A 72,089-nucleotide genomic window follows, 5' to 3' on the forward strand; every position below is an offset into this window, starting at 1 on the left:
TGTGACTATATTGGATAATTTTGAGTTTATCAACCAGAACTTTCAGTTGGTGAGATGACTTATAGGGTTGTATATTAATATGTGTTATATTTATTTGCCTAATTGCTTCTCTGAATGTTAAGGAAAAGTGCAGGAATCGAATGCGTGCGTGCATGCATGCAGGGAGGTAGGAATTACCTTCCAAAGAAGAAAATGGCTCAATATAGTCCAGGGAGACTGATGTGAAGAAATTAGGAGAGAGGTAAAGAATACATACTTATTCCTTTAACAAGATAAAAAGGTATCTATGACCAAGATGCTTCTTACTATGAGAAACTGGTTTTTAAAAAATTACATGTAGAAAGCACAAGAAAATAACTGGATTCAACATAAAAGCCATCACAGGTTGCAATGAACTTTGTATTTCTTCAACCGTGTTTGAACGAATACTTTAAAAATACAATTGGTTTGGAGAAGCCAAATCACATGTGTGAATCTAAGGAGGGGGTTATTTTAGAAACATTTAGGGCCATTTTCAAACTGTACATGCTCTCCACTTCTCTGCTATTGTGTCCCCTGCATGTAAAGGCATACAAACTGCCTTGAAAATTAGTGCATTTGATTTGATTAAATTTAATTTTCACAACTCTATGAAAATGGTATTTTAACTCCACTCTACATGTAAGAAAACTGAGGCTCTGAGAGATAAATAACTTTTCTAAAACTTGATGGGTAGTTAATAGAAGAGGCATGATTTGATTTTAGGTGTATTCTAGCTCCAAAGAACATACTATTACAACATTCCTTCTGAATGGATAAAAGCCTTTGAAACATAATAGGATATACTTATTCTCATACCTCTAACTACCTACACATAATAATCCACAAAGTTAATAATTCAATTATTACTCAATTTTAAAATGTACAAATATAAAAATGAAAAACATATATTAAATAACATTTTATATCAATTGGTGGATACATCTTTATTTTTCAATCTTTATAATAACTCTGTGAGAGAGGTCATGACATAGCCCTGAACTTGATGACTATAACTACTGCCCTGAACTTGATGACTAAACAAACTCTAAATTCAAAGAAAACACTACTGCCCACGCCCTCTTAGGTCATCTGCTTTTTGGTTGTTTTTTCCGGCTCACAGTGTTATGACGGACTCCACTGAATGATTCACATTTCTTTCAAAGCTAGGTCTATCAACAGACATTTGCATATTTAGAGATATTCTTTTACTGCTCTCTCTCCCGCTCAGCCTAGGCAGGCAAAAGAACCAGTCTCAATAGCTCATACACTGGGTGGTTTAACCTCCATCAAAATGAATTTTCTTTTTTATTTCTCTGAAGCTTATTCCTGTCAGTCCTCCCAGGTCAGTCACCTTCATTTTGTGAATGTACAACTGGAGAAATAAAATCAAGCCAATGACAGAGAGGAAAAGGGTTCTGATAATTTTTGTGTGTCCTTCAATGTTCCTTATTCTTGTAATTGCTGCCCTTTAAGAATGGAAGAAGTCAAGGCCTATCTTGCCACTCTCTGAGGATCTAAAGATTGAGTCAACATCTTTTGGTGTTGATGAGGATGTGGAGAAAAGGGAACTCTTGTTTACTATTGATGGGATTGCAAATTGGTGGAGCCACTATGAAAAATAATATGGAAATAAGAAAGAAATTAAAAATAGAACTATCATATGACCCATCAATTCCACTTCTGGGTATTTATCCAAAGAAAACACTAATTCAAAAAGATATATGCACCTCTAGGTTCACTGCAGCATTATTTACAATAGCCGAGATATGGAAACAACCTAAGTGTCTATTGATAGATGAATGAATAAAGAAGAGGTAACACATACACACACACACACACACACACACACACACACACACACACACACGCACACACACTGGAATATCACTCAGACATAAAAAAGATAAGTCAGACAGAAAGACAAATTCCACATGTTTTCACTTATATGTGGAATCTAAAGAACAAAATAAACAAACAAAACAAAAACAGACTCATAGATACAGAGGACAAACTGATGATTGCCAGATGAGAGATGGGTTGGGGTGCTGGGTGAAAAGGTAAAGAGATTAAGAAATACAAATTGTTAGCCATAAAATAGTCATGGGGATGTAAAGTACAGCATAGAGAATATAGTCTATAATATTGTAACAACTGTGTATAGTGCCAGATGGGTACTAGACTAATTGGGGGGATCACTTCATAAATTACATAAATGTCTAACGGCTATGCTGTACACTTGAAACTAATATAATATTAAATGTCAACTGTAATTGAAAAAAAAGAAAAAATAGTTACGAAGATGTAAAGTAGAGTATAGGGAATATAGTCAATAATATTGTAATAACTATGTGGGATGTCAGATGGGTACTAGACTTATCAGGGTGATCACTTTTTAAGATATATAAATGTCTAATCACTATGTTGTATACCTGAAACTAATATAGTATTAAATATCAACTGTAATTTTAAAATAATTTTTTAAAAAAGTCAACATCTTTTGAACTAGTTTTTGTTAAGAGCAAGTCCTTTGTCTCATAAACCATAATTTCATGCCCCACCTCTCTTTCAATGTTGAACTCATCACAGGCAAGCAGGAAGTTACTTTCAGACTGAATTTTGTTTTCTCCATGCCATTCTCCTGACTTATTCCCAAGTTCTGCTGTGAATAGTAATGGGACACTAGGATCTGTATTAATACTTTCAGTTACTGAACATTCAAATAATACATGTTGACTAAGTGCCTACTCATTAAAAAGGCCTTTGCTGAGTACTCCAGGAAATAAAAAGATGGAGGAGAAAAAGCATGCATAGTTGGAGGAAAGTGCTGTCAATAAAAACCAGAAAACAATACTTCATATCTTTGAAAAAGTTATTAAAAGTAAATTTTTAAAGCCATTAAAATATTTTAATATTTGGCCTAATAAATTATTTTTCCTTTTTATTTATTCCAAGAAAAAATTGAGCATTGGGCTAAAAAAGAAAAACTATGTTTGTGAAGGTGATCATTGAAAAAACCATCAACAATTTTTTAAAAATCTAAATACTTTATATTAGGAGATGGTTTTCATATATTATGATGAACCTATTCAGAGTAATATGATTCACTCTTTAAAATGCATCCATTAAAAGTTAACAATAAATCTAGATGTCATATTTGCAAGTTTTCTGTAAGTTTGACATATCAAAATAAAAAGTTATAATATACTTTTTTTTACAGCTATTAGATACATATATAGGTACTAGAAATAATATATGCAGTTATTAGAAATAAAAAATTAATAACAAGGATATGGTTATAAAATAACATTAAATATAAAAAGCATAATACAAAGTTATACATTACAACTATATGAAAAAGACCTGTACATGTGAAAAGTACTTAAAGATTAACATGTGAAATAAAAATAGTTTGTTTAGTTAACTTTGTTCAAAAGTTTTAAAAATAATGTTCTATTCTCTTTACTAAAAATATGAATGTCAGAATATCAGGCATGCAATATAGAATCTGATGAAACTATCTATATAAGGGAAAGGTAGAGAGGAGCCCATTCATTGCTGTCCATATTGTCTGGTTTGTATACTATATAGAAAAAATGTATAAGTGAACACTTCTCAAATCACAGTCTGGAGTGAATTTATTAATTATTAGCTACCAGTGATTTATAAGATAAAGTTATAGACATTTAGAGTTGAAAACATTTTCTAAGGCCACCTAATTTAGCTTCTCGTTTTCTCAGTAGATAAATAAGACTCAGAAAAATAAGTGTTTTTTTCCCTAGGTTATCCAATTAGTTGGTGAAAAAGCTGAGACTAAAATTCAAGTTTTAATACCAATCAAATTCTGTTACACATTCCAATTCCTTAGCATTCATTATTTTTTACAAAGTAAATACAGCATAACCTTCCAAATTTATTTTCTACTTCTTTCCAACACATTAGACAGAAATCTTTTTTCTTCTCACTTCCACGCTATTTTAGCCTCTTTGATTTTTGGTCTCTCCTGCTGCAAACACCACCAACGCTCCGTCCTTACCCTAATCCCAAGCATACCCCTACTACACTCTAGTGTGCACTCATCTACTAGTAGTATTATATTCATTGAATACTTTTTTCAAAACACATACTTGAAAAAAGACAAAATGAATTTTAGTTCCAACTATTCTGCTTTCTTACACTACAACTTTTTATACTTACTCAATTACTTCTGAGTCTCTCATATGCTATTGAGAAAAACAATATTTTATCACACACACAAAAAAAGGGAGAATTCAAAGGTAATACTACCCTTTAATGTATGGAAAGTATTTTCTGGTATTCCTTGGCTTGCTGTGGCAAAGAATGAGGTGTGTGACAATATAACATAGGCAAGTGTGTCATATCTTCTTTAAATTAAAAATAATGACTCTATAGCCCGTGGAATATTTTGCAAGCTTTCACAAAATACCTGTCGCCTGTTACCGTGTTTACTCATAATTAACCAGAATGAAGTGAAATTCCCTGTCTAATTCTAATTCTGTTCCACAAGTCATACTATTGGTTCAAGTTGATTCCTTCAGACTTGTTTAACAAGTTAGATATTAATTACATGGGATTTCCTCCTTTGTCTTGAGACTCCTTCATAGATCACACATAATATCCGAGAGTCATTCATTTGAGTGGAAATCTCAGAGCAGCAAGGACAAAAAGGACCTCTTCGTTATTCAGGATTAAAATGTATAGGTAAGTCCTGTTTTTGTCTCTATAAGTTTTAAAAGTTTTATTACATCTTAGAGCATGTGAAAAATATACAGAAGTTTAAGAAATATTCTAGTTACTGTCCTAGCAACTTGATTGAAACTCTTGGATATTTTTAAATAATATGCTAAGGTGCTTGGCTGCTTGACTGAATTTTTTTGCATGATGAAAAAACCTAAAGAGATGACATAGCTTTGACAATGTATCTTTAAATGAGGAAGTGTTTTTGTATTCTCATATTTAATTTTTCAAAAAGTAATATGTGGACTTTAAAAATGAAATTATTAAAAAACTGTATTCTGTTTTAAAATTTTTGTAAGAATTCTGTATTTTTACTCCTGTCACAGTATCATTATTAGCTATTAAATACTCAATGATCCTAAAGTTCTCTTTAAGAAAGTAGAGGCATGATTTGTCTACTTTTTGTATACTTATCGTACCATTCTTTTCTTTTCTTTTTTGGTATCATTATTTTCAAGTAGATTCTTGTTAATACTTAAGAAAAAAGAGTATTTGTCAAGTTTTGTTCTAAATTAACGAATAATTATTTTCATACACTTTCACATAAAAACAAGTTGTATCATAGAGTCAGATAGTACAATCTCATGAGAATACATATTGTTCATTTTGTTTTTCCATGACACAGAAAAATATGATTCTGATCATTTTAAAAGGGAGATTAATAAAAGCATAGATATTGTATTGGCTATGTTAAGTGTAATTGAGTTCATTTTAAATGATCCAAACTTTAGAAAACTCAGTCAAAATTAAAATCACTTTAATAATAAAATGTATGTACAGGGAATTAAAAACAAACTGCCATAGAAGTAGTTACAGGGATGTAAAGTTCAACATAGAGAGTATAGTCCATAATATTGTAATAACTAATTCATGGTGCCAAATCATTTTGTAAAGTATATAAATGTCTAATCACTATATTGTACACCTGAAACTATAATATTTTATGGCAACTATAATTTTAAAATAAATTTTAAAAATAAAATATACATACAATAATATTCATTTGAATATGTATATATGAATGAAATGCATAGCAGTCTGTTTCCAATAATATACAATAATTAACAATTAACAGTAGCATAAAGAAAATAATATCAATTATTTCATATTCATGTAATGGATATAAGGACTTCATTAAAATAAGTTTAAATCTGTGAAATAATTTATATACTGTGCCTTTTCTCATTTTAAGTGAAAAAAATCACAAAATTATACTTACTCATAGACTATCACTTTCAAAATCTAGACATGTGAAAAACTCTAATTAGGACTATAAAACACCAGTCATGTTTGTTGTATTAAAGTGGTAAGCTTCTGAATAAAATTTTGCCATTATTCATAAATTTTTTATAACAATGTAATGTAGTTTTTGAGTAATCATGGTACAATTTGAAATGTATTTTGCTGAAACACTTTCAATTTTGAAAAGAAATTTCTCTGATTTTTAAAAAATCTGACTCTTATAAGTAGCCAAATATACATCAAAAGTCATTCAAAGGAAAAAGAAGACATGTAAACAAAGCAAATGATGAAAAAGATGTACAATTTCAGAATGCTTTGAATCAATCTAATTCCTAAATTGATCCATCCTTTTAGGAAATATGACACACAATTAGAATCAAACTTTCCAATTACAAAGAAGTCTTCTTTGGAACTTTGGCTTCTATGGGTCATACTTTAAAATATCTTATCTCCTAAATTAGCTTCATTTACTTATAATCGATTCATTTTTTCCTTGTTATTAATCTAAAATGTATATAACTTCCAATTAATTTTGTTCATTGGTTGACTGGTTGTTATCAGAATGAGGTAATTAGTGTTTTCATACCAAATTGATGAATTTTGAAAATAACATATGAAACCTCATTTATCAATTTGAGGACTCATGACTTGGAAACAATTCCTCCTGTCCACCCAAATAAAGGGCAGAATTTTCAGTGGGAAGAGGACAGCATATTCAAACGGTCTGGGGAGTTAAAGAAAAATAGACAAATTTTTGTTCTGACAATCTTACTTCTAAGCAAGGACATCTGCCTAAGTTTAATATTGCAAGAAATGAATAAAAACATACAGTTTCCTTCTCTGCTGGAATATTCCCATTAGCATAAAGACATGCCATACTATCTCCATTATTTTAAAATCTCAAACTCCACTCTTTTCCAATTCTTCCATATGATCTGAGGGAACAGAGTATCCAAATAGGGTAGAGGAAGGAAAATGAAAATGTATAATTATTTTTTAGGTAATTTGAGATCATTTTTAAAGTAATTTTAGGTAAATCTCCAGGTAATTCTGAGATACCTTTGTTTGAGAATGGACTTTCTTTGACAGTTTGGTTACTTTTATATGTAAATTAAACTCCCACACTGCTTCCAGGTTATCCTCTTCTAAAGTTTGCAAAGATGTTGTGTTCCTTTTTTTACCACTTGTTCTTCCTTTTTCCAAAAAAAGGAAATTCTGCTTCAGGGCCCAAGTACCTGGGCAGCTGTGTTATCCTGATATACTCACCATTCATTTCAAATCCTTGGATATTCCAGATGTTCTCAGGTCCACTAAGGGAGTATCTATGTCCACCAAAAAAAAAAAAAAAAGTATAAGATAATGTTTGGAAAATAGGATGAAGATTTATAAGCTGGAATTCGGAATGTGGTTTAAGGAAAGACTAAAGGTAAATGGGCATATCTTAGCCCAGGAACAGACAATTCTTAGCAGGACTCCTCCCACCATAACAAATCTTATTTCTATTTTCTTCCCTTTTGTCTGTGCTCATGATATGATTGACCACAGGACATACCTAAGCCAATCAATCAGGTACCCAGCTTCCTAACAGCCCAAAACAACATGAGACAAGAGTTGCGGGAGAGGGGGGAGAGAAAAAGCCATACTTATCAAAAATATATTTCAAACTCTGCTTGTTGTTTTAATTCTGGTTTATGAATTGCTATTTTAACTTTTAAAAATCATGCTTATATTGTAAATCATTGGGCAAAGGATATATGTCAGAAATTAGGCAAGTGCATTTAAATAGGATATTTAAAGTACAAGTTTTTGCCCATCAAAACCTTAGGCTACATAGTAAAACAGTTGCCACATTTGGCCAGAATGTTTTACTAATGGTGGTACAAGCTGGGGGAGTAGCTACAGCAATAATATATAGGAGGGTCAGCTGCCATCAGTCACGTAGGATAATATATTTTCTAGCAAATTCTCTCATGTCCACTGCCAATTTATCCTCCAGAAGGCACTCTCAACCTATTTCCTTAGAATTTGTTATTTACCTGATTTTCATGCCACTCCAGGATGGCTATGGTTGACACCCCTAAAATAAATCATAAAGACAAGAATCAATAACTACTATTGCAAGAGAACCTAAAAATATCTAATCCAATTCCTTATAAGGTGTTACTCCAACTTGAAGGATCTCATTCTCTTGAGCAAATAAATTTGCCATGATTTCACAGTTTTTTAGAGTATTCTTCAAGTCTAAATTTAGCGTGTGCTCATGATATGTAAAATAAAAGCATCATCCCAAGTCTAAAACCATTCACTGGGTAACTATCACTGGAAATAAAATTGACTTCAGAAGAGTTTACACTAATGAGTAACTCAATAGGAAGAAAATGGCAGATTTTATCGAATATTTACAATATCTATTTGCCAGAACTATGAACAAGTATATCAACGATTAATAGAAGAATATGTGAGCTCAGGCTTCAAGGCATTGGATTAAAAGAAGCCATTGAATATGTTTTTTCTAACCTAGACAAATTTTTATTCTGACAACCTTACTTCTTAACTAAGATATCTGCCTGAGTTCAATATTGCAAAGAATGAATTAAAACATACAGTTTGCCCATCTGCTGGAATAGTCTCATTAGCATTAAGACATATCATACTATCTCATGTTAAAAAAAAATTCCTCCCTTGACCCACATTCTCTCTCTAGCTAATGCCTCATTTCCCATTTCCTCCCCTTAACAGCAAAACCCTTATAAAAGCTTATCTAGACCCACTTCCTCCATTTCTATTTTCTTCTCCCAGTCGTTCTTTTACTTTTAAATTTTTTATTGTCAAATACATCACACATAATGAACAATATTGAACAATGTTAAAAATAAACCTCTGGGTACTCAGCCTTTATTAAGAAGAATAACATCACCAGTATTTTAGAAGACACTGAAGGTCCCTCCTCAATTCTGTCCTGTCCACTGTCATCTCACCTTGCCCAATGTAACTGTTATCTGGCATAGTATCTAAATTTCTTTGATTTTCTTTATGGTTTTACCACTCATGGATAGATCTCCAAATAACATATCATTTAGTTCTACCTATATTTGAAATTCATATAAATGAGATCAGTATTATGTTTTATACCATGTGTACAGGCATGCCTCAGAGAAATTTCATTTTCGGTTTGATTCCAGACCACTGCAAAAAAGTGAATATCTCAGTAAAGTGTCACATGAATTTTTGGTTTCCCAGTGCATATAAAAGTTATGTTTACACTATACTGTAGTCTGTTAAGTCCACTTTCTGTAGAAAGCAAACATATATCTAATTCTGTATTAGGATCAGTATATTTTAACAAAGGGATAAATTAAAGTTTTGAACATTTCATAATGTCCTTATAGCAGAAGAGGATTGTTTATGTACTTGGACTTTAGGAAACAGAGAAGGAACTAGTATGCCTTCAATAAAATCACTCTTTTGTCTTGGAGCTAGTTGGATTGAATTGCATCCAAAATTCTTATTACACAAAGTGTGGTCCTTAGAACAAAAGATTTGGCATCACCTGGGAGCTTGGTGGAAATGCAGAAAGTGCCCAACCCCAGAGTTATTCAATTCAAATTTGCGTTTTAAGTGGCGATTCATATATACATTTAACTTTAAGAAAAACTAAACAACTACAACTAAACTAAACAGCTACCAAGGTATTCTCCAAAATGTAGAGAGAGGTTCAGCAAGAAACATCTCTGCATATTTAAATATGAATAAACCTGCCTTGTAAACTGGGTGTACAATAGATTTCTCATTCTTCTCCTGCAGAAACACTTAATGCTTTGGGCAAGCATTTTCTTAACCGATTTCTGGGAACGCTGTGCTCCTCAAAATGTTTGGTATTTCAGAAATAAATATTTCTGGGCTCAAATAATTTTAGGAAACACTGCTATTTAGTCAATTCAGGCTGCCTAAGGAAGGAAGAAACAGGAGAATTCAAGAATGTGCAAACAATAAACAACTTTAATATAAATTTTTCTCTAGGACTTCTCAGCCTTTTCCCCCGACCCCAACATTTGACAGGTGACAGTAACATGTGTGACACACCCCCATGGATCTAAACAGGCTTATTTATAAGCAATTCCCAGTGCTCTACTTGTAACTCCACCTAAAAAAATAGGAAAATGCAAATGAGAAGAATGTTATATTAGAACTATCTGCTCTAAATTGTGTAAGAAGTAAATTATTTCAAAATTCTAATGTTTAAATTATTATTTGTAACAAATCATTTGCCATCAACCATAACATCACTGTATTTCAATACCTGACTGAGAATTGCTCTCTAGGAAATGGCATTGAAACTTAAACTGAATGGATTATTGAGTTCTTTTCTAGTTCTGTAAATTCAAACCCACCCTCATTGTCAGGCATCCACTGAAAGCTTGGAATTTTGTTATTGTAGTAAGGTAATAACCATTAAAAGATAAATGTAATTTTAGCAGCTTTATTGATATATAATTACATACCATAAAGTTAACCTGTTTAAGTGTACAATTCAGTGGTTTCTAGTATATTTATAGTTGTGCAACCATTACCAAAATCCAATTTCAGACCATTTTTATCATCCCAATAGATACATGTAATTTTAAAACTTAATTTCAAGTACTCATTTTCCAAAGAGCATTTGACAGTAAAATGTCATATATTTACACTGTCATCAATATTTCTTTATAACTTGCAGAAATCTGAGAAAATAACGTTGGTGCTAATAAAAGTTAAAGACCATCTTTAGTTAAAAATAAAGAAAAAAAGGGAGAGGAAAGGGAAAGTATAAAGAGAAGGCAAAGGAGAAAAAAACCTAGTTTTTGAAAACTAAATCCAAATAGAAAAAAAAAATGCTATTTGGAGGAAAATAGACAAGGAAGCAAATCAACTAAATAGTTTCTTGCTTTGAGATTACTCTGGGCCCAATGGCTCTGTCAATAACTACACTTATTAAAACTCAGAAGGAAACTAACATTAAACAACAGTGCCCTCTAGAGTACATGCTAGCCTCTCCCTAACCTTAATCAGAAAGAAGATCATTAACTGGTATCAGGCCTTGCTGTTACAGGTGTTAGTATTGAAACACTATGCACAGGTTCTTCAACAATGGTAGTCAACAAAGTGTTGCTCCCACAACTTTGCGGAACTGGTGATGCCTAGAAAAATATACTTAAAACATCAGCATCATAAAGTTCCAAAAGAAATATTTCCATCTATTTTACTGTTTTCAAACAACTTACGTAAGCACAGCTTTGTAGACAACATCACCATCTACCATAATGTCACTGTGTCCATTTGCACATTGAAGAGGCTCCATAATCTCAATGATAGAAGCAAAAACCCATCCTTTGGGCAGCTGTATAGTTCCAGCAAAAATGGCCTTCTTTTTAAAAGCAATTGTACCCTAAGTATAGGAGAGCAGTAACCAGAATATGCCTCTAAGTTTTTAACTCTTAGTAGTCATCAGATATCTTCTGTTAATAATTACTCAAGGCTGACTCTATAATATATATCTCTTAACTCCACATCCCCTTAAATGTCTTTTACAATGCAAAAATTAAAGACTGCTCAGAAGTTTAAAATCGATTAACAGAATCTTTTTTTTTTTTTAATCTCAGATCATTTATTTTAAAAACATGACCGGTATCAGAACAAAGGAAATCTCGAAAGTAATAATAATTTTTAATTGAAAAAATGCAACACTTTTATTCTTACTGTACAAAAATAAAATGAATAGTATTAATAAAGAATATATTGCAAAACTGGAACCATTTTTCAATTTAGCTGGGTCCAAAAAAATGAAGACTTGATATACTATGAAGCATAATCTATAATATTTTCCTTCTCTAATTCTTGTTTAATACAGCCTTAATTACTAGAACCCAGTGAAAAATTTTAAAATGAGATAATAATTGCTATAAATCAACTTATAATACATTTCAGTGCTATAATAATAAACTGGAGAAAGAATACCCATAGACTTTCCAGTATAAAAATGATTCCTTAAAGTTTAGAACCAATTAGACAAAGTATGACTAGAGTGTCATTAGGGAAGGCATTTACTTTTCTCCTAGCAGTAAAGGTAAATTTGTCCTATTGTGGCTACATCCTCTCATGAGGTTGACTCTATGACCTAGACCTGTTAAAAAAAAGACCGAGTTCCAGAGTATAGCTTGAGTCGTAAGAAAGGAAAAACTTAACTAGCCTGCGAAACAATTGAGCCCACACTCAGCTCCACTGGCAGCAGGTTCTCATGACCATCATCAATTCCCAACTTAACTATTATGTACATACATATGTACATATATACATATACACATACATACCTATTAGTCACTTGTCTGTATCCACTTGTGAACTTTGTGAGAAGAATTTGAATGATCATTTGGCTTCCCCTACAAGAAGCAGATTCTTGAATGTCAACACAGCATTTCAGTTCTGCAATATATAGTTGTGCAGTTTATGCAATATGAGAAAATGCATGGTTCAGGGGAAGACTGGAAGCAGATTTAGAACTTATGCTCCCTGCCAAGCTAGCTGTCCCAGAGTGGAGCTGCATGAGACCCAAGGAGCACCCTTTTATGCTTGTCTCTCTCTCAGAGAAGTTGCCTTTTCCTAATTCTTACAAAAACATTATATAGGCTAGCTCAGGTCCCTCACTACTTGCCCAGCCTCTGTGTCCTCAGGAAATATGAAGTGATTTATATTCTCAAGGAATATAAACTTTTAAATGATACCCAAAATAAAAAATAAACTGGAAAGTAAATCATTGAATTGAAAGAAAGTCATGTACTGCATTCCAAAGATATGCACACATAAAATGTTGAATATCTGTGATTCAAGCATAGAAATATTTTTGTTTAATTATAGTTGACATACAACATTATTTTAGTTTCAGGTGTACAACATAGTGATTAGTCAACTATATAACTTACGAAGTGATCCCCCTGATACATAACTTACGAAGTGATCCCCCTGATACATAATTATTACAATATTATAAACTATTATCTATGCTGTACTTTACAAAGGATAGCATTCTTACCTTCCATATAAATCCAGGGTTTTCAGAATGCATGATTTGATAAAACAAATATATTCAAGAAGTCTTAAAACTGTGTCACTGACTCTTCCATCACCCAGTTTTGCAATCCTCAGTAACTCTGTGTCTCTGTTTCCTTTTACGTGACTCTAGGCTTATCAAGTTGATAAACTAAGTTGATATCAACTAAATTGACATCAAGTGTATCAACAACAAAATAAAAAACCGTGAGAAATAAATAAAAGTGTTGTACTAGATCAGTGATTTTCAGGAAACAGAAGATCATTTTCTTTCTTCCCAAATTCAAAAAGAGAAGCTACTTATTTTTATTTGTTTTCCATTATTGAGCTTCCAAATAAGATCTTGTTTGAATAAAGTGTTCTTCTCCTTTAAAAATTTAAATCATTGAATTGGATAGTCTCTACTGCCTGGGTAGTGGTAATCATCTAGAATTAACGATATTAATTAAAATAGATTTGGTCTTTTTACTTTAGAATAATTTTTCATATTCTGCTTAACTCTAGTATATAGCATAAACACACACATATTCAAACGTTTGTATTTGTATATCCTGTAATATAAGGTCTACAGAAATATTTTTGAACTTTCCATCTCTTAGCATCAGTCATAAAGTAGTGTGACAAAAATTAATAGCAACAATTTGGTAATTAACGAAAAATCTCCTCCCATCTGATGTGCACATTTGCAATTTGAGCTGACAGACCTGGATTCACATTCCAGCTCTGTCACTTATTAGCTGAATAACTAAGCCTCTATTTCATCATCTGTAAACTAGGGTTGTTTACAAGGATTACATTAAATGATGTAGAAAAAAACACAGTGCCAAATACATGATAAGCACTCAATAGATTATTCTCTGATCTATACTTTGTCAGTATTAAAAATAAGAATGCACGGCATATAATCCTATATAAAGTCTCTCTAAACTACAGTACAATTATTTTAAAATTCCTCTCTGCAGTCTCATTCATCATTTTTTCCACAATTAAGGCCTGATGTGATCTTGCTAATGGGTATTGTTATAGGGATGGGGAATATCCTGACAGACAAGACGTATCTCTGTCTTTCATGAGTTACAGCCTAACAATGGGTGCAGGCAAGAAAATAAATCATTGTTCACAACATGAAGAGATAAGGACTAGAATAGAGAAGTTCATTGGGCTATTGGAAATCAGATGAGGGGTAGCTAGGGCTCAAGAATGTAACTACCTTGTGGGAAAAGAAAAATGCTTGAATTGTTTCGGAAATAAATGAGAATTCACCAGACATCTGGCTGGGGATAAGTGAGTAGGTGAGGATGTGGCAGAAGATGAAGCTGTAGAGGTAACTGTGATGGTCCTTGAATGCCATGTGGAAGGTTTAGCTACCATCCTGAGAATCTTGACGAGCCATAGGTAAATTTCAAATGAGGTATGGGAAGGAGAGGGGTTTAGAACCTAAAATTCTAATTCAAAAAAAAAAATCTCTAGATAGATTTTAAAACATTAATTGGAAAGAAAAATCTTGGATTCAATCTAGATGCCTCTTTTCTCCTACATCTTATAAGTGAATCGACTAATCCTCTAGGGTCTAAATTTAAAATATATCCAAACTCTAGCCACTTCTCACCAACTCCACTGCTACCACCCCACCTAAACTCCCATTATATCTCACCCTAATGATTGAATGATCTCTAAGTCATTTCCTACTCCAATCCTGGTCCTCTACTCCCTCCACCTATTAAAGTAGATCTGATGTCACTCTTTTGCTCAAAACCCTCAAAGACTTTCTATTTCACTTAGAATAAAGATGACAGCCCTTACACATAAAACCCTAAGTGATCTGCCCCTACCCCAGCTCCCTATTCCTATCTTTCTAACCTTATCTCCCCCTAATGTACTTCTACCCCTAACTTGCTTATTCTACTTCAGTCCAATTACCTGTTGCTCAAATTTACCAGTAAGCTCCTGACTCAGGGCCTACTACTCCTTCTGCTTGTATCGTTCTTCATGTGGTGTCTTCATGACTTGCTCACTCACCTGCTTCTGGTCTTTACTCACATGGCACTTTCTTAGCAGGGTCTTTCCTGGCCATTGTATCTAAATTTTCAGCACCCCATACACACTTCCCTTCCCACCTCCTTGCTTTTTTTCCCCTTAATTTACTTATCTTATTCATTTCTATCTCCTCTCATCATTAGTTCTGCTATGTTTATTTGTTTATTTTCATTGTATTTCCAGCACCTAGAACATTGCAGGTACCCACAACATATCTCTTGAATTACCTGATTAGTTAATGGAAGAGGGGAGATCTATTAAGAAGCATTTAAAGTAATATAAGTAAGATAATAACTGCAAGAATTAAGAAAAAAATAGAAGATATATTAAAAAAAAAAGATAAGCACTGTTTAAAAGTGACCTCTTAAACGTGGGAAGTGACCAAGAGGGAATTTGGCTCTCTAACTTAGGGTACTAGGTAGATGGTAGTGACATTCACCAATATTAGAACTAATGGATAGTGAGTGCAGTCTGGGGGAAAAAAGTTTAAAACTGTTATATTTAAGGAAGTTGTAAAGCATCCATAAGACGTCCAGCGAATCATTAGAAATTATGTTATGGAGCTAAAAGACAGAGGTCTAGGCTGAAGATTTAGCTTAGGAAGTATTATCCTATTGGGCACTTGCTGAAACCGCACCATAGGATGAGATCATCAAGGAAGAATGTATAGCAGAAGATGACTGTGGACCAAAACTTTGTTACTATGATACCTGAAACCTTATTTAAATAGACACAAAATTGTCTAAAAGTCTTGTATATATGCACTCAGTATCTAAATTTGAAATTACCCTGTCACTGTTTTCCTTGAATTGCCAATGGTTCTATTAACCCACAGGTGTATATTGGTTGTAACTATGTGTCAATGTCAAAGATTAATTCGTATTCCTACATAAATCTGATACAGTATTATAAGGTATACTGGCAAATTAAAATTAAATAAATGATTATTTTATTGCACACTTACTATGCTGTAAGACAAAATTCTAATACTTAATGGATGTTGATTGCTTTGCTTCCAAGTGAGGTCAAGAGAGAAGAGTCTCAAAGCTTTCCCATCTTCTGTAGTGTGAGGAAGGAAGTGCACATTCTTTGTTTGAAACCAGCCTTGTTTCTGTTTCCAGCTGTCACTCCTGAGTAGTAAATTAGCAGTTATTTACTCTCCAAGGCTGTTTTTTTATCTTTAAAACAAATATCCTAATAATTACTTTACAAGACCGTTGTGAAGACTGGCAATATACATATACAATTCTTGACACTTAGGCTCTAATAATAAAAGTTTAAAATAAATTTTCCAACATTCGTGTAACTTTTTGAAGTCAATGAAAGAGAGAAAGAGAGGAAAGCTGGTTAAACACGTTACAATTAAGTATTTGTTTTGCTTTTAAATGTAAGCACTAAAAAGCTCACTGATCCGGACTCTACTTGAACAGCAAAGTATTATCTTGCACAAATTTCCGTTGCATTATGAGTCAAATTCAGTGTTTGAAAACATTTTTCTAATAGTTTACAAAGTAAATATCGTGCACAATTGAGTTTGTGTTAACATAAACTTTATAACAGCCATATACAGAGGTTCAACACAAGTCGCACTAACAAAAGAGCAGATATTTCTTCAGTTTTTATAGGGTGGAACAATTCATTCTTATGTAATTAACTATGGCTTGTGAGATTAAGGTAATTTGGGCTCCACACCCTTTGTTTACTGAGTCATGTGTCTCATGATGCTTTTCATTCATTGAGTTTAAGATGTTTTCCATCAACTGAAGCAAAGTTGGCTTTAAAGTCATTCCTATGTGAAGTTCGCCCAAGCCCAAGCATATGCTGACTCTAAGCTTTATTTTTTGTTTTCTGGGGCGTGAGCCTCCAACTTAATCTTGTTCTTTGGTTCTTCTCTCTCTCCGCACTCATAAATCTTGACACATCAGTTCACCTCTAGAAATACAGTCAGTCCCTGGTTGAGAAGGAGGATCTACAGTTTGGAATTTATTTAGGTTTCTGAGTTTAGCCTTGCCTCCAACTCTGTCCTCTTGTTGCTCTCTCACTGTTCAGTGGCCACTAGCATTCACTGAACTCACAAATGCCAAACATCATGCATTTGTGATCACATATCACTGGCACAATCTCATAAGGTAACAGATGGGTAAACTAAAGATCAAAAGTCAGCAAATATCAAAATGCTAATTTTCTCCAACTTGAAAACTACCACTAGTGGTTCCCAAGTGTTTTGACTCTGGACCAGTGTCAGTGAACACCAGTTTCACTAGAATAGCAAAATGAATAAATAAGAGCAAAGGAATAAAATGACATCATAAAACTAAAGCTAAATTATTCATCATTTTTTTATTATTCTGAGATTAGTCCTTCCTACTTTTACATATTTAAATGACCTTTTATCAAAGGATAATGTTTGAGCATGCTCAATTTTTAATATGTTTATTCAACAAAATCGAAAGCTGGTAATTCTATGTCTACCTTCAGTAATCTTCTGACATGTTAGTGGTCCCAGAGCCACAGTACATAATGTGCGGGGAGTATATTGCAATATATCAGGAAGTAACCTTCCATAAGTCTGTGAGTTGGGTAGAGCCCAAACACCACCAGGCAAACCTGCTCTGAAACCTAAATGTCTGGGGATCTCTGATCCTCAAAGCACTCCCTTTACACTTACATGATAATGTTGGCAAAACAAATAGAAAAAAATGAAAGTCAGATTATATTCTGGGTAAATGTAACTGCTTCTCAGTTCTGTTAAGGCTTTTAAATCTGAAACATGGCTAGGAGTTAACACATGCAACAAATATTTATAAATATCATAAATATTTATAAACCACCTATCTATGCCAGGCACTCTACAAAGTGTCAGAAACATAAGCATTGAATACCACCTTTCCTCTCAAGAGCTCACAGCCTAGTGTGTAACCTATTTAACTAGAAATAAGTAATATATAACACCTGAGATAACCTCATTTATCTTCAAAACAGCCTGGTGAGGCAGGTATTATTATTCCCATTTTTCAGATGAATTAAGTCTCAGATAAATGACAATATGATCTCCAAGCAAACAAGAGATAAAACAAGAATTCACACTCAGCTCTTCTGGCTACCTCTCCAGTGTGAGTGTATATGTGGTAGGGAGGGAGGCAGTGAAAAAGATAGTACCTGGGCAATATGCCTGATGTAATACCAGATGCTGTATTAGTACAAATCTATTGGCTCACACTTCAGATAAATTCATGGGGGAAAAAATAATAAATCATACAAATCCACTGCTGATGGTGCCATTCTAATGCATTTCAGAGGCTTGCTATACTCTCCTGGATCTCAGCAATCAGTCTCTGGCCATGCCCCCATTTTTATAATATGGAGAATATTACAGTGAGAAATGCTACTGTTCTGACTCCCTCCACCCCCTTCCTCATACAAAATGATAGCTCTTCTCTACAACCCTGGTGACAATTCTCAGGTGAGGGAGCTTACCACGTACATACGTGTCCAATGCAGGGTCTTGGAAAGAGAGCAAAACAAAGAACAATTAGTTGTTATTCTTGAGAATTTCATCAATTGTCAAAAAAAGGAAAAGCAATTGCAAACCATAGGTCAGATTTCCTTATTCTTCTGTCAAACTACCTAAATGTCAACATATTTGTGCTGAAAAATAATTGAGAGAAAAGCCATTAAGGAGAATGTTGTTCAGGTCAGGTTTATTTCCAGGACTGTATTTCGATCAAGAATCACTCTGTTTCCTGTAAATAGAACCACATGCAAGCTAAAGAGACTTAGGAAGACATGAAATGATTATGAGCACTGAAATGCTGGCTTCTCTGAGTAAAATGAGTAGCCTTTGATGTTTTTCTCTTGTTCTAAGGCCAGCACGGGTGCCATCGACCTCAAGATTCCTGAATCCATATGTAGTGTGTTTTGTTGTTGTCGCAGTGGTGTTAATCCTGGCAGTGATGACAGCTCTACTGATCCACTTCTTAGTTTTTGGTAAGTACCAGAAGATTAAAAGTATCACTTTTTAGTCTAAATAAATACATTTTCAGATTAAAAGTCTGTCATTCTTTAATGGCCACTTTTATTTCTTAATATAAAATAATTATATACCTTACTTATTATATGTTTGTTTCTATATTTTCCCTCAATTATTACTTTTTTCTCTTCTCTCTTTTGACTTTTTTTAATATAATAAACACTATTGCCCAGGCATGAATTATTCTAGCCAAAGAAAAAAATGTCTTGATACTTTTCTGATACTATAATTTACCAATTTTGTGGTTTTTTATTAATACAATAATTTCCCTTTTCATTAATAACCTGACAAAGTTGTAAAAATGCAATATTGCAAAGAAACTTAAGTTTCAACACCTAAAATCTGGATGTACCTAGGTACTTGTTAATTCATGATCTGTCTCCTGAAAAACACAGTTTTAGTAGCTAAACAGTTACTAGTTGTTCAATGTGAATTATTTTCATCAAAAGGGGTCTTCCAGAGGATATATTCTTAGATATCTTATTAGAAAACTTATTTTCTAGCTCAGTCCAAAAAACTAATGACAAGTCACTAAAAATCCTCTAAAAAGAATACTGTTTGAAATGAATTTTAGAACTATTCAGAATTACTTTGGGTTATTCCTTAATGATGTTATAGACATTCATTAATACTTTTTGAATGAATAAATCTGCAATCACAAATCTTCCTAAAATATAGTTAGAATAAAAGTTATAATGTTTCTGACCAATTAAATTTCTCAAATAATGCTACTCTGATTTTGATACATCTTTCATAGTTCCAGCTTTGCCAATCTTTTTTAAACTGAAAGAATAATTTTATTATAGTTACATTTATATTCTTTAAGAGAAGCAAAAGAAATTAATCATGTAATATATCTTCCCATAATCTTGAATATACTAAATATTAAAGTACTTACTAATGTGAGACTGATTCTACCTTTTCTTTGTTTTACAGATCAAAAATCTTACTTTTACCATAGCAGCTTTCAAATTCTAAATGTTAAATATAGTGATGAATTAAATTCATCAGCTACACAGAAATATAGGACTTTGAGTGGAAAAATTGAATCTATGGTAAGTTAATATTTGTCTTTGCTCTTTATTATCTAACAAATATGATAATAAACCTATTATTTTGTGATACGTTTGTGATTGCTAGATGCTCTGCATATTTTCCTCCCCTGAATAGTGAAAGATGTATTTCTTTATGCTTTTTCCAAGTTAACTTGCTGTTATACTGGTTCTTATTCATATTTTTTTAAGTCATGAGTAAAAAATGTTAAAAGGGTCACAACTAAATACACATTTTATATGATTGTAACTTCAAAGATTAGAAGTCTATGTTTTGTGCAAGTTGACCATTACTGCTTTTCTTGAGATTGCCCTCTAAAATACTGTTTATTTTGTCTTAGTTTTTTTTCCCCCCTTATCCAGCTGAACATACAGGAAAGTTGGTGTTAAAAGACATCTTTGTATAACAACAATAGCATGTTTGAACAATATCATACTTTGGTTCAATAATAGACATAGAAACTATACAAAGCAAATTTGGGCTCTTATTTGAACAGGCCCACAGTCTGCTCTCCAGAAAATTTCACAAGTGGACCCTTAGTACTTATTTATCATCACAGACCAGGGCCTGGCTCTCGGCCCTGTAAAGTCAGAGTTGACCAATTTCAAGGTTGCTCACTTACCCTTACTTTTTTAAGAGTTCAAAGAATGTAACTTATTCCAATGGCTCTAAAATTTTAGCATGTAACATAATCACCTGGTAGTCTTGTTAAAACACAGACTTCTGGGCCCTGATGTCAGTTTCTGATTCAGTAGAACTGGGGTGGGACCAAGAATTTGCATTTATAACAAGTTTCCAGGAGATGCTGATGCTAATGGTCCAAGGATCACACTTTGGAAACCACTGAGTAAATCTATAATGAGAACTATCATGGCTGGGGGAATAAATTGTCTGCTTGTCTAACACATTTTTCCCCAGAAGCAAACTTTACTGGGAACCAAGTTGAGAAAACTGCTTGGTGAGCATGGAATTAGATAGAGCAAGGGAAGTTAGGTATATTATTTAAATATTTAATGAGATAAGAATAAACAGCTAAATCAAAATGGTTTGGAAAAAGAATCTAGGCCAGGAGGCAGACATAGGATTAACATTGGGAAACGTGAGATTATTATGTCAGAAATGGGAGCCTCCTGTTCTTGCAATAAACATTTATTAAGCATCAAACCTGCCAAATGCTGTGAACATACTAAAATGGATAGTGGATCTTGCCTTCGTGGAGCTTAGTCTAACACCGGAGATTAAACAAGCCTGTAAATACTTAAAATCAAAATATATAGTTAGCACATGACATGAGAGCAAAGCAGACATGAGTTTGTGGTGAGAGGATAAATTATATCCAATCATGGAGATCAGAGATGGCTTCTTATAAAGATGACTCTTCAGGCTGGCTGTAAGGATGAACAGGTGAAACCACAACCAAAACCTAAGCCAAGGGATAGAAGAGAGAAGGTGCATAGCTAACAAGTTTAGACTTTATTTTGTAGGCAAAAAGTCTTAAGCTGGAGGCAACATGATGGAAACAGGATTCAAAAGATTTGTGTTCAGAAATGTAAAAATTAGATTATAAAGAGAAGAGCCTGCACAAGGTAAGACTAGTTGGAAGCTCATTACAGTGGTCCAGAAAAGAGCCAAAGAGTTAAGAGCTTGAATTAGGGAATATTACAGAAAAAGTGGAAATGCCAATAAAACTTCCATTTTAGGGTCACCAAAGCAATCTCCTCCCAACTTACTGCTCTCTCCTCCTAACCCATTCTGAGAAATTGACAGACATATTTAGTTCTCTCATTTGTATCATGAGATCCCATTGTTTGGACTTCTAACTAACAGACATTCTTAAGTTTCTTGAAGAAACTACACTTCAGGAGGCCAGTCTGAGGACAGTTATTCATAATAAAGTCCTCACATCCACACAAAGACATCTTGTAATGTTTCAGCTGTGTACCCAGCTTAATAAAGGGAACAAACTGAAAGGGTGTGTATTGAGAAGAATCCCATCTTCATTGTAGGGAATTAGAACCCAATTATTTGACATTACAGCAAGATACCATAGATGTCCTCAGCCTTAAGGAGGTCACTCACTCAGTCTCTGCCAGACAGATCAGGTATGTTAGGTCAGCTCATTCCTAATAGAGATAGCTATGTAAAATCACAAAAGGCTAATTTGAAGAGAAATGGCATAAGAAAGCATAGTTCAGCAATTTGAAAAGTATGAACTAAAAAATGTCTTTTTAAAAGTACTACCAGCACCTTTGGAAGATATGCAATAAGTCTTTAAAACACAGCCCCCAATGACAAAAAATTATTAAACTTAAAATTATTAAATATAAAAAATGATTAAATATTTCACAACTCAAGCTTGTTATTCTCAGAAATATTCTTTAAGTAAATCATAATGCATGTATAAACCTTATTATCAAAATGAAAGGAGTTTTAATATATCTCTTATTATAAAAATAATATACAAATGTAGAAAATTTAGAGTATTCAAGATATATAAAGAAAAAATATGCACACAATCTCAACACTCAGATATATCTACTATTAAAATTTTGATATTCCTGTGTTTCTATGGAAGATGTTCCAGTTTCTGTGCAAACCATATGTATCATACATGCACAAACACATATAATTTTCTCTCCATGGAATCAGACTGTACATACTAGTTTATCTACTTTTTTCTCAAAAATATGTTATACAGAAAATATCAATAAATTTAGAAATACATTTTAAGTAACTACACATTATTATAGTGTGTACAGGTACGATATTTTATTTAATCAGTCCTTTATTGGCAGATCTTTAAATTGTTCTGTTTTTCACTATTATAGTCAACATTCTGATGACCACCCTGGTTCATACATCCTTGCACACTTGCATGAACATATTTTGGGGATATATTCTCAGAAGTAGAATTATCAGAGTGTAGAATCTATGCAATTTTAAATTTTTTCTCTAGAGATTTTAAATATTTTCTTTATTTTCAATAAAGATTTTATTTTAGAAGCAGTTTAGACTAACACAAAAGTTGTAAAAATACAGAGTTCTCATATATTGCACCTAGTTTTCTCTATTATTAATTAACATCTTACATACAATAGTGCATTTGTTACAATTAATGAACCAATGTTGATAACATTGTTATTAACCAAATTCCATATTTTATTCAGATTTCCTTAGTTTTTACTTAATCTTCTTTTCTGTTCCTTGATGCCATCCAGGATACCACATTACATTCAGTTGTCATGTCTCCTTAGGCTTTTGTAGCATGACGATTCCTCAGATTTTTCTTGTTTTTGATAACCTTGACAGTTTTGAGGAATACTGATGAAGTATTTTGCAGAATGTCCCACAACTGTTTTTTTTCCCTGATATTTTCCTCATGTTTAGACTGGGGTTATATGTTTTGGAGAGGAAGAATGCAGAAGAAAAGCATCATTTTCATTACATCATATAAAAGGGGTACATATTATCAACATGACATCAGTGTTGACATTTATTACCTGGTTGTGGAAGTGTTTTTCAGATTTTTCTATGTTGTAAAGTTATTTCCTCCCTTTTCCATACTATATTCTTTGGAAGAAAAACCCTATATGCCAGCCACACAAATGAGTGGAGGAGTACAGAGTTATTATTTTAATATTTGAAGAATAGTTAAAATTCTTCTATTTTTCCATGTATTTATTTATTCAAACACTTGCGTGTGTTAATATAGTGGTCTATGCATTTTAAACATCTTAATTTCTACATTACACTCCAAAAGTGGCTCAGTTTACATTCTCATTAGCAGTTCGTAAGTATTCATAAATATGCTTATTTCCCCACACATTAATACTAGGCATTGTAAATCTTTTTAATTGCTAATCCAATAAATGAGAAGTGATATTTCATTATCTCAAGTTGCATTTCTTTAATTACTAGTAAGATTTAATCTGCCTACATATATTAATAGGTCTTTTTTATGATTTTTTTAAATTTCTGGGTTATGACCTTGCCCATTTTCTTATTGGAGCATTTGTCTTTTTCATATAAATTTGAAAAAAAAAAAACTTTCTCACTTAAATATTAAAATTTACCTGTTCATGTCACATGTATTTCTCTAATATGTAATTTGACATTCAACTTTGTTTATAATATAGAGTTTTTATGCCAAATATTTTTAATACCTTTGTGTAGTCAAAATTATCAAATGTTTTCTTTCTCACTTTTGTGCCAGGTTAAAAATCTCTCTCTCTACTCCAAAAACGCTTTAATATATTCACTCACATTTTCATTTTTTACTTTTATTATTTCATTTTTATAATTTTACCTTTGATCCATCTGGAAACTTTTTTATAGTAAAGTGGAAACCCAGCTTTTTCTCCCAAAAAAAAATTAGCTAAGTGGTGATACCAGAATCATATGCAAATTAGTGCCATTACTTTGTCAGGCTACCTTTTACATACACTAAAGTTCAATTTCTTTTCTTCTTTTTTCTGTACTGTACTCTCACTGATTAATCTTGCCTTACCAAACTATTTAGAGTACTATGGCTTTATAATATACTTAAAAATTGGCAGAGCAAGATTTCCCTCAAAATTCTTCTGATGTATGATTTTTGTAGTTAGTATACATTTATCCTTCTATAAAAAGACTTTGAACATTTAAAACATTATACAAATAGTCTAATACAGTGCTTAATAGTTTACATAGCACTTTCACATAGATATAGATATAACTTTCAGTTCACCACAGCCATATGAATTAATAAATCATTTTTATAGACAGACAAGCAAATATCGTGAGATTAAGAAACATCAAAGGCCATTCTGCTGGAAAGTGATAGAACCAGAATCCAAATCAAGGTCTCCTGACCTCAAATCCAAGGATCAAACTTTTTCTCAATGGTAACATGAGTGCCATCATTATCCTTGTTCCACAGACAACACTGTTATATTTAATGAGCAGTGAAATAGTCCCAGAACCTCCTATTATATTAAGCAATTCACTTCTCTTTTCTCGTTCTCGGTTTACTCATCAGTAAAATAAAATCATTGGGCTAGATTTTTATAGTACTTTCTAACTCAAAACACCTATGATTTTGTTATTGCCATGTGAGATATTCATACCACGCATTGAACTGTTTTTCTTATCCTCTCTGGCCCCTCTTTCTGTGTCTTTTACAGGCTCACCTCCCTCTATACTGCCATTAAATGTTGAAATTCCCCGAGGCTTTGACCTATACCCTCCTCACTGCTCACAGTTTTCTATCTCTAGATGATCTCATCTATGGCCATTACTTCAACTAAAACTTATATACTAATAACTTACTCTATCTCGAGCCTGGACTTTTCTTTTGTACTTCAGATCTTTTCATCCAACTGCCAACTTGGTACCTGTACTTGACTGTTTTAAAAAATCTCAAATACATTATGTCTCAAAACCAAACCCATGATCTCCCCACACCATCCTAGCCTTCTTCCAACAATTCTATCTCCATTAATGACAATACCATTTATTCAGTTTTTCGAAACAAAAACCTAGAATTCATCTTTGACATACTGCTCTCTGTCATTCAAAATATTAAACGTATTACCAATCCCTGTAGATTTTAGCCTCAATATTTCCCTCAAATCTATTTATTTCTCTTCACATCTGCTACCACCGTGTTCATCCAAGCCATTACCTCTAGTCCAGAGTACTAAAATAGCACCATAATTTGAATTATTTCTTCCCTAAAATTGATTATCAATACACAGCAAGAAATATTGTCCTCAAATTAAAAATCTGATTATATTATACTCTTGTTTAAAACACTTCAGTGACTTCCTATTATTTATGATAAAGACTAAATGTTTCACACACAAGTAAGACTTGCATGGTCTGGCCTTTCCTATCACCGTAGCCTCTTTGCTCTCTAAGCTACATATTCGCACTGGCCTTCTTTCATTCCTTAAATTCTACCTGTTTGTTCCCACTGCAGAACTGTGTGTGTGCCATTTACTGCACCTGTGAGGCTTTTTTCTTCTTCAACAAGCTAACTCTGATTCTTCCTGAAGATATAAGCTCTATAATCATTTTGTCTAAGAAGCTTCTCTAATCTCATTTACTGGATCAAATTTCTCTACTATAATGCTACACTTATCACAGTTACAAGTTTACTTAAATGTGGATGATAATTTGATTTGTGCCTGTCTCTCTCTGTTAGATGTAAGCTCCATGATGGCAAGGACTATTTTCTGCATTTTTTAAATAAATTTATTTATTTAAATTAGTTTCAAGTATACACTACATTGGTTAGACATTTATATTGTTCATAAAACGATCCCCCCCAATTGATCCCTCTCTCCCCTGGCCCTCCACTTAGCCATCATATTAATGCTAACTGCATTCCCTCTGTCTTGCTCCCCATACCCATGCCCTACTATCAACTACTAATTTGTACTTCTTTAATCTTTCACTCCATTCTCCCAGCCCCCAAACCCCCTCCCCTCTGTCCATCACCAAATCATCCACTATATTTGAGTCTGTTTTTGATTAGTTTGTTCTTTTTGTTCCTTAGATTCCATATATAAGTGAAATCATATGGTATTTATCTTTCTCTATCTGACTTATTTCACTCAGCATAATAACCTCTAGGTCCATCCATGTCATTGCAAATGGTAGAATTTCATTTTTTTTTAAATGGCTGAGTAATATTCCATTGTATATAAGAACCATAATTTATTTATCCAATCATTTGTTGATGGGCATTTGGGTTGCTTCCATAACTTGGCTACTGTAAATTTTGCTGCCATGAATATTGGAGTGCATAGATCAGGAACAAGATAAGGATGCCCACTTTCAACATTCCTCTTCAACATTGTATTGGAAGTCTTAGCTACAGCAATAAAACAAGAAAGAGAAATAAAAGACATCCAAATTGGAAAGGAAGAAGTAAAACTCTCATTATTTGCCAGTGACATGATACTATATATAGAGAACCCTAAAGATTCCACCAAAAAACTGTTAGAACTGATCGATGAATTCAGTAAAGCAGTAGGTTACAAAATAAATGGCTGAGTAATATTCCATTGTATATATGAACCATCCTAGGGATACATCTATCTTGATCATGGTGTATGATATTTTTAATGTATTGCTGAATTTGGTTTGCTAATATTTTGTTGAAGATTTTTTCATCAATGTTAATAAGAGATATTGGCCTATAGTTTTCTTTTCTTATATTGTCTTTTCCTGGTTTGGGAATCAAGGTAATAGTGGCCTCATAAAAGGATGCTTCTCTCTGCTTGAATTTTTTTGGAATAGTTTGAGAAGAATAGTTATTAATTCTTTGAAAAATTTGCCTATGAAGCCATCTGGTCCAGGACTTTCATTTATGGGGAGGTTTTTGATTACTGATTCTATTTCATTGGTGGTAATCAGTCAGTTCAGATTTTCTGTTTCTTCTTGACTTAGTCTTGAGAGATTGTATGTTTCTAGGAATGTGTCTATTTCTTCCAGATTGTCCAATTTGTTAGTGTATAATTGCTCATAGTATTTTCTTATGATCCATTGTATTTCTGTGGAGTCCATGGTTATTTCTCCTCTTTCATTTCTGATTTTATTTATTTGAGTCCTCTTTTTTTTTCTTGATGAATCTGGCTAAGGGTCTGTCAATTTTGTTTATCCTTTCAAAGACCCAGCTCTTGGTTTCATTAATCTTTTGTGTTGTTTTTCTAAACTCTATTTCATTTATTTCTGCTCTGATCTTTATTATTTCTTTCCTTCTACTCACTTTGGGCTTTGTTTGCTGTTCTTTTTTAGTTCTTTTAATTATAAGGTTAGGTTGTTTATTTGAGCTTTCTTCTTGTTTCTTGAGGTAGGCCTGTATTGCTATGAATTTCTCTCTTAGGTCTGCTTTCACTGTGTCCCGTAAATTTTGAGTCATTGCGTTTTCATTTTAATTTGAAGGACTCTCTATTTTCTTTCACCATGGTATCGTAGTGCTTTATACAAAGAGCATGGAGCACAAGAAGTGCTCAATAGCTGTTACTGAATGAGTAAAAAATGAATGAGGACATTTAGAAATAATGAAAACACCTGTTTGCAAAATATATATATCGAAACTGTGAGTGCATGCTGATTGAATGGATCTCTCCAAATAAAAGAAACTTCAATCAGGATTCATACGTGGGATCAACAGAACCATTGAAACTCCTATTTGGTATCAGGAGCGATATTGCAACAATATTGATTCTTCAAATGACAATTGCTATGTTTTTCCAAAATATACTTAATGACATTCTCATAAACAAAGTAAGACACAGGAAGAGAAAGAAAGTAGCATCAATTTGAAATTTATCTTATCACAACCCTTATACTACCAGGGCTTTTGGGTAAAATTCCTTACAGGCATCTCCATTTAACAAGCATTGATTGTTGCCTAATGCCTAAGAGGTATTTGGCACATATTTGGCATTCAAGTATTTGTTGAATGAATAAATAAATGATTCAGTCTATCTATTGATTCCTATGCCAAGTCATAGGGCACAAAATAAAGATATTGCAGTCAGGTGGAGCTCACAGTGGTCTCCAAAATACGGTTGTTCATTCCAGGGAGGAATTCACAATAATTTATTAGAGTAATGAAAGAAAATACTCAAATGTTACTCTATAGGTATTTTTTCCTTGGGAGGCGGGGACAAGAAAAGAAGAAACTTAAGTTTTCATTATTTAACAAATTGATTGACACCCTTGTTCAGTTTTATGTTGGCTGGTCCCACGCATACGTGTAAAGACATCTTGAGTGAGATGATAGTAATAGTAGAACTCACTGGGCTTCAGCATATATTTACCTGCTCTCAGTAGATTTCAATTCTTATGAATGACTATTACTGAAATATGAAGATTCTAGACTATTCTAGAATACAAAGATAGCATTGTCACTCTCAATCAGTCAGGAGGGAAATATAAAATAGTTCTTTTTTCATTGTTTACTTGATATTTGTCCAATGTAATAATAGGGTCAATATTACAATTTAAAAAAAAAGTGAGTGTCAAAGTAAACTCATCTGACCCTTTGAACACAGTAATAATTTTGAAGGGAAGGGAATGGCCAAAGGTTGACTATAAAGCTCACTAAAAGTAAATGAACAGTTTCTATAAGTTGCAGTCATCAACTGTACATACATAAATTTTTTAAATACATTTTTGACTGTTCTCCTTTTAAAGATGAGGAAACCAAAAGGAAGAAAGGTTACAAGGTTTATTCAATTTCTCATAGCAAGCTAACTTATCTCTGTGTTATCTGTCTACTGCTCTTTCCACTATCCTACTGGCATCCTCTTCAAGCATCTGCTTACTGATTTTCTACCAAGCATTTGATAAATTATAATGAAAGAGTCAATATTTCTACCCACTTTGTGAAATATAGATTCTTATTCATAGGCCTCCTCTTTTGTTCTTTTATATGGATATATCAACCAATTAATTAACTTGCTTTCTTTATGTTACTTATTATCTTAGTCTTCACTAAATTGCCTCTTAATATTTCCACATAACAAAAATGTCATAATTAAAGTGAATTTTTAACATTTTGATCCAGTCTAGCCTGTGCAGGTACAATATCAAATCATGAATTAAAATATAATTATAAGAAACATTTATCCAAATTTTAGCAGTTACTTCAGCCTTGGGTCTATTCCTTTTACTTCTATTAAAGTCAAATAAAATTAAAGTCATTTTATTAAATACCTCATATCATATTAATAAACATGTTAAAATTCATCCTTCTATGTAGTTAACTGGAATACAGTTCACCAAATGACAGTAACGGTTAATTCTAGATCATAAAATTTTGGATGACCTTTTGCTTTCTTAATACATACTAGTATTCCTTGAATTTTTTAAAAAAGAACATGAATTATTTTGATAAAACATGGTCTCATTATTCTTAAAAATGTTCAAGGCCTCTCTAGAAAGAAAAAAATTATCATTTTGTCATACAGCTGGTTAATCCGATATCTGCCAATGACATACAAAAAAAGTAAGATACAATATGTTGTAATAGAGATTGCATAAACTTTATAATTTCAAGAAGATTGGATTTAAAATCTGACTTAATGTAATATTCAACATATTCCTTAATTTCCCAGCCTCCATCTTTTCATGTCCACCTTTACCTTGGTGCAACCTACACAGTACAGCAAATTAAATCCACTCTCCATTATAAAATCTCGGCACATCTGACCTTGCATCTTGGAAGAATTGTTCCAGTCACAGAATCACTCCTAGTTCATTGTGAAGCTAAACCTTATACCTCAAGGGGCCCATCCTTGCTGGGACTGAGCAGTGATTCAGAGAGATAACTAAGGTTAGGTCAAGAAATAACCAACTGATGCTAAAAATAACCTCTGATGCATAGATATTAATCAGAAATAGCAAGAAAAAGACTACCCTTTGTTTCTTTACACCCTTCTCTTCAAGATCTCCATTGTTACTCATTTTAATTTGGTTTTGCCCATTTGAAAACAGTTACGGGAACACACAGTGTAAGCTGTGTCAGTGGACTTAGCTCCTAACCCAAACACTTAGGAACAGATGCCAGATCACGTAACATGAGCACTCAATGATTAAAATATCTGGTGTGTTTGGAATGGCTCCTAGTAAACATGCATCCTGTCCACTATCATCTTTGTGTAATAGAGCAAGAAATAGACACTGCAATAAAAGTACATAACCTGCCTAAATCAATCCATGTGTTCTGAAATGGAATTGAACTAAACTGAACTGAACTGATAACTCAGGTCCCTATTTTTCACTAAGATAATTCCCATGTTGCAAGATTGGGAGCAAGAACTAAGAAGAGGAAGGACTGTAATGACAGAGTTTGGTTTTTTTTCTTTCTTTCTTTCTTTCTACAGATTACTAAAACATTCAAAGAATCAAATTTAAGAAATCAGTTCATCGGAGCTCATGTTGTCAAACTGAGGTAAGTGGAACGATATAAAAAATACATAAGCTTAGATACAATTTGGCCCATTTGACTTTGGTTTATGGCATGGATAATCAATGAGATATACACCCAATTTGTTGCAATATCATGAAAATAGTATTATGGGCAGCTTTAAAAACAATGCCAAAACAAAACCAAAGCATGCCATATATCATCTATTTACTTACTAATGTAAATGACAGTATTACTTTTTAAGTCATGGTAGGAAAAGGAGGAAAGGGTGGAGAGAGATTAGGGTGAAGGTACAATGACAGGGCTATCCTATCGTGTAAAGCCAGTGGCTACCATTCACAATGCAGTCTACGTAAACAATGTCCCCTGGAGCTGTGCAATGCTGCGGTCCTGGGAATTTTCATCCAAGATCAGAACACAATAACCAATATCAAAAGTGGCTTTTGGCTTTTGTCTGCCCGAAATGCTATAATCTAAAGGATTCTGTGACAAATCCAACCATGTCTGTCATGAATTCATAATAGAGGAAGTAGCAGCATGCATGCTGGCTATTTGTCATTCCTGCATTAGTTGAATATGTACCTATTCATATATGATAAGACAAGCATTTCCAACTAAAATAGTCACCCTTTACTGACCCTACTACAAATACCTCAAATGCTCACATTGTTCAGTCTGCCAAATATTATGCAAAAGTTCTTTGGAAGAAAGAAGATTTAATTCTTTCTCAAATACTAATACCACAGGAAATTATTATTTTTTTTATTCTCTGTATAGTTTCCTAATAAGTACTAAGGAGAATGGAGCTCTGGTCAGATAAGTTTTGCTGAGGAGTTAGAGGAGTAGGAAGAGTCCATGAAAAAAAGTAATTTTCAGAATGCACTTCGATCATTTCCATTCACATTTCTTAGTACTTTCTTGGCTAGGTCTCTGCACTAGCCACTAGCTCTCAAACTATGTATGACTGAATGATCTATATTTTCTTTCATTTTATTCACTTCCAAGTCCCCCGTAATCCCACTTCTGACCCCACCACAAAATGCCAATTGTTCTTGCCAAGTTCAACAATGACAACATAGGGAATATAGTCAATAGTATTGAAATAACTGTATATGGTGCCAGGTGGGTACTAGACTTATCGGGGGGATTACTTTGTAATTGTTTAAGTGTCTAACTACTATACTGTATACTTGAAACTAATATAATACTGAATGTCAACTGTGATTGAAAAAAAAAAATGGCATCCAAATCAAAACTCCAAAGGAATCACATCAGTTCTCGGTTTGGACTTCTCAACAGTATTTGGCATTGTTGGACATTCAATCTTCCGTAAAATATTACCATCCTATGGTTTCTATGACCCCTCTTATCTCCTTACTTACTTTTTCCATTTTCTTTGCTAGTTCTTATTCCTTCTCTATACATTTCTCAAATGCTGTTGAATGTCAAGCTGTACTATAAGCCTCTCATCTTCTCAGTTCTTATTCTCTCCTTTCAGTGGCTTCATTGACACGTACATGCTCATTCTTCTCAAAGTCATAACTCTGAGACAGAACTCTCTCACATCTAGACATGAATATACACAGCCATCTACTTGATACCATCATATGTATATCTTGCAAACAACTCAACTTTAACATGTATAGACCTGAATCCCCCCCTCACCAAATGTTACTCTATTGTTACCTACCTGTATAAATGGCAGCACCTTCAATCTAGTTTCTCAAGAAAGAAATATGGGAGTCATCTTTAATCCCTGTCTTTCCCTCAATACATTTTATATATGTATCAGAGATATATCTATTTTTGGTATATAATATCAAAATATGTACATGTATACATATTTATATATGTGTATGTATGTGTGTATATACATATTTTCTTGTAAGTCATATGTACATAACGAAGTTTACCAAACTTTCCTTTTTCTGATTTCTTCCTACCATCTTCATTTCTGGGCTTATCTTTCACTACTCTCTACTTTTTTCTTTACTCACCATTAGACTTTTTTCAGTTCTTCACTCTCCCTAACCTCAAGACCTTCATATAAACTATTCCCTTTGCCTGAAATACACACACACACACACACACACACACATACCACTTTTTCCCCATATCTTTTCATTTTAAAATGAAGTGTGTTCATGGAAAATCTGAGATACAGTAAGGTCAACAAATCATTGCCCTTGAAAAGCCAGTTTTTATTCACAGTTTCCAAGAGAAAGAGACAGGACTCTGGTAGGGTTGTTATGAAGATCAAATAAATTAGTAGCGTAAAACAGTCCTGTTTGAGCATCTATTTACAGGTTCATCATCATTCGTTAAGGATTCCTCTTCTTTAAAATGCATATTCATATCTTTTTCATTTTTTATTGCTTGTTACTCGTTTTCTTACTGAGTTGTATGAGTTCTGTATTTATAGTACATACTAATCATTTGTCACTTTCTGAGTTGCAAATATATTCTCCCTGTCTATAGCATATCTTTATATGCTTATGGCATCTTTTGCTGTAGAAAATCAATTGTAAAATATCTTAAATCTTTCTCTTCATGTATATAAAGACATTCCCCCATATTTTCTTGTAAGTTTTAAATTTTGCTCTTCATATTTAGGCGTTTTATTTGTGTATGGCAAGAAGCAGAAACTTAATATATTTTTTCCGTATAAGTCATTTTCTTAGATTTATGATACCACTTCTATGATATATTGTTTAGGTATGTCTGTGAGTCAGTTTCTGGATAATCAATTCTATTAAGTTCAATAATTATGTTATTCAAACTATAAATGTTTCTCCTTGTGTAATATATTTTGAGGATATATTATCAAGTGCCTATATGTTTAGAATTGTTATATCTTTTTCACGAATTCTTTTATTAAGATATTAATCCTTTTTGTCCCTAATTAATTATTTTTATTTTAAAGTCCTTATGTCTGATACAATTATGGCTACACTGACTTTCCTGTGATTATTTTTCAGTAAATCTTTATCCACCCTTTTATTTTCAACATTTATGTATCCTTATAGGTTAGATGTTTCTCCTAAAACAAGAAGACACCTAGATTACATTTTCTAATGCATTCTGACCATCTTTGCCTTTAAATGGAGAGTGTAGTCAATTTACATTTATTGTGATGAATGTTAAATTTGGATTTATTGCTTCCATATTATTGTGTTCTTCATCTTTTTTTATGCTTCTTTTTCCTACTGTCTTATCTTCTTTCATATGATTGTTTTCTTCATTTTCTCCTTTCAGTATTTTAGAAGTTCTACATTCTATTTGTCATATTTTAGTGATTATTCTTAAAATTTAATCAAGGATAGTTGGCTTAATCCATTGCCCTTCTTCCAAATAATAAGGGAACTTGGAATCCTTATTCATGTTGTTATGTTTCAGTTCACCTTATTTGTAATGCCAATTAGTCATTGAAATTATATTGTCAATGTCTTTTTAGATCACCAGTTAATCATTTGTTCCATATTTTTTTCTGTACCTCATACCCTCCTTCTGGGTTGATTTCCTTCTTACAGAATATTTCCTGTATAAGTTCTTGCATGGAGTACATGAGTAATTAACTGCATTTTTGTCATTGTTGTTTTACTTTGATCTGAAAATGTCCTTTTTTAGTTTCATTCTTGAACAATACTTTAGTGTGGATATAAAATTCTAGGTTGATAGTGATTTTCTCTCAGCACTGTGAAAATAAAATTATATCCTGTCTTCCATTGTTGCCACTGAGAAATTGCCCTTCAGTCAAAATGTTCTTTGGTAGCTAGTTTTTCTCCATTGTCTGAAATCATTCCATTTGTCTTTGGAGTTCAGAGTTTCGTGTAATGTATTTGTAGGGGGGTGGTATTTAGTATGCTACAGACTCATTGCGATCTGAGGCTTTATGTCTTCATAAATTTTGGATAATTCTAATTATCTCTTGTAATATTGCTGTTCCTTTATTTTTCTGTGTTCTTCTTTAGCACTGCATTAGGAAAACATTAAGCTTTCTCCTGTTTCTGAGTCTCTATCTTTTTCATCTCTTTCTCTGTTACATTCCATGTGATTTCTTCATCTCTTTTAGTTAACTAATTTGTCTTCAGCTTTGCCTAATATTCTATGTAACCCACCTATAGAGTTTTAATTTCAATTATAAACTATGTTAAGATTTTGTTTGCCTGTCTGCAAGTTCTATTTGTTTCTTTAAAGAATTCCGGTCTGATTTGATAATGCCCTTTACTTTTCTCATATTTATGATTTCTCCTTTTATGTCATTAGCCATTCAAATATATTTACCTGTAATTTTATTATATAAAGTTTTTGAGGATGTTCTTCTTGTTCTGCCAATTCTATTACCTAAGCAAAAGGGGTCTGTCTGCCTGCACATGTCTGAGTCAAGGAAAAAATACATGCAGGTTTTGCAGCAAAGAAAGTAAGGTTCATTGGAGTTGCAAGTCCTGGAAACACAGGCAAGCTAATGCTCTTAACAACCTGCCCCGCTTCCCCAGGTATCTTGGAAGTACAAATTATATAGGGAAAAATCAATCCTCATGTTAACTAAGGGATTTGGGGGCGTGGGTGCTACTGATTGGATAATTGAACCGGGCCGGGGTAATTGATCATTATATTTGTTTCTGGAATCAGCCATGGCTCAATCTCCTCTGGTCCCGTGCCAGGGGATTGTTCTCCCTTGATAAGCCTGGAGCTGAAACACCTCTACGGCTAAGATGTTACCCTTAATATAATTGAAACTTATTGTCCCCATGATTAAAAACCTGAGGCTCAATAAATCTTATGCCCTAAGACTTAATGATTAAAGGAGCAGTCATAACAACGGTAGAAGGTAGAAAAAGCAAGTAAGTCATAATGCAATTACCTGGGCAAAACCAGTTTGAATTAGAAAAAATCATATTAAAGAAATTAAATAAAGATTATGTGAGGTTGCAATTCTAGCTCATGATGTATTCTTTACCATTGGGATTGTATCCTTATCTTTAATCCACTTTAGAACTAGGATCCTATGCAGCCTGGATTTAACACACATATTGCCAGAGCATTTGTTTCTACCAGACACTCAAGGAGAATCAGCAGAACATGGACCATTTTTTTTTTTTTGGTCAATTATGTTAAAGAGAAAACCACAGGCCCAAAATGGTATCACTCATGCTAAAAGCCCATGATACAAAACCTAGATTTAATACCTGATCCAATTGCAGTTCCAACCTATCCCAGAAATGTAATCTTAATCAACCAATCTGGAATTTTCTGGTCAAGCACCAATAACTTATCTGTCAAGTAGACCCTCTCTATCTCCTTCCAAAAACCTTTTCCATTTCCTTCCCCCCAATGTCCTGGCATAAAAATAATTCTTTCTTTTCTTTTATTAATGGCTCCCTTGCCCCACCCTATAAAAACATTCCAGTTTGTACAACCCCTTCTAGATGATAGATGGGATGCTATTTGAATCATGAAAAGCTTTAAAAAGCCAGTTAGATCTTCAAGTTTATGCAGTTGATTTTTTTAAGACAATTTCTTAAAGTTCTGGTACCATGATAGTAGTATAAATGCAAATCAAAAACTTTCATGCAGCCAGGCTCATGATTATGAATTCTTTTTTCCTTCCTGACCTAGACCTCTGAGACAAAAAAAAACTTCTTTATTTTTCTTTTATGAGATGATAAGCAGATTTTTTTCTTTCCAACCCATGCTTTCACTGAGGATTTAGTTTGTTGAGAATCTTGGCCTTAGTCTGAAACCTCATGTCCATCTCTCTATTTTGCACTAGCCCAAGCCCTCATCTCCAGAAACTAAATGCTAAAACTCAAGCCTGTTGTATATTTGAGTGTTTACTCCATAATATTCATGTTTTTTATTTTTGGTCTTCCAAGATGTCTCTTACTTTCATGTGACCTCAGCTTTGCATTTCAAATAGAATTTATTATATTTTTCTAGCATTTCTGATTGTTTTATTTAAAAAGTTTTTTTTAATTAAAAAAAATTTTTTAATTGTTTAAGCTTTCATGTTGCTAGAAATGGAAGTTATAATTATTTCTTTATTGTCCGCTTCTCCTTTTAAACTGCAAGATCCATAAGAATGGCAAGTGTGAATCTTGGCCATAGCAAATTTCTGAATCTAAAAATAGTGCCTAGCACAATATTTATTAAGTAAATATTAAGTATCTGAAATGAATATTATAGCAGAACTGGCAACTGAGATGAGAGAAGGAAGCCTAGAGTGAATATGAGAGCATCAAAACCAAATTTGCCTAATGCAACTTTTCAGAAAAGAAGGCATCCAATGTTCAGTAGAGGAAGTAATTTACATGGTAATTTGCATAGAAGGAAGTAGAAATTGATGTTAGATAGTTAAGCCATTAGTCAAATTATCAAGGTTTGTGATGAATATCTGTGGTTAACTGAAATGGAGATAAAAGCTTAACATATGACTATAAAAGTTAAAATGTGATTTTGTAGCCAGATGAATGGATGCAGGTACCAGAAATTTAGCTTGAGCCTCTAAGCCACATAACTTTGGAAATTCAGCCCTTCATAACTTTAATGAGATTAGAGGGGGGAGAAGATTTGTGAAGTCTAATAATAGCTAATACTTATAGTACACTTACTGTACGCTATGTATTCTTTCCAAAAGTTTTGCACATATTAATTTATGTAATCTTCATAAAAACCCATTTTAATGTGAGGAGACTTAGATACAGAAAGATTAAGAAATAAATAGTTTACCCAATGTCAAACAGTAAATGGCAGAGCTGTTGTTATTCAGGCTCTGGCATTCTGACTTCAAAGCCAGCTATCCTGAATAGTGGGTACAATGTACTATGCATTGAAATAAAATATTTGTGAGATAGCATTGTGATATATCATTAAGAGGCAAACACTGTTATGAGAATCTGTTCTAAATTTAAATACCTCACATGAATTTTTTAATGTTTATTGAGGAAGAATATATAAAGAAAAGAGCAGAAAATTATCATACTTATTCATTTAAAAATATCTTTATGGTTTTCAGGAAAGATGGTAATGGTGTGATAGCAGATATTGTTATGAAATTTAAATTCTCTAGAAATAATAATGGAGCATCGATGAAAAGCAGAATTGAGTCTGTTATACACCAAATGCAGAATAACTCTGGAAACTTGGAAATAAACCTTTCAACTGAGATAACATGCAAGTACCATTTTTACATACCATTTTATTTCACTATATCCCTCAATTTAACCAGTTATAACTCATGTTTTAATTTAATGAGAGACTGACCTTGTTTTTTCCCTTTGTAATTAAACTTCATGAAAACAATATATTATAAATGTATAGCCCTCTAATATAAAAATTCTAAAATTTAAATAACCATTTAGCATTCATATAGTAAATTTTATTTGCTAGATATAATGTATAGCCCTCTAATATAAAAATTCTAAAATTTAAATAACCATTTAGCATTCATATAGTAAATTTTATTTGCTAAAATTGTTTTATTCATTTTCCTTTTCAATACTCCTTATGAGGGATGTTGTTGTCAGATGTTCAATTTGTAGGTATGTTACAGGAATGATAAATAGCTGTACAAGGTCAGAGAACAATTTAATTAATAATCCACCTCACCTAAAACAGGGCATGCATTTGGAAGTTATCTGGTAAATACTTGTAGAATAAGGAAGGAAATTAGAAAATTTAGCAATATCTTTATCTTCTCTCTGAAAATCATGTATACCTCAGCCTGTCTTTTATTTTTTATTTTTCACCTTTTTTTCCAACCTTATATAAAAAGTTAACACATCTATTAGAAAAAATTTAGCAAAATTTATGCCAAGATAGTAACAATTATGGGGATTATGAACTTCAGATTCAAATACTATCCAACTACATATTTCTACCCAGATGGCCCAAATATATTCAAAAGTGAGCTCACCTTTACACCCTACTCCTAGTCTACTTACTACTGCAACTTGCTCTTCTTCCTTCCTCCCAATATAGGATAAAGGCGCCAACACCCACTCAGTCTGCCAGGTTAGAAATCAAAGTTGAAAATCCTTCATTTGGCCTACAATGCATAGCTTAAAGGTTATTTCCTCACGGAAGGCTTTTGGGATCCTTCAGACTAAGTAAGCTCTGTGTGCTCTGCTTTCACAGTATTTAGCCTGTTTCCTTTATGGTAATATTATCACATTTAAGTACCTAAGCCTGTCTTGAATCCATGCCCATTTTCTTACATCCCTACTGCTATCACTCTGGTCCAAACTAACATCATTCTTAAACATCTGCACGAGCCTCCATATTACTCCCCTTATATACTTTCTTTACCCTTTCCAATCTATTGTCCATATATTGATCAAAAAAATATTTTACAATACAATCTCACTTAAAAGCCTCTCACAGATTCCCACAAACATACTCCACCCTTGCCCACACACACCCCTGTAAGTAGGATACCATATTTCCTGGTTTGCCCAGGACAGTTTTAGTTCATGCCAATTGTCCAAGAATCATTATTAATATTGCTCCCTAAGTATCTTGGTTTGAACAATAAATGATATGGCCATCTCATCTAAAGCACTGCATGATCTGGTTCATACTTACCTCTCCAGCCACTTACACCACTCTCTTCCTCATTCACTGTAATCTAGCCACACTTACATTTTCTGCAGCTGCCAAGCTCCTCTCCCTTCTACCTCAGGGACTTTGCATACATTGTTCCAATTTGTTATAACACTTTCTAGATCACCCTTGTGCATCCTTCAGTTCTCAAAATTATTGCTTTCTAATGTAAGCCTTTTCTAACTTCCATTACTCAGTTATTTACCTTTGTCACAGATTCCTTCGTTAACCTTCTTAACATTTATCACAATGGAAACTACGAAATTATTTGCGTGACTTTTGTACTGATTGTCTTCATCCTACTCTGTAAGCTTCCTAAAGGCAAAAAACAGTCTGCTTTGTTGATCTAGCATCTAATAGATACTCCATTAATATTTGTTACATGACTAATAGAAAAGAATTACTTAATATGTCCCTAGAATTTAAGGACATTCTTTCAACTTTGTCATGTACTACTAGCTTAGTAAACCGTGATTTTCTTATGATAAGCTCAAGATTAAAGGATTTTGATGGCTCCCACTCTGGACTGGTATTCAATCAGATTGTTTACCAACACTTAGGAAAAAAATTTGAAATCTTTTGGTAAACAATCGCTGCACCAGGTCCACAAAGTTGTTTCCTCAGCCCCTCCAAATCCTCTCATTCCTATCCTAGACTCCCAGCTCCTCCCCTCTGCAACTAAAGAGTTAATGCTTAGCACAGAAAGGATCTCCAAGACACTGCTCCAGCACCATGGCTGGTTGTATCCTTTCTGACTGGCTGGCATTCATATATTATAGTTTGTTTAGTCCTCAAGTCTTATACTTTTATTCTTTCCACTCAGAAAAGCTAGATAATTGCCAAGGTTGTTAGGGGAATCAGGATTTGAAGTTGTCTCTTATTCAGAGAGGGAAAAAGCAGTGGTCAGTTCTTTTCATTTTCTGCCTCCAAAAGGTGTTTTGGCTCCTGTGACACTTACAAAGCAGATGTAATACCCAAGCCCTGTTAAACTTCTGGCAGCAAATAAGCTTGCATAAATTGATTTTAGAGAGCATAAAAACCTGTCTGAGAAGTTTAGGTTTATCTAACAGGAAATAAAAAGCTAATTTCTCATTGAAAATTTTCAAACAGGGAAGGATATGATGTGACATACATTTTTAGAAAAATCAGTCTGAGAAAGAAGAGGTGGATACATTGAAAACAAAGTAGAAGCAGGAAACGCAGTTTGAAGGTTTTGTAAGAGTGTAGATAACAAACGATGAAAGCACAAACTAAAGTAGTAGTCATGGGGATGAGGAGGATGGGGCTAATTTGAAGGAGAGATAAAGGTTAGAAGGTACAAAATCTGGAAACCAATGAGATGTGGAAATGATAAGAAAGGAAAAGTTAAAAGATCATTTCAGATTTCTAGCTACTGGTGGAAGTTGTGTCATTACTGAATGAGGAGCATAGGAATCTGTATTTTAATAGCCCTATGATTCTGACTATGGTTGTCTGAGGACTAAAAGAAATTACACTATTGATCTTACTCTCACTCTTTTTTTTTTTTTTTTAATACCAGCAATTACTGACCAGGATACAGTAATTATGTTCACTCAAGGTAAGTTTTAAAATTATTTTATAAATACGGTTTACCAAAATATAAAGAGTACATGTTCAAATCATTTGTGTTCTTTGTCAAGGCAGTGTCTATTGAGGTGGTATCTTTATTTATAGTTCATTTATGTGGGTTGTTGTTGAAACGTTGCTGATTCCATTGGTCTGTGGAGTGATGTTCAGATTTTTCCCTCCTTTTTGAAGAAAGAAGAAGTAGTGGTATTTCACCCATTGAGTTTGATCTCATGAAAAATTTAGGCAGCTTTAGGAAGCTTTTCTTGCCTTGGTTCTATGGTAGCATTTCTGTAGATGTGGAAATTATGTTTGGTGACACCATTTATATGGCTTCTCCTAACCACTAGAATAGCTTGCTTTGTTGTGGATTTAGGTTAATCATAAAGTACAATTAAAAATTATAAAAATTATTGTCAGTTTTTTGTCTATAACCTAAAGGAAAAGTCATTACTTTCCAATGTCATTCTGTATACTCTTAGGCTAGGACAGCATAAATGGTACCCCTAGAAAACATCAGTCTGCTGATAAAATATAGTTAGAAATTAGTTCAACGTACCTAGACAGCTGGTCTATCTCAGTTACTTAAGTGACATTTACAAGATAATGCTACCTCTATGGGTGTTTTTAAACTTCATTATATATTTAGTCCATGCTTCCTTTTAATAAAAATTTACTTAAGCAAATTACTAGAGAATTTGGTTGGAGGATGCAGCAAAGGAACCTATGTTCCCTGTGTATTCATGATAGAAGTCTGGTCCTCCTCCATCTGAGAAGACTGTTTAAAAAAAATGCCTTTTGATGGTTGTCCTATTGAAGAAGTGTCACTACTTTATAGCTAGTCCAGCAATAGAAATTGTTGGTGATGATGTACCTCTAATTTCTTAGTAATAGACTAAACAAGAGGAAATAAATCATGGGAATAGGAGTTTAGAGGAATTAAGTGATCAGCCCACCCCAGCCCATTTCAGCTTCGCCTATTGGAGTGCTCACGGGCTCTCTTAAGATATTTAAATAAACCTCATGTAGATACTTAGAAAATGCCTCCTGTCACCCTTGAGAATATTGTATGGTAATTCCTTTTCAAGTTTCTTTTAAAGTAATTCCTTGCAAGTTGCTAAGAGTAGATCTTAAGTATACCCACCACACACATGCACATATACATTCTCTCGCACACACACACACACACACACACAATAAACTATGTGAGGTGATGAATGTGTTAATTATCTTGATCTTGCTTATCATTTAACAATGTATATGTATATCAAATCATCACATTGTAAACTTTATATTGTATATATGTAAAGTTTACAATGTGATGATTTGATAAATTACATTTATCAATTATTCTTAAATAAAGTTGGGGAGGGGGAATGCAGCTTCTGACTTATTCCATGGTGTGGGTCTGAGAGTCAATATTTTTTTAGCTTTGAGGTATAATCAACAAATAAAATTGTAGGATATTTAAAGTGTACAATAGCATGCTCTGATACACACACACGTATACACACACACATATATACACATATATAGTAAAAATATTCACCCACCTTGTTAATTAACACATCCACCACCTCACTTTTTTTTTTTTTTAGGCAAGGCTACCCTTGGTTGACCTCACTTATTGCAAGGACCTTGTTAGCTTACAATCTCTTATTATTATTATTATTATTTTTTTTTTTTTTACGCCTACAACACCTGGTCTCCCATCCAAGTACTACCCAGGCCCGAGTCTGCTTAGCTTCCGAGATCAGATAGGATTGAACTTGTTCAGGGTAGCATGGCCATAGACTACCACCTCACATTTTTACTTCCTCTTTTTTTAGAAAGAACATTTAAGGTCTACTCTCTTAGCAAATTTCAATTATATAATACAGTGTTGTCAACTATAGCCACCATGTTAGACATTAGATCTTCAGACATTATTCACCTTATAGCTCAAAGTTTGTACCCTTTTACCAAATTATCCATATTTCACCCACCCCCCAAGCCCTGGCAACTACTATCTACTCTGTTTCTATGAGTTTGACTTTTTTTGAATAAAAATTTGATATATAAGTAATACCATGCAGTAGTTGTCTTCGTCTGGCTCATTTCACTTAGCACAATATCCTCCAGGTTCATCTATGTTATTGCAAATGACAGAACTGTCTTCTTTTTTAAGGCTAATATTCCATTATTCCATTATGTGTGTATGTGGGTATGTGTGTGTGTATATACACACTACATTTTTTTGATCCATTCATTCACTGAGATACATAGTTTCCACACAGCATCAAGATTTCTAATAAGCTCCCTGGGGATACTCATACTGTAGGTCCAAACACTACACTTTGAAATATAAGGCTATAAAGAAGACGGAAATTTCCTAGTGAACTGGTGGCCTGAGCTGGGATAACCAGCACTGACCTATCTTAACCTCTACTCATGAGGAATTCCGGAGAACTATGAAGCTGTTCCAGAATTTAAAGTCACATGTCAATTAAGCTCAGAAAAGTTCTCTAAAATGCAGTTTATAGGCAAAATAGTCACATAAGTACTCTAAAAAATATAGCATATTGCTTATGCTTTTAGAAAGGCTACCTATCCTGGGGAAGAATATATAAAAGATAGAAAAGTCATAAAAGATGGAGAGACTTTTACAACATCTCCTGAAAGTAAATGAATCATGATCTTCCCAACATATTAATGTTCTTTTCTCATTAGAATGTGGAGTCCGTCCAGACCTAATGACATTGTCTGAAGAGAGAATCATGGGAGGCATCAAAGCTGAGAAAGGAGACTGGCCATGGCAAGTCAGTCTACAGTTGAATAACATTCATCATTGTGGAGGCATCCTGATCAGTAACAGGTGGATCCTGACAGCAGCTCACTGCTTCAGAAGGTGAGGCCACAGCTACTTACCCATCTGGAACAATTAGAGGGGACATATACGTGAGAACTCTGCCCATATCCTCAAGACTAAACATGACTAGATTAAGTCAGAAATAATTCAATGCAAAAAAAAAAAATGAGTATTTTATTCTATTTATGATAGCAAAAATTTTTTTCTCCTTCAGCTTGATAATTCATTCGTATGTCTCTGTTTTAGGTAATAGTATATGATTATGGCAAAGAACAAAGATTTAGATGTTAGTATGTTTAATTTAAATCCTAGCTATGAAAGTCAGGAAATTTATTGAACCTCTGTAAGCCTCTTTTTTATTATTTTTTTTCAAATTAAGAACAAATAGGGACATGCTGTTATCTATGTCTTACTGTTTCTGGTAGGATTAACATAGATAAACATATGTTAAATGTTAGCAAAATGAACTGTTGCAGGAAATTTGCACATTATATCATGTAAGCAAACAACAGACTACAGCTGATCTCAGACTGCCCTATGCCATTAATTTATTCTTTTGAAAAATTATTAAATACCTATTATGAGCACAATGTTATATATTATAGAAGCTAATTAAACAAACATGGAACAACAATAATGATCAATTAATTATAGGGAGTAGCATAAATAAAATGAATTTCAGCAACTTACAGAGAATTCTTCACTCTGTGAATAAAGGCTATTGCTAACACTAGAGTAATAAACTGCCAGTGGATAGTAGGATACATAAACTTTTCCTATTGACATAATGAAACAGTCCTACTGCTTATAACAGAAGGACTTTAGACTTCCTGGACCCAAACATTGCTGGGAACTAAACTCAAAAAGTTAACTCAGAAAAGTGATGGTGATCTGAACTCAGGTGTGTCTCTGATCATACCTATTCTCTTTTCAGACTCTTTCAATAACCACTGTCTAAAATCCAACCTTCCTTCCACACACCGAATTAGATCAATTCAGACTTAATTCTCAAAGCATGAACCTTGAGCTCCACCCAGATTATATTAGTCTCTTCCCCTGGACTCTGTCTACATTTTCCCACTTATGAACATTTGCTCAATATGCTTCTTTTCTTTAAAATGTTAATATCCCTTCTAAATCTCCATTTTTCCTATTGAAATGCTGTAACATCTTCACTATTTCTAGGAAGCCTTTTACAGATTTGAGGATACTGCCTCATAATACAGTGCCTGTCACAAAAGTGTTAAATTAAGAGGGAGTAAAGTTTAATAAGACTAGTGTACAGTTTCTGAACAAAAGTTTTAGGAAGCCCCAAATTATTCTGAATTTTTCTTATGGCTATCTTATAATAATATTTTTTTACACAGTGAATAAATTTGAAATTGCTGATATCAAGAGTTATCAAATTTTTTATTTAGACTGACACATTTATTAGTGTGTCTCAGAAAACATAAGAAACAAAATTTGAAAGAACATTTCAGTCTTCATTGCCACCTGAAAAGCCAGGGAACAAGAATGGCACTAATTGATTCAATCACCCCTGACTGTGGGAACAGAAATATAAATACTTGGACGTAATATAATAATATAAGTACTTGGATGTAATAGAAACAGTACTGGACCCTAAGCCTTATTCAGATTCAGTCACCAAAAGCTAAGTAAAGAGTATCACTACAATGATAGCCAGTTTATAAATTGGCTATCCAATGGTAACCAAAGAAATCCATGATTTTAAAGGTTTAGAACATCTTTGAACTTTGCCACCCCAAATCCTTCTATTCATTACCATAACTTATACATGAGAACCAACAAACTACATGAACCTTGTATCGGCACCCTCCCTGTAGACCTGATTGTCACTGAGAACCCACCAGTGAGGATTTGTTTGGGACATGACCAGCCTTACATCAAGATACAAAGAAGTGATGAGGCCCTCATAGAAAGGAAACTTGAATTACCACTTCCTCTATGAAGCCTTCTCTGATACTCTCTTCCCTCCCTTACCTTGTTCCCACAGAAATTCACTTATCTATCTTTAACAGTAGTCCCTGTGATTTAGCAGTTTGTCTCTGTTAGTCTCCTCCATTAGTGTGTAGAGCTGCTCAAGGACAAGACCATAATTATTTATATTTTTATTCACATAGACTCATATTATTTCTTATACAAAGTAGATACTTTGTAATGACTTGTTGAACTATAATTAATAAAAATAATAGTTGCCTTTATTGAGTGCTTACCTTGTGCCAAACACTATTTGTCTCAATTAAGAACACTGTGTGAGACGGTATCATCAATTACATCTTGTGCATTAAATAAACTGAGAATTAGAGATTTTAAGTTACTTGCCCTAAATAATGCTGCTAATACGCAGCACAGCCAAGATTCAAATCTAAATCTAACTGGTTTCAAAACTATGCTCTATTCATTTGGAGGAATGAAAGAAAGGGAGGAAAGCAGGGAGAGAAGGTAGTAAAGAAGAATATCTTTTAGAATTTTCACTATAAAGACCTTGCACAAAAGTTCAATGTAAAAAATTTGTGTATTTGCTTGTTGTCAAAATTTTTTTCTTTAGTGAACTAGCATTCACTGAGAAGCTACTGTACCTTGTACAAGCATTTCCTGGATATATAATTTTTATTTTCTGTATCAACTACATTATCTATATCTAAACTCAACAAAACTCCTAAGTGGTTATTTGTTTTTTATTCAACATTTTGTATTTATTCAACCTTAGGAGCATGATGAGTTAATGAATCCTACAATTTACAGATCCTTATTTTCACCAGTCTGTACAAGACCTTTCTCTCATTTTTTTTTTTTTAATTCCTACCTGGATCCTACTTCCACTGTCCTCCCTGCTCCCAAATGCCTCATGCTAATATTTGACATGTATCTTTAAATATGCAATTATCAATAGGTTTAATTTTTTTTTTTGGCATGTATGTGTACATTCCTTTAATTTATATAAGTAGCACTGTGTATAATGTCTCAGATTGTTCCTACTGTTTTGGTTCAACCCTTGGAGTTTTAATCTGGTCCACCACTGAATCCAACATATTCCTATAACTAGTAGTTTGCTCAAACTTCCCACTGCCACAAAAAGCATGCACATACACGTACACACACACCTTTATATGTGCCTTTCTATAAACCTTTGAGAATCTTTGAAATATGTACGCAGAAGTACATATGCCAAATATACTAGAATGCTTCCCAGAAGATAACAACCAGTAATGCAAAGAATTTGAATTTCTCCTCACCAACACAATATTATTCTACTTTTTCAATTTTTGTCACTCTTATGATTATATATTAGATGCTCATTATTGTTATAATTTCCATTTCTCAGCTTACTAATGAGTTTGAGTATTTTGTCACATCTATTAGCTGATTAGGCTTACCCTTCAATGAATTGCCTGTTAATATATTTTACCCATTTTATAATTATTTTTCTGTTCATTTATTAGTGGTTTAAAGACTTTTTTCTGTATTTTCTACATAAGTTTTAGAGAGTAAACATTGCAAGTATTTTCCTATGCTTTCTCACCCGTCTGATAAACCTGTATATGGTATACTGAATTTTGAGTCCATGAAATTCATCAATTTTTAACCTATGTTTTGTGTTTTGGGAGTATGATTAAAAAGCTCCAATTTCTGGGTCACAAAGATAATTCCTTACATTTTTTAATATTAGTGTGGGTTCGCTCTCACACGCGCACGCGCACTCTCGTTCGCATGCGCGTGCTTTCTCTCTCTCTCTCTCTCTCTCTGTCTCTCTCTATATATATATATATGTATATATACAAACAAACATATATGCACCAAAGTCTTCAAAAAGCATCACACTTAGTGTAGAAAAATTATTCCTTAATAAGACAGAAGTCTTTATCATCACTACTATTTAAATGGAGCTTCTGGCTTAAGACAAGGAAAGGAAAAAAAAATAAGGATTGGGAGAAATGAGTTAACATTAAAGTGGACATTATTTCAGACTTCTTAGTTGTTAGAATGGGAGGATGTAGGAAAGGGAGAAATCAAAGAGATTTGTGTTATACTAGTTATCATCAAAGTATCAGAATATTCTCATTAGAACATAAAAAAATCAAGATGTTCACCAACCTAAGACATATTTTCTAAAATCTTTGTTTCTTTAGAGAAAGGATCACTCATGGTACCAGTAAAGAGTTAAACTTTACTAGCTATGTAATACAGAAATATATAGCAAAGAGAAGTTTATTAAATAGTTCTTAGACAGTGGTGGGGCGTGACAAACACAAAATCCAAATATTTGAAATTCTAACAAATTTCTTATCTAAATCCATGTTTTCGTATATATTTTTTTAGCCACCCTGATCCCTATACATGGACTGCTACCTTTGGAATTTCTACAACGTTTCCTACGCAGAGAATAAGAATAAAGACTATTTTAGTCCATAAGAATTATAACTCTGCAACTCACGAAAATGATATTGCAGCTGTGCAACTTGACAGAGGTGCCACCTTTACCAAAACTATCAATAGGGTATGTCTCCCAGAGGCTACCCAAAATATTTCAGCTGGTTCCACTGCTTACGTAACTGGATGGGGATCGCAAATAAATGGCGGTAAGTGTCTCGGGAAAAATAAAACAACGACGACAACAAAATCTCCTGATACTTCTATATATATATATATTAGGGAACACCTGAAGGACAGATTCTATGGACAGAATCATCTTACATTCTGGTCATCCTAAACTAGTTATTCCTGAGTTTCTCCAGCAAAGCAAAGCAATGACCTTAGAATATATGGGGAATTCTCAAACACGGTAACAGGGAAATGTAAAATAAAGTGATTAAAAATATGAGTTCTTCAATGTTGTAGAGACTTTATAGGACTCAAATGACTTCCCTATAAAGAAAATAATAATTTTTTAAAAGAGGATTGGCGAGGTATTCTCTAAGGGTTTTAATATCCTTTAAGGTATTAATAGACATTTAAAGTATTCTAGGATAAAATGAATCCTGCCTGGAGCAAGAAACTCTAAGTGTACGTAAGCATTTCTCAGACCTGTTTAGTGAATGAATAAAATGGAAATAAATATGAGGGCAATGAGAGAACAAAGTGGGCCAAGGGGAAAATAAGAGTATCAATCAGGGAGTGGAAGAATAGCATTAACAGTGTCATGGGTTTATAGCCATGTTGTAGATGTCTTGCCAAGGAATAATACAAAGATTTAATTGTCCAAGAAAATATTTTGTTGTGTTCTCATGGCCCAGAGTAATTTTGTGGAGTAGATAAAATTTGTGTCTATCACAAAAATGACAGTGCCATTTTTAGGGAATATCAATATAAAATAGATTAGTTCTTTAGCCTTGAAACCAGACTGATTTCTCTTTTGTTATATTAAAAGTTATTCAATATGTAACTTTCCAATTCAAAGTCAGTCAGCAGATAATTTAAATGCCACTAGTCAATTTTAAGATATCAGATTTATTTTTCTCTCAACGTCTAAAAGACATCACAAAGCTAAAGCAAAAAAAAAAAAAAGGAAAAGCAGAATGAAAACCGATCTGTTTAAAGGGGTTATCCTTCTCTATTATATGTATCTTTGCTGAGAAGAGACTCCTAAGTACATCTTCAACAGCCTTCTTTGCTCAATTAGAAACAATGTTTGGAGTACATTTATTTCTTTTCATATTCATCATAAAGTCACTAATTTATATATCTTGAAGTCTATTTTCTTTCTGCTTTATACTAAACAGGCAACTCAGTTGAAGATCTACAGCAAGGACAGGTCAACATAATAAGTAATAGCGTATGTAATGCACCAACTAGTTATAATGGAGCAGTCTTGTCTGGAATGCTATGTGCTGGAGTACCTCAAGGTGGAGTAGATGCATGCCAGGTAAGTTCAAGATAATGTTATCAATGTCATCATTCAAGTTTATAAGTACTGGCATGTGATACTGTGATAAACATAGAGGTAAATTAAAATACACAGTTCTAATCCTCTAAAAATTTATGATCTAGATTTTAGAGATAAAAATTTTTTATGAAGTTGATTTATTATGAAGAACCAATTCTAAGTCTACGGCCATGCTACCCTGAACAAGCCCGATCCTGTCTGATCTTGGAAGCTAAGCAGGGTCGGGTCTGGTTAGTAGTTGGATGAGAGACCACCTAGGAAGACTACGTGCTGTAGGCATAAAAATTAAAAAAAAAAAAAAAAAGGATTGTAAGCTGACAAAGTCCTTGCAATCTGTGAGGTCAACCAAGGCTCGCCTTGCCTAAAACAAATTAAAAAAGAAAAAAGAAAAAGAAAAACTAATTCTGAGAAGCCAAATTAAAGAGTGATTAATCATCTGAGCTCAAGAATCAGACAGACCTGGGTTTCAATTCCTTAACCTCTATAACCAATTCTTTTATCAATAAAATGGGATTGATAATAATAATATCTAACTCTTTAGGTAATACTAAACACTAGATGGAGATTAAATATGTCAGGCACGTACTAAGCAACAAAGAAATCTCAGCTATCAGCTATTTTTCCTATTGTTGTTAACTAGATCATGATCACTGACACTAATAACTTTAATCTCAGCCTTTTAACCACCATGAAGGTTTAAACAAATTAATTATTTATCTGTGTAAAACATTACACAGAGAAATTCCTTACTATGGAAGAAATAGTAGCAAAAACACAGTGATGAAAAGGTGCTGAGAACTGGTTAACTGAAACATTTATGCACAATCTAAAGGAAGCAGGTGCCAATCAGCTGGATGCAGTGCTTGTCATGCAAGCCGGTGATTCACGCACTGACCTTTCTTCCCATCTGAACCAATAACTAAGTAGATATGGAAGAATTGGCCACTAAGAGCAGTCAAATAAATAGCAAACTATTCTAGAAGCACACTTGGTAATAATAGCTGACATTTATTAATACCGATTATATGCCAGGCAATACTCAAAGTGCTATGTGTGCTAAACTCATTTAAATACATAAAAACATTTACAGATGAGGAAACTAAAGCACAGGGATCTATTAAATACCTTACTTAAGATCATATATCTGTTTAGTCAAGGATTCAAACCCAGGCTATCTAACTCCAGAACTCACGAGCTTAACCCATCATACAGCATGTAAGACCTATACTAAATTTGTCTCCTCAACTAGAATTTGTATGCACAGATATTTGTTGACTAATTTATTATTATAGTTGGCTGGTATTTCATAAGGAGTGTTTTACTCATTTCCATATAAATTTCTTTCTCCTTTTTCACCATGCAGGGAGTATACTGTGAATAGGAATATAAAAGAGACTTCTAAAAATTCATTCATTCAACAAATATTTTCTTAGTATCTCTTATGGGCTAGAAGCTTAAGATACAGCAGTGTCTAGAATAGATATGCTCCTTGCCTGATAGACCTTACAGAATAGTCAGAAAAACAGACACTGAACAGATATCACAAATGCAATGAGTGTTGCAGAGATGTGTAGCTGCTACAATGAGGGGAACTGATCCATGGGTATAAGTTCAAACAGGTATACAAATGTGCTTTGTAAAATAATGAAGAAGCAGTGAAAGATATACACACAAAATGTGGGAACCAAGACAATGACAAACTAACCCAATCCAAAGTTAGAAGGGGTGGCAGGGATGAGAAAAGACACAGGTGATGAGGGAAGGTTTCCTGAAGAAGGTAAACCTTGGGATGAGTGGCAGTCAACCAGGCAACTGAGGGAGCCTGGGAAATGTGCTTCTCATCTTCTCACACTTGCTGAAGGAATGTGTGTTCTTGGGAGACTCTGGTAATTTTCATATGACTTGGTATATTTTAACAAGAAATGTCAGACTAACTTTATTTATTGTCATAATGGATATGACTTCTTCTGTCATAGAAATAAACTCTTAATATTTTGATGTTGTCTTCACACTTAAGTAATCAATCATTCTGTTTCCTTCAGGGTGATTCTGGTGGCCCACTAGTACAACAGGATTCACGGCGGCTCTGGTTCCTCGTGGGGATAGTAAGCTGGGGGGATCGATGTGGTCTGGCAGATAAGCCAGGAGTGTACACTCGAGTGACAGCCTACCGTAACTGGATAACCGAACAAACTGGAATCTAGTGCCTCTCTGCTGCAAAGTCTATATGCAGGTGTACCTGTCTAAAGCTCCAAAACTATTTTTCAGCTGCAAAAGAAACTGGAAGTGCCCTATTCTCACATCCTGTTATATAAATATGATTCACAAACACTATTTGACCTTTATTACTACAGATTTTATATTTTCTCAAGAAAACCATATGAATGTTGCATAGTACTGTGGCTATGTGCCAGGGGAAAGAGAAAATTAGTTACAGAGTTAAGAATTTTATTATAGTTGTATTAAGTGATAAAGTGAGGGAAACAGGTACTCAAGAGTGGATAGTAGGGGATCCTGGACACATCTGCAAAGTCAGAGGCATCTTCTCTAAAGAAGTCTCACTGAAGCTGATAAGTGGGCAAAGTATCGAAACTTGCAAAGAAAGAAATAGTAGAATAACATTCAAGACGGAATAACATGAATCAAGAAAAATACTATGTATTTGAAATTTCTGCTTACTCAATATTTTATAGGTAGTAAGTCCTAAAATTAAATCCATGAAGTCATTGTACAGTCCTACAGCAATTTTTATCCTGTAAGAACATGCTCCCATAGGAACTAACTGATGAATTTAAGGCATTTAAGATCAAAGCTAAAATAGTCACTCCTCGACTAAGATCCAAAGAATCATAATTTTCATGAGAACTTCTATTTAAAATATTTTTTCATTTATATGAAAGAGAGAATTTATTTTGTCCATAGAGAAGTTTATGAAATACACATACGTGACTTTTTCAGGTAACTTACAACTACACAGTGCTTCTTTACAACTAAATAAGAGTAATTTTAAGAACTTAAGCTCACCAGTGGCAATTATTTTTGAGTTTAAAAATCTTTAATACCTAAATCCAAGTAATAAATTGAAAGTCATGAGTGAAAAAAAAAATATGAAGAGTTGGTTTGCAAAGAGAAAGTTTAAATAAATTTCAATAAAAATTTTCGATAAAATTATCTTGGAGAAAGAAATTTTTTCTCTCTCTCCCTTTCTTTCCTTCTCTTACACACATATACGCACATACACACACATTAAATTAAATACATTAGAATTTAATGGCATAGTAGTTTATATAGTCTGAATCATGAATGTTACTGAATTTTTATGGGATACTAGCATAACTAAAGCGTAGTTATGCATGATCATCTATGTGTCAGGGCTTCTTTCTTCTAACTTAACAAAAGGTGGGTATCAGAACAATTACATGCATTGTGATGAAAATTTCTTGTATTTCATCATATAAAATTGTGAAGAGACCTACACTGAAGCCATTTACTTTTAAGGAAAAGAAGTTGGAAATTAAAATTTCTTGGTAAAATGTACAAATTGTTGGTTTACCTTATTTCAAATAAACTCTTAAAATCATGTCCCTGCCTAAGTATTTATGGAAGTTATGATTTATGAAGGACAATCCAAAACAATTTATTTAATTGCTTCTCCAACAAGAAAACTGCCAACTGGGCTCTAAAGGCTTGGCGCTTTCTGCTGCCTTATAATCATAATAACTGAGGTGAGCGTCCAGCTTGACACTCCCTGGCTACACCCTGTGAGGACAACATTAAACTGGTCATTTTAGAGAGTGCCTCAAGGGAAGTGTGTGTGTGCCTGGGTTGGTGTGTTTGTAAGTGTGTGTGTGCACGTACCATAACACAATCATAAACATATTTTTGTTTATTTGTATATATTGAAAGCAATATAAAGGAAAGTACCTATTTAGAAAATAGAGCAAACTCAATTTATTGAAGATAAAGTATTATTTAGCAAATATTCATATTTTTGAAGAGATATTTGAAAACCAGAAAACTTTTTTAAGAGCTCTTTTTTTTTTTTTTTTATGTACTGATTAGTTTCACTTTCTTGATAGCTAATTAACTCCATGATGGCAATTTTGAAAATTTATGGGCGGGGCAGTGATTCATAAATCCTTTCAGTCCTTAAAATGTCACTCTAAAAAATGGCAGAAACTTTCTAGCACCCTAATTCAGTGCCAGGAAGAGTTAGGAATACCAGGGAGAATCCTATTCAGCATATAGAAAATACACAGATGAACCAATAAAAAAAATGGCAAAGTGAATATTTGATGTTCAGATTGAATCCTTCTGAGTTTAAAATAGTGAACAGAAGTAATGAATCATAATTACTCAAGAAAGTTTAGAGCAAACAATTGACTATTTCTTGCACTTGGGGTTTTAATTACAGAGTGTAGATCATTCACTTAAAAAATGTATTAAGCCTATGTTCCAGGCTTTCTACTACACACTGATGAAACTAAGATAAACAAGACACAGTCTCTACCCTTAAGACACTCAGAGAATGCTGGTGTTGACAAACATATTACATACCATAATAGATGCAACAATAAAGAATAGAATATTTATTATAGAGTAACAAAAGAAGGGGGTAAGTCTTAGAAGACTCAGGGAAAATATTTTATAATATCAAAAGCGAGTCTTCCAGAGCATTAATTTGCCATGAACCATACTAATTACTCTGTGGTTAGAGAGAAAGGAGCTAAAAATTTATATTATTCATCTAAGTCTGTCATAGGCTCTAATTTACACAATTCAATTCCCGTTTTCCAATTTGATAAACATTAAATGATTCAAAAAGATCAAAACAGATTTTCTCTTTATATTTTTCTTCTGTCTACATAATCCAAATCTCAAAACCCAGTCCATTTCTAATCAATAAATTTGATTAATCTCCAATGGGGAAAACAGGTCATTTTTCCCCACATATTTCTAGTGATTTATTTCTATAAAAATCAGTTGTCTTTTGAAGAATCAGGTCCCTTATCATAGGAGATATTTAATCAGACACTGGATGATCTCCAAAAATGTTCTGGAAGATTTTGCAGCAGGAAAAGCACTTTATTCCTGCTTGCACTCTACATTAGTATTTTAATAATTGTTTTATTTTTTTATAACTCTATTAGGATTGCCTATCAATGTCAACATTCTTAATATACTTAAACATTTCTAGTGTGCATTATTCTATTTAAATTTAGGTTCCATTTCTTCCACAATTAGTAATTTTCCTAAACTATAAGTTTTTGAAGGTAAAAAGATACATATAATCCTATTTTGTAACAAGACAAGCTCAAAGGATTTAGAGAGATTGTTAGACAATTGCACTTAAAATAATAAAATAAAAGTGACAATATTTTAAGTAATAAAAGGGTACATGTGCATGTGTGCATGTGTGCATGAGTGCTTGTGTGTGTGTGTGTGTGTGTGTGTGTGTGTGTGTATAAACAGAATACTTGGAATAGACTTTAGAAAGATACTTAGAGAATCAATGTCTCCAAGTTTTCTTGGTGGTAATTTTCTACCTTTCTATTTTTAGTCTCCCTCTGTGAAAGATATAAAATTAAGATGAGCATTCTATAGCCTTTATAATTTGCAATGCATTTATAAAGGAAGTCCTGAAGTAAACATCACATAATATTCCAAATATTTTCATTATGACAACAGCAATTTAGTTTACTATTTTTGTTCTAATAGTCAGGAAAAATGGTAAGGGTTTCCAACCAGCTGTTTCTTTACTAGGGAAAAATATTCAAATTTAGTGGCTATGTCTATGGCTTAGAGACACTAATGTTTGTTCAGAAGAGATAAATTCATTAAATCCCTTGGATATTACTAGGTATTTAGATGTTTCAACTCATAGCAGGAAAATGACAGAATTTTGCCAAAACGACTTATTTCACCTAATTTTCTGGTGGATCATCGACACATAATTTTTAAAAATTGGTTTTTTTGCAGGCATCCACACTAAAGAAAAACTTTAACATTATGTCAGAGCCTTACAGATACATTTTTAGGTGGAAACAATATAAAGATAAACTTCATAAATGGCAATGGTAACTATTAGCATAACTGTGTTCTACTGTTGGGTAATATTTTCACCTTATCATCAGGCATTTTTGTATATTGTTATTTTAAGAAAAGAAAAGAATAAGGAAATAAACTCAACTCATAAAGTAATCTAATGGCCACATTTAGTTGAAGTAGTAGGTATTTTCCTTCAAAATTATTTAAATTCTAGGCAAAAGATCAGGGAAGTTAATTAATGTGACCAAGTTCACACAGTAGGAAAAGTCAAAAGACAAGCAAATTACTGGTTCTTTGATTCAGACCAAGACTCTTCATCACTGCCCACCACCTCTCACCAGCAATTTACACTATTCTTCCACTCACTGAAGGACCATGATGGGCCATGGGCAGTGTTTCCATTTTCTTTCCTATAAAGCTGTGAAATAATATTCTCTACTCCATAGAGTTTTACTTCATGGAGTAAATAAGGAAATGTGAGCATTTTGTATAAAACAGGCAATATAAAATTTTCTTATGAAGAAAAAGAGATTTAAAAATAGAATAACTGAGACAATAAAAAAAATTTTAAGTGCAAATTTTTGCTCTGAAGATATATAACCACATAATTTATTTCACAACCAGCTATGCATTCTAAAAATCTATTTTATATTTCTCCTTAATTTCAATGATAATAAGCAAGACTTTTTTTCTAAAGCTCTAAATCACACTTTAAAAAGAAGTGCCTCTCTTTAACAGAAAGTGCAAAATTGTCTCGAATTCAGATTTTCCCATCTTATTAGGTAAAAGATTTCAGTAACCCTCAGTCTGGTTGGGTAGTTACATAAAGGCTGTCTTTTTTTAAATGAATTACATTTGAGTTCCCTTTCAAAATCCATGCCAAGCAAAACCTGATCAGAAAAAATTAAAGTATGAAAGCTTCAAAGTTCACACTCTGAACTTTTTTTCATCAAGTGAAGTTAACATTAAATCTTTATTTTTACACACACATCAGGCAAAGTGCTTTCCCTAGTGAAAAGCAAGAAGTTCTCGTAAAAAAAAATGCTGTCTGGATCTCTTTGTTTTGTAAAAATAAAGCATACCTGCAATGTTATAAAGTGAGATTTTGTTACATGATTACAAAATTCATTTGGGTAGAACACATGAACTAGTCAACTTCAATGAATTCTAACATAATGAAAATGTGGTAGTTAACATTTTCAAGCCTATCCTACTATTAAATCTATAGACTATCTAAAATTTCCTCTATCCTATCTGTTAAAACTTGCTCCAGATAAAATAGTTTTATAAGGATATCCATTTTTACTAGCAGGAGTTTGGCTAGGATACTCCCATGTAAGCAAATTTTCTGGGTTACTCCAGTTGTACTGCTCTCACTCTCTTCAACTGACCAATTTTGAAGTTATACTTCAGCTAATATATTTTAATTTAAAACTTGCACACATTTCCTCACAAACTGTTCTACATCGGGGGTATTTTCTTTGATAAATAGAAACAATGAAAGCAAAAATTGTCTTTTTTCCCAGGATTTTTTAAGAAAATAATGTATGACAGTAAACCAAGCAAAGGTGACAGACTCTCTAATATCATTATTATTGTAACCTAACAATACTCAAATATACGATTAAGTTAGTCAGGTTGCTTCCCACCGCCAGGCGGCCTAGATTTGGTTTTCACTGAGTAAAGAACAAGCAGTTGACTCGCTCATTCCCAGCCAATTGCTTTGCCAATGTATTCATGCACAAATACACATGTGTATCTGCTTAATATTGCTGACTATTTAACTCTTGAAATTATATTACAGAGCTATGAATAGCTCTCCTTCGAGAGACCATTTGCTCAGGTGTCCAGCATACCATACATGTCTTACATGTTAAAGAAAAAGTACAAACTATGTAAGAAAAATTCTCATTAGCAATAAGTGAAAGAAAAAACTAAAATTTCGTGCAAAAATAATCATGTTTTCTTATAGATCAAAAACCTAATCATTGAAATAATGGCCTGAAATAATAAGAGTAATAAGAATGAAAGTTAAAATAGTTGATATTTATGAAGCATTTGCTAACCAACAGGCCCCTATGTGACAAAGCCAGGGGAGGTGTTGTTATTATAACTCTTTCTAAGAGAAAAAAACTAAGGTTCATTGAAGTAAATGTCTAAGATCACAGAGCTGATAACTTACGGAGTTGGGATTTAAAGGTAAATTTTCAGATTCTAAAGCCTTTGTACTTATCCTTTAGAAACTAATTGTTTAAATGATTTTAATTTTTCATGTTATTTTTATTTTCCCAGCTCTCTGGATTTTCAACCTAAGAATCAGACTCTCTAAATACAATTACCTCTACAGTATAATGATAGTCATGTTTTCACTAGTGCCCTCCACATTATGGGAATCATCATGTTCTGATGATCAAAATTTTTGAGAATTATTATGTACTTATTATCAACAAATACACACTGGCTTTAATTCAAATTAGAACCTGCAGAATCATGACATTCAAGTGGTTTAGAAGATTTCTTTATGTTCTTCCCTATGTCTTTCTAGACATATTCTCACTCTTATTGTGATGATATACAACATATGCCTCCCTTTGAACCATGCTGCTTCCATCTGTAAGAACCACATAGAATCTGATCTATTTTCCTTTCTTTCCCAGGCTCACATATGCCCACAGCCTGTGTCCATGAAGCCACCTACATATATAAATCTCATCACTGTAACCACATCCAGGCCACAGTTGCTACTTCTGGAGATTTTCTAAACTTCCAGCCCTTGGGAATGATGGAGATGTCTGCACAGGGGCAGAAAGACTGGCTTTTCCCAAAATCTGTGCCGCACTTTTCCAACAATTATTTAACCATAAACAGTCCTGGGGAAGTCCAAATCCTCTTGAAAGATCTCTTGAACATTTTATTCAGCTTGTACTAATTATTTCTTCCTTAAAAATCTCCAAACTCCTCATTTTAATAAAATGTTCTGTTGAGAGAGAGAGAGAGAGACAGAGAGAGAAAGAAAAGGAAGGAAGGAAAGAAGGAAGGAAGGAAGGAAGGAAGGAAGGAAGGAAGGAAGGAAGGAAGGAAGGAAGGAAGGAGATTCCCATTTGGTTTGTAACTCTTATCAGAACAAGGAAACTTTTCTAAAACTCTGAAGCTTTTTACAATTCCTTCCCTAAAAGTTTTCTATTTAGAAGACTTGTAAAACTTGTTTTATATAAATTGCCTGTAACTTCATTTTTTCTCCAAATCTGTCTCAGGAAACATCAATCGCAACATAAAATTCCCTTAACTTTATGGTAACACTTACTTATGGCATGAGATTAAAATGAAGATTCTTTTTCTTCCCTACCAACTCTGGATACTCAGAGATAGGTGTGACTTTTGATTCTTTGCAATTTCACATAATCTGAGGGATAAAAATGTCAGTGTAAAGACGTATAAAGTCCTAATTGTAGGATTCTCCTCAGTGGCAGGCATTAAGAAAATTAGAAAATAAGAATAATTCTCTCATAAGAAAGGTCTCTCTAATTAGAGAGATTCTTTTAACCTGCCTCCCCCAAAAAAGATTTATTATGCTCATTTAAAATGTTCTTAAATTTTAAAAGTAAAATTGAAAAAAATTAAATAATTTAAAAGTGGATCAAATAAAAAGGCTCTATAAATGGGGCAAAGAAACAGGAAAAATAAGGACTAAAGGGCCTATAATCTAAAAGAATATTCTTCATGATAATATTTGCCTCGAGTAGATTTGAAATTATCCATTAATTAAAAGATTTACTGAAATGTGTATATATTTCAAATTACATACATATATAGGAAAGTTCAATAGGTTCCTATATGTTGACATACTATATTTTAATTGTTCAGGTAAGTTTTTAACATTTAAGAAAGCAAGATTTATGTACATGTGTTAACCGGTTAGGTTTCTTATGGAACTCAACCATACTGAATGATATAATTATTGGGATTCAGAAGACAAAAATACATAGCATTTAATCTTATTACCAGTTTACATCATGGCTTTCCCATGAGATTTACATAATCATACAACACATATATACAAACTTTTTACAAAATTCTCATCGGATTTAAGTTTTCAGTTAATTAAAATTTAATTGACTTTCATCTCAGAATTCCCATTATGATATATAACAAATAAAAGACATTCAGTAAATGTTTGTTGAATAAGTAAATGAAAGTTAAAAAAATTAAAAGGAAAATTAAATTTCTTCTCACAGTGGATGAAGAGTGTAGTCACAGGAAATTTTATCTTATACGCAGCCATTTTTTATTATGACTTCCAAAATCAAAATACATTTGAAAAAAATCTATAGTGCACTTGTTCTAAACTTTACTAAATTTTCATTCAAATATTTTTTCTAGTATACAACCTTTGTTATTAAAGGTTTTAATGCTGATGGATCATACAGGTACCATAGACAGACACAAATATTTTCAAACACATACAGCTATGGAACTTAAGGTAATTATATATATTCACAAAAATAATCACATATACATTAACAAAAATCAAAGAAATTATTCTCATGTAAGAGTAATTAGAAAAATTAAATAATTTTAGTTTTTGTGAGTTAGACAATTTTTACAAAAACAGTTAAAGTATGAATTATCAACAATGAGTATATGCATATATATTCATTAACAAAATTTATAATACTGTTTCTCAAATTATGAATTGCATGTATTCCAGAATTATCTTTTAAACTAATTTGTTTGTATTCTAAATAAAAATTTTGACATAGAACAATGTCTTCTAAAAAAGCTTACTTATTATTTAAAAGCCAATAAAATTTCTTCTTTCTAAGCCTTTTTAAACATTAAAATATCTTTGTTTTATCTTTTGTGATTTTATAAAATTTCTCCTCACTAAATGTTTTTACTTGAAAACTGAAAAGTACATAACATGTATTTTATACTTACTTTTAAAAGATGTTTTTAAATTTCACAGGAAATATTAAAAATGGCTATAAATGAATAAGCCCTCAAAATTTTCCTTCATTTTAAAAGAATGGATTGTGTAAGCAACATTATAATAATGGGAAGTAATTAAAAGCTTTAAATATTAGCGACACTGCCAATAATCGACATCAATTTTCACTTTCTCACATTCTCTTCCAGATCTCATTTAAATATATGTATATATAATTTTACTTGGTTTATAATCGTAACTGTTGGTTCTCAACCTGGCACCTGTACACAGAGGGCAAGGAGGAACAAAATAAGGTGCAAACCACTCCAGATTGGTAGGTGGCAGGTTTAATAAACAAGAGAAGTTACTTACGAGGCTTGGTTTGAGAGGCAACAAAAGGAGATCTTTGGACCTGCCCACCAGAATTTAAAAGTTTGTATCTTAACTGAGTTCACTCACATTTTTAGTCCAAATCATCTCGACAACACATTGTTCTCTCAAGGCTGTGTCTTTGAAGATGGCTACTACCACGGGAACAATGGGCAGAACGTACATAGCAAATGCAGGGGAGTGGGTAAGGAGACTCTGATTGCCAGAGTCCAGCTCCTGAGTCAAGGCGTGGTCATGTCCTCTCAATGACCTCCTCCAACAATATATAAATGATATTGTATTCTGCCTTATTCACTTTATATTTTAATGTCATTTTATGCTGCTTCATGATAATTATTTAGTTTACAGGTCAATGCATCAGTTAATACTCATATCAAGCCAATGGTTTGTTGGTTGATTTTTAATGATAGCTTTTAAAGTGGACACTTAGAGTTCTAATAAGAAAAAGAAAGGGAAAAAAGTAAAATGTAGTTGACCCTTGAATATCAAGGATTTGAACTGAACTGGCCAATTTATGTGCAGATTTTTTCAGTCTAGGTGGCCCTTTCTATCCTCAGGTTTCATATCATTTGCAGATTCAACCAATCATGAATCAAAAACAGTATTTTTGCATGCCCAAACACAGTTTCTCAAGTGAAGTTTCCCAACCTTGGATTGAAAATATAGTTGACCTTTGGACAACTTGGGGTTTAGTGACCAACCGCAGGGCAGTGGAAAACTCACATATAACTTTTGACCTCCAAAAACAACTACTGTCAACCCTTTGCATCCACAGATTCAACCAACTACAGCTGGAAAACTACAGTAGCAAATGTGAAAATACTGTTTTCAGTGCTGGATTGATTGAATCCACTGACACCAAGCCTGCAGATTCTAGGTGCCAATGTTATTTATTGGAAAAGATCCGTGTATATTTGGACGTGCACAGTTCAAGTTCATGTTGTTTAAAGTCAACTGTATTGTTTTCGATCCAAGGTTGGTTGAATCTGTGCTGTGAAAGACCATCTGTAGCTCAGTTTGGAGAGAGTCAAAGGTTTTATGTGGATTTTTGGACGGGGGGTGGGGGGCGGAGGGGTGGGATCAGTGTCCCTACCTTCCCCACCCCCGTGTTGTTCAAGGGTCAACTATACTTTTAGTTTTTGAAAGTGTTCTAGTGTATACCATCATAAATGTTAGATAAATAGAGAAGAAATTTTCAAACACATAAAATTATGGAATTTAAAAGGAAACAGAGTTGTGACCTCTGTATAACCTCTTTCAATAGCATCTTCCGTATAATTTTTAAAGCTATCATCCTCCTGTCTTTCCATGATACTTCTAAACACCTCATTGCTTAAAAACTAAAACTTTTATGAAACCCCCTTTTTTTCATAACTTAAAACTGCCTCTTTTTTAAGCAATACTCAAACTTGCTACTCTAACTAGTATACTATTTTCTTGCCATAAACTCAGGTATGCCCTCCAAAAAAGTAATTTTCTTAATTATATCTCTCTTTCAAACCCCTGTTCTGCCAAATGGTTATATCTATACACTCTATTCTCAGTAGATGTAATCATTTCAGGGTTTTCTTAAACAGCTGGGGATTTTCACAGGCAAGTTACTATCTCTCACCCGCTTCTCTCAGTTTCAGGTGACCTAGCTAACATGTGCCAAAGTGCTGGGGCTGAGGGGCTGATCTACGGTCATCATTTATCTAGACTATCATTTCCTGAGGTGCGCATTGTCCTATCTGCTCTGCAGGCACTACAAACCCTCCATACTTGTCCTCTCAGAAGTCTGGATTCTCTTCTCTGACTCAGATTCAACAGATGATGCTAACTGCTGGTACAGTCCTCAACAGGTCAGCCAGTGTTCTCACATGTTCATTTCTGCACGCTTCTTAGAGGTATAGAATAAATGGACCATTAGCCTCCACTACTCTCCATCACCATCAAACTCAACAAGGCCACCTCAGATTTTCTCTGCCTCAATACACTATGAAGTCTCTACTCAAGAGCTTCAGCACCATGATATCACAAGGAACTCAGCAAAGTTGTCACTTTCCCACTTAAAATATGATGGGGGACATGAGACCTCTCTATTCCCATCTCTCTCCATGCTTATTTGAATTTTATTATTTCTACACTCCAGAACTAACCCTGAATTGAGAGAGAAGTATGAGAAAGGTCAAGGGGGTTCATGGGACCTTTTCTCAGACTCTCAGCTTAGTGCTTTTCTCCGACTCTTTACTCCCTCTTCCAGTCCATGAAACTTTATGTAGTCTGATCAGATGGGGAAAAACTTTGCTCTGAACATGACAGTGTTTTTCCAATTCTACAGCATAAACTTGGGCATCACCTTAAAATAAGGGTGTATTTTATATATAGTGAAATAACATATATACAAAAAGTATATAATATATTGCTATGGGTTTGAGAACATTTTTTAAATAAACACAAATGGATTTACTATCAGGAATAGAACATTTTCAATATTTTGAATCCCTCTGTGTAAGAGATGTTTTTGATAATTAAAAGAGCCAGGCTCTTCTGATTAAAAATAAACAGTACTATTTAAAAATTCTGGTTTCACCACATTCTTTAAAGTCTATTTGAAATTGATTTTCTATTTCTGCTATAACAAGCTTCATTTGATGACAGTAAGCTCAGAACGCTGTGTGACAACATGAAGTGAAAGAGTCATAGGATGAAATGGAATTACCAGAAATAAAAACAATTTCAAAATGTTATTGTAAACATTTGTTTTACTTGCAGAAAAAGAAAAACCTCATAAAATAGATCAACATGATAGTGCCTCAAATATTTTATCTCAGCTATCATGTTTTGCCTTAGTTTAGTCCTTGTGAGAAAAATATTTCCAGTTCCTTCAACCACTCTTTCTATGGTTTCCAGCAATATCATGATTTCAGCTTTTCTCCACTGGTCTTGCACACTCTTATCCTTATTTCTCTGAAACGACAGCACCCAGAATTGCATATAGTACTCCAGATAAGGTCTAATCACTGTGAAAAACAGTGGAATACTACTTCCTGTGATTTGGAATGTATGCTTCTTATTAAGATCAGTAGTTGGGGAACTTTTTTAAAGCAGCAGCATCATACAATTGGATCATTAGGTATTTGCACTTCTGAAAAACAATGTTTTCCTCATTCTGTTTTAATTTACTTCAAAACCATATCATTAATATACAAATATGCATTCTCTCATCATGTTTCTTTTCCAGAATTTTACAATTTAACTTGTTAGTATTACTTTGATTTGGACGCTATCTTGATTTGGACCCTGTCATTTCAGCTACTCCTACAAAAACATTTTTTCCTAAATTGTTGATTAAAATATTAAATAGAACAAGGCCAAAGAGGAGTATATACTAAATAACTTTAATTGGTTCTTATCCAATTAGTAACACTAAAGTTGTTTAACAAGCTAGGAAGTAACCTATTATCACACAGTTCATTGTTTGCTATATGATACACCAGGGTATCATAAGGTGCCTTTGTTAAAACTGTACTTTCAAAAAAGCATTCACCGATGTTGTTCTCGACTCCTCAACTCTCCACATTCAATCAGTCATTAAATCATATCAAGTCTCTTGACTGAGTCTAGAAATCTCCATCTCACTGCCTTATTTCAAAGCCCTTGTACAAGGCTGAGTTTAAAAAAAAAAAAAAAAAAACTTGCTGTTTTCTTCCAACTCCCTAGTTCAATCTCTTTTCCACATAACAAGCCATAGTTACTTTAACTGAATGTCAATCTAATAATATTTAGACTCTTCGTTAGCACTGCATTGCTCTACAGTAAAGTCCAAACTCCTAGATAGTCTAGCAATCCTTATAGAATCTCACTTCATCTGTGTCAGCTTCCCCTCCCCTCTCTCTCTCTCATACGCACACACACATACACACACACACACCTGCACCTCTAGAGCTTGGTCAAATTACATGGGAGTAATTTTCAGTCCCCTCAAATTGCAATGCTCTCTCTTGCTTTTTATTAGGCTGATTCATTACCTCCACCTGTCAGAATATTATATTCCTGTGTATCTTTCAGGTCTTGGATCAGATATCACACCCTCTGAATATTCTTCTCTGACCTCCTCCCACAATAGTAGGATTTGGTTTCATTTCCATGTTCACATAGTGCTCCATGAATGCTCCATCTTTATTTTGATATGTTTTAATCTTCAGTTTATTTGACTGCCTTCATTGTGAGATATATTCATTTTAGGGTATTATTTATAATTCTATAATTAGTATAGTGCTAAAGCCATAGTAGGTGTGCAACACATTTGTTTAAAGTCTTTATTTTTTTTAAGAGCAGTTTTAGGTTCATAGCAAAATTGAGAGGAAGGCATAGAAATTTCCCATACACTTCCTGCCCCACATGTGCGTAGCCTCCCCTATTATCAGCTTTGCTCATCAGAGTGGTACACTTGTTACAACTGATGAACCTATACTGACACATCGTAATCACTCCAAGTCTATAGTTCACCTTACGATTCTCTCTTGGTTTTGTACATTCTATGAAGTTGCACAAATGTATAATGACATGTATCAATCATTAATTATAGTATCATGCAGAGTATTTTCACTGCACTCTGTGATTTACCTATTCATCCTTCTCTCTCCCCCAACCCCTGGCAACCACTGATATTTTTACTTTTGCCATAGTTTTGTCTTTTCCAGATTGTCATATAGTTGTAATCATACAATATGTAGACTTTTCAGCTACTTTCACTTAGTAATATGAATTTAAGTTCCTTCTATGTCTTTTTATGGCTCGATAGTTTATTTCTTCTTAGTACTGAATCATATTCCATTGTCTAGATGTACCACAACTTAATTATCTAATATTTGTTGATCAATGAAGGAAAATGTATCCTATATCAGAATACTTTGTTTCTTGATTTTCAAAGACCAGTCTAAGATGATAATTCAGGAAGTTTCTCATTTGATTCCTAGCCTTATGTACTTCAAACCCCGTGTAGATTTTGGTGGATCACCCACGAGTTTATGAGTTTCAGATGATAAAGCAGTATATTTGAGAAGCCCACATGGAAGAAGTAAGGATTGAGCTAAACTTGAAGGATAAATAGGATATACACAGGCAAATGAGAGAAAGAAAAACATACTAGATATTTGAAGATAAGGAGAAAAGCATAAAGACTGGAAAGCTCAAGTAAATTAAAGTGGAAATTTTTTAAGAATAAAAAATCTAGTCAAAGTCCTATTAATAACTGATACAAGAATTGCCATTATGATTCTCTTTCATTCTAATACAAATATGATTTTTCTGATTATCTTTCTCTTTACATGGTTTAGGAAGAAGGAGGTTGCATAGGTAGAAGACTAATTCCACTTGATCTTATAATAAGATTGAGCCTCTTTAATAAAGACTGTTACCCAAGGAAGTATTCTGCCCCAGTATAACTGGATTCTCCCTTATTACTGTTCTGTCTCTGGCCTCTGGCAAATTCTCTCTCTTCCATGTGGTTAAACATTAGGATGTGTCCTATCTAGTCTCCACGCCAATATCTAAATTGGCTACTAAAAACCAGAATGCTATCCAAAACTTTGGAAAATTACTAGTTAAACCTAGATTTTTTTAAATAAAAATCAACACCCTTTGAATATCAGAGAAAGAAAAAATATTTAATGAGTACTAGTATTAAGGTAGCTGTAAAAATTTCAGGAAGGAATTCATGAAAGGATGATATATGAATTGAAAGAGACAAGAGCATTATGAGTTGGAGAGCATTCAGATTATAATGGAGGATTAGGGCTTGGACAGCCATTGGCCTTCCACCAAAAAGAGTAACAAACCTGCCAAAATTTTTGGAAGTGGATTCTAGGGAGTGAGAAGAGCAGCCACTCATCTCCAAATTGACAAAATGCAAAAACGGAGTAGAGGCCCATTGTCCTTCTCAAACCAGGTGATCATATTGCTTCCTTAGTCACAACAACTGAGTTTTAAATTTTGCCTCCACTTCGGTCATGTGATTATTATTCATGGAGTAGCATATATATAGTTCATGTTTTACTGATGTAAAATTAATTAGCAAATGTTCAGAAAGCACTTTGAAGATGAAAAGTGGTTTGAGTGCCAAGTATTATCATTATACTATTATCATAAAACACATAAAAGTTACAGGATCTCATAAGCTAAATAGGTGAGGAATGACTGTGCTGCACAGCACTCGAGGAGAAGATGGCAAAGCAACAACCTCTGCAGAGGGAACAGGCATGGACACCACTGCAGAACAGGTGGGCTTAAGGGGATGTGGGCCGCAGGGTGTACTGTCATTGCTCCTTGGGCAAACTTCCTTAAGGGACCAAATTACAGTAGCCTCATTTGTATTTTAAAATTCTTAAAAATGATTTGCTCCCTCAACCTTTTATGAAAATAGGAGCAATATAAATCGTAAGTAAAGGAAAACCAGAATAAATAAGATTGATAAATTTTATCATTAGAATCTGTTCTGCTTGTTAATTTTAGTCTAAAAAAAATCTTTCCATCACAATTAGACCATTCATGAGAAGTATATGTATAACTGCTGAAATTACTAAAGTAAAATTGGGGGATTTTACTATTAAAAAGATCATTTCACTTTAAAAATGAAAAAAATACAAGATTGTTACATCCATCTATTTTTAATAATGTATGTTGATATAGAGACAATATTTATGTTCCTAATATGCTATTTTACCTATAGGAAGTGGTAGACCAGAGTTTAGGTCTTAATTTTTAATTACTGAAACATCATGATGCTTCACAGCAGTATATTTTTAGTGGTGTGATTTAACATTGTAGTTGGAAACAAAAACAGCAACAAGAAGAAAGTTTGTTTCTTCCCATTAACAGTGCTGTGAACTCAGATAACAACTGGCCTGGAAGTCACAGAAGTGTGCTGACTGGTTTCACGGCACACAGAGATGGACAAGTAATTCTTAGGTTATGATTCTTAAGCTAATCAAATTAACTCACAAATGTAAATGTTCGCTTACACATTGCAGTCTTTCCTGGCAATCCAGTAAAATTCACAGCTTGATAAACTCATTGAGCCTGACCCATATTTTTAATAAAACTTTTAGGCAACTGTCTGGTTTTGATTTCTTGCCAATGTCTAGCTAGATTCTAGGTGAAGAGTATAATATTGGGCTGAATTTAACTTCCAGATAAACAGCTCAAATAATCAGTCTTTTTACACATTCATGTTAATATTTAGCTTAATCGGCCATAAAAGAACCCTTGAAATCTTTTCCATCAAGTTAAGTTACTGTTAATCCTTTTGACTTAATTAACAGAAACTCCAGTAAAAATATATGATCTTGGCTTCTAAGTAGTGTGTTCTATGTCCTTCATGTTAACTTACTATGCTCCTTATTCTCCAGAAACAATAAATGAGAAATTATGTGTAGACAGACCCTGGATTCATTCTTTCAAGGAATTAATAATTTTTTAAGTACAACTTACCAGCAAAGCCACCATTTCTAAAATCCCTAAATAATTCTTGATATCCTTATTGTCTTATCATTATTACAATTGAATGGCTTCAGGATATATCTGGTGAAAAAAAATAAAACATTTTGGAAAATTAAGGCATGTTGCTGAAATCAAAACAATTTTTTCTATTTCTTGCTTCAACTCCCTCCCAAGAACCAATTTCTGTTGAGTAATAAGTAGTCTATTTTTCAACCAACATTCTACATAATAATGCTTCAGAAAAAGTGGAATTTGTATGTCTGACATTGTTTTTAAAGAACACTTTAAAGAAAAGAAACTGAATGATGACAAAGATCAATTTTCCTTTTGAATTAGAAATAAGCACGCGTGCACACACACACACACACACACACAAACACACAAGAACAAATCAATTAAGCCCTTAGCAAGTAGAAAGAACATCTATAGCTTAGAAAACTGGTGTGAATGACAGAAATTCTTAGTTTACCTGCCTTTAAAATTAACTTTTATTTATTACCATAATTTGACATTTGTGAATTCAGATAGATAAATCACTACAGTGATCTTAAATTTTGGCTGTAAAATAAGTGACAGTTCCAAGTCAGATTGCTTTCGTTTTCCTTTTGGAGATCAGAAATGAACCCTAATCCTAACTCCAACCCTAAGTATACTAATAACCAAAGGAAAAAGCTCTTTTCCCTAGATTTGAAATGTCCTATAGTTTTTCCTTCTTTAAAATTAGGAAACCAGAATGGGTGATTTGCAAAGTCTCTTCCAGTTCCAAAAGGCTATATATCTCTTATTCTAGAAATTTTACATTGGGGGAAGTATGAAGTCAAACAATACTCCCTAATAAACAAATTCGGGTATACAATAATCAGTATTATATCAACTTACAGACAAATAAGAAGGCAAAACAGTAAATAAAGTTTACCTGTGTATCTATGGGTTGAAACATTGTAAAATTGCCAATATTCATTTTTTGATCTGCAAAGGCAGCATCTTTATATGATTTAACCTATTAGAAGGACATGGTTGAGAAGAATAGGAAAATATACTCTAAATTTTTGTCACATCAAGTTTCAATCTGATGAACTCACAGTTCAAGACTTATTCCATGGCAAGCTGTGTTGAGTAAAATATATAGACATATATCTGTGAGTATGGAAAAGGTTGCTTAGGATAACATACTCATCTATAGGAAATTAAGTTAACAAGATATTACCATATCATTTAGTTAGCTATCTTCCCAAATTTTTAAACTTTATTTTAAACTCATGAAGTGAATTCATCAGACTGGTATAAAGTGTTTTCCTCTAAATTTTTACATAGTGAGATGTCCTTTAGGTTTTTTAAATTTTATTTTATTATGGACCCAAAAAAGTTCACGAGCGTTAGACTTCGATAGAAATATTAAGATATTCGTTTTTATACGCAGGGTAGAAACATAATTTGGACAAAATATATTTAAATGGTCAAAGTTTTTTTAAGTAAAATGAAATTTCTGAAAAGATTTGACTTGGAAATCTTACCTGCATTGAGATCTAGTTAATATTATCTGTTCAGGAAATATCATCTGTTCAGGGAATAACTATTAAATAAATAAAAAGTAAATTTCCTAAAAAATATATTTGATTCTGCTTGCAAATAAAAATCAAATTAATATAGGTGTTTTGAACTAATCAATACTTAGTATAGTAATTTCAATGTATTTTTATTTATATATAAAAATATAGAAATCTGAGATACATATATCTCAAAGACACCTTATATAGACACATACATATATACAAACCTACCTGAGATATTGTACATATGGGTGTATAGTATATAAAATCTAAAAATAAAATGTAAATATGAATAAATTTATATTATATTAATATAAAATATATAAACCAAATATAAAATATAAAAATATATGTTATAGCCTGAATTTTATGCCCTCAAAATTCATTCGATAAAGCTCTAACCCCTCATACTTGAGAATGACTACTATTTGAAGATAGGGTCTTTAAAGAGGTAATTAAATTATAATGAGGTTTTTTTTTGTTTTTTGTTTTTTTGTTTTTTAAATAGGCCCTAATCTAATATGACTGGTGTCTTTATAAAAAAGAAGAAATTAGGACACAGATATGTACAGAGGGAAGACCATATAAAGATGCAAGGAGCAGACAGTCATCTATAAGCCTAGGAGAGAGGCCTCAGAAGAAACCAAACCTGCCAGCACATTGATCTCAGACTTCTAACTGTGGGAAAATAAATTCCTGTTCTTGCAGCCACCCAGTCTGCGGTACTTTGTTATGGCAGCAACCAGCAAACTATACAATATTTATACTATATAAAACAAAATTAACTTTATGGTTCTTACATTTTACATTAGTAATCTTGCTCATCATTGTATACCCCTTGCCTAGCCCAATACCTTGCACATAGAAAATGCTCAATAAGCATGATTACAATAAATTATTTAATTTCTAAAGAGAAATTTCCTCTGTTTATGCCAAATAGATACATTGAAATAAAGTTGCCTCCCAATTTATAAATAATATGGTAATTCATTCTAAAAGCTTTTATTATATTATTCCCTTACTCTAACTATTGTTTCCAAGATGTATGTATCATTTAATGCCTATAAAAAAAAAATCCCTAAGAGTCTGTTAAAAATGATGAATAAACCCCCAGAACTTCTGAAGGCTGTTTTGATTAAGGTTTTAAAAAGTCTGACTTGAGCCCTAAAATATTAAGTTACTCTAAATGTAAATACTCTAAATATACTATTAAAAGACAGATATTAATAGAAGGGTTTTAAGGAATATAACCTAATCATATGTCAACAAGAAACTCACTTTTAATATAATGATGTAGGCAGGTTAATGGTATAGGATAGAAAAAGACTTACAGTGCAACATTATTCAAATAAAAGCAGGAGTGACTATGTTAATATCAGATAAAGAAGTACACTTCAGAGTAAAGAAAATTACCAGAGAGGGACATTTTATGATAAAGGAGCCACTGTATAATAATAAAAGAGTCAATCAGCCAAGAAGACATAGCAATCATAAAAGTGCATTACCAAACAACAGATCGGCAAAATATATGAAGCAAAAATCAAAAGAACTGAAAGGAGAAATTTAAAAATTCAAAGCCACAGTTGTAGATTTCAACACCTCT

At 33.1% G+C, this 72,089-nt stretch overlaps 2 protein-coding genes and 1 pseudogene across 2 annotated transcripts in view; all 3 read left to right on the forward strand.

Annotated features, from left to right (window-relative positions):
- Positions 1–19,001: 19,001 nt before the first annotated feature.
- Positions 19,002–52,293, forward strand: TMPRSS11D (transmembrane serine protease 11D; the record flags this gene model as incomplete). Its single annotated transcript, XM_025050048.1, has 9 exons — positions 19,002–19,125; positions 20,105–20,223; positions 31,102–31,169; positions 38,161–38,318; positions 41,287–41,325; positions 44,043–44,220; positions 48,526–48,785; positions 49,926–50,068; positions 52,132–52,293. Coding segments are annotated over 9 exons (1,251 nt in total), but the record flags the coding sequence as incomplete, so codon positions are not given.
- On the forward strand, positions 50,250–50,368 carry LOC112483534 (annotated as a pseudogene).
- Positions 52,294–67,661: 15,368 nt separating the features above from the next.
- LOC102879930 (transmembrane protease serine 11C) overlaps positions 67,662–72,089 on the forward strand; it is a 61,380-nt gene continuing 56,952 nt past the window's right edge. Inside the window, exon 1 of the mRNA XM_006916513.1 lies at positions 67,662–67,717. Coding sequence (XP_006916575.1) covers positions 67,662–67,717 — 56 coding nt within the window. The remainder of the gene's footprint in view (positions 67,718–72,089) is intronic.

This window comes from Pteropus alecto, unplaced genomic scaffold (genome assembly GCF_000325575.1).
Source record: "Pteropus alecto unplaced genomic scaffold, ASM32557v1 scaffold46, whole genome shotgun sequence".
NCBI classification, from domain to species: Eukaryota; Metazoa; Chordata; class Mammalia; order Chiroptera; family Pteropodidae; genus Pteropus; species Pteropus alecto.